Below are 72089 nucleotides of genomic sequence, written 5' to 3'. Positions count from 1 at the left end.
TTGTGATTGTTCTGTTCATATTTTCTATTTCTTTGTGATTCAGTCTTGGCAGGTTGTGCATTTCTAAGAAGTTGTCCATTTCTTCCAGGTTGTCCATTTTATTGGCATAGAGTTGCTTGTAGTAATCTCTCATGATCCTTTATATTTCTGCGGTGTCAGTTGTTACTTCTCGTTTTTCATTTCTAATTCTATTGATTTAGTCTTCTCCCTTTTTTTCTTGATTAGTCTGGCTAATGGTTTATCAATTTTTGCAAAAGAATATATAGCAATGGCCAAAAAGCATATGAAAAGATACTCAACGTCTTTAGTCACTAGGGAAATGTAAGTTAAAGCCACCATGGTATACAAATATAAACCCTTTAAAATGAGTAAAATTTTTTTGGTCTTTTTTTTTTAATTAGAGTATAGTTGCTTTACAATGTTGTGTTAGCTTCTACTGCACAGCAAAATGAATCAGCCACACATATACATATATCCCCTCCTTTTTGGATTACCCTCCCATTGAGGGCGCCACAGTGCATTAAGTAGAGTTCCCTGTGCTATACAGTATGTTCTCATTTGTTATCTATTTTGTACATAGTATCAATAGCATATATGTGTGTCAATCCCAATCTCCCAACTCCTCCCTCCCCACCCGTTTCCCCCTTGGTATCCATACATTTGTTCTCTACGTCTGTGTCTCTATTTCTGCTTAGCAAATAAGATCACCTATACCATTTTTCTAGATTCCACATATATGCGTTAATATATGATATTTGTTTTTCTCGTTCTGACTTACTTCACTCTGTATGACTAAAATGAGTAAAATTTAAAAAGCCTGAAAACTCCAGGTATTGACAAGAATGTGGAGCAACTGGAACTCTCCTGCATTGTGGTGGGATTGTAAAATGGCAAACCACTTTGCCAAATTCTGATAAAATAATACACATTTACTCTTTGACCCAGCAATTCAATTCTTAGGTATTTACCCAAGAGAAAATAAAACATATGTCTTCACAATGAATTATATGTGAATGTTCATAACAGCTTTGTTGAAAATGGTCAAAACTGGAAACAACCTAAATTTCCATCAACAGCTGAACTGAAAAAATTGTGATATATCCATAAAATGGAATCCTACTTAGCAATTCAAAGTAATAAGCTACCTCTGTATGCAATAACATGGATGAATCTCAAAAATATTATGTGAAAGAAGATAGACACAAAAGAGTACATAGTATATACTTCTGTTATATGAAACTCCAGAAATGATAAATCTATTCTGATGAAAGCATATTCATGGTTGCCTGCGGCTTGGATTGGGGTGCTAGTTGACTGAGATCGGCACAAGGGAACTTATGGGGGTAATGAAAATCTTTTATATTTTGGCTATGGTAGTTGTTACTTCCAGGGGGTATATAAACTTGTCAGAACTCTTTATAAAGTATACTCAAAATGGGTGAATTTTATTGTATGTACACTATATCTCAAAAAAATGATTTTTAAAAGAAGCTATGCTTTGCCAAGATGATCTGACAGGTCCTGAATCAATAGGTGTGGTCAGAAGCTTATTGCCATGAGGCTGAGGTAATGCCTGGAAGAGGCAGAACTCTCCATTTTGTATAAGACTAGTACAGGGGTCTGACGTACTTCTCCTATAAGTTATCTGTATGTTATTGGAAGGACTTGGCCTTGGGCTTAGAGAAACTATTCAAGTGCTTGACATAATAGTGGGCCCCAGATCCCAGATTAATCATATTCACGTGTAGTTTTGCCTTCAATTCTGAAAGTGCCTTCTGGTAAGTGGCAGACTTGTCTGGAATCTCAGGCAAGGAAGTGACAGATGGTGTAGGGCCATAGTGGGCAGAGCTAGAGAACTTAGGCAGAAGTGCAAAGTAAGATGAAAAACAAAGGTTTTCTTAAGATCCGGGGCACTTGGATCTCTATCTGTAAAGGCAATAGACCAGGGAATGGGTTATGAGCAATAACACGCTGACAATACTGGGTTTTTTTGCATGTTATCTTATGAGCATGTTAATTCAATTATCTCTATCCCTCCCAACATGGGATATTTAAAAGAGTTTCCATTTAAACTAGGATAACCTTGGATCTTGTCACCAGTGTAAAGGCCAGAGCATACCACCCAGAGTTCTGTGTTATGAAATGCCCTTCCCACTGCCCTTGGCAGGTAAGAGTAAAAGGTGAACCTTCTACTCTTACCCTGGGACCCTGGTTAGTAGGAGTTTCCAATGGTGGAGATGGTACATATGGGCAAAGTGGTTAGCTCTGCTTTGGTACGTATTCAGAGATTAGTGTGTCCAGGAGTCCTCTGGCATGGGTTCCTCTATTTCTCTAGTTTTGTGTACACATTTGTATTCATGCCCTGAGGCTTATTATTTTTTTAATTTTTAATTGAGGTACAGTTGATTTACAATACTCTATTATATTGTATACCTTATACAATATAGTGATTCAGAATTTTTATAAATTGTACTCCATTTAAAGTTATTTTAAAATATTGCTATATTCCCTGTGTTGTACAGTATATCCTTGTAGTTTATTTATTTTATACATAGTAGTTTGTACCTCTTAATCCCCATCCCTATCTTGCCCCTCCCCTCCTATCCTCAGGCTTATTATTTCTTTTTTTTTTTTTTTTTTTTTTTTTTTAAAACATCTTTATTGGGGTATAATTGCTTTACAATGGTGTGTTAGTTTCTGCTTTACAACAAAGTGAATCAGCTATACATATACATATGTTCCCATATGTCCTCCCTCTTGCGTCTCCCTCCCTCCCACTCTCCCCATCCCACCCTTCCAGGCTGTCACAAAGCACCGAGCTAATATCCCTGTGCCTTGCGGCTGCTTCCCCCCAGCTATCTACCTTACTACGTTTGTTAGTGTGTATATGTCCATGACTCTCTCTCGCCCTGTCAAAACTCACCCTTCCCCCTCCCCATATCCTTAAGTCCGTTCTCCAGTAGGTCTGTGTCTTTATTCCTATCTTACCCCTAGGTTCTTCATGACATTTTTTTCCCTTAAATTCCATATATATGTGTTAGCATACGGTATTTGTCTTTTTCTTTCTGACTTACTTCACTCTGTATGACAGACTCTAGGTCTATCCATCTCATTACAAATAGCTCAATTTCATTTCTTTTTAAGGCTGAGTAATATTCCATTGTGTATATGTGCCACATCTTCTTTATCCATTCATCCGATGATGGGCGCTTAGGTTGTTTCCATGTCCTGGCTATTGTAAATAGAGCTGCAATGAACATTTTGGTACATGACTCTCTTTGAATTTTGGTTTTCTCAGGGTATATGCCAAGTAGTGGGATTGCTGGGTCATATGGTAATTCTATTTGTAGTTTTTTAAGGAACCTCCATACTGTTCTCCACAGTGGCTGAACCAATTCACATTCCCACCAGCAGTGCAAGAGTGTCCCCTTTTCTCCACACCCTCTCCAGCATTTATTGTTTCTAGATTTTTTGATGATGGCCATTCTGACTGGTGTGAGATGATATCTCATTGTAGTTTTGATTTGCATTTCTCTAATGATTAATGATGTTGAGCATTCTTTCATGTGTTTGTTGGCATTCTGTATATCTTCTTTGGAGAAATGTCTATTTAGGTCTTCTGCCCATTTTTGGATTGGGTTGTTTGTTTTTTTGTTATTGAGCTGCATGAGCTGCTTGTAAATTTTGGAGATTAATCCTTTGTCAGTTGCTTCATTTGCAAATGTTTTCTCCCATTCTGAGGGTTGTCTTTTGGTCTTGGTTATGGTTTCCTTTGCTGTGCAAAAGCTTTGAAGTTTCATTAGGTCCCATTTGTTTATTTTTGTTTTTATTTCCATTACTCTAGGAGGTGGGTCAGAAAGGATCTTGCTGTGATTTATGTCATAGAGTGTTCTTCCTATGTTTTCTTCTAAGAGTTTGATAGTTTCTGGCCTTACATTTAGGTCTTTAATCCATTTTGAGCTTATTTTTGTGTATGGTGTTAGGGAGTGATCTAATCTCATACTTTTACATGTACCTGTCCAGTTTTCCCAGCACCACTTATTGAAGAGGCTGTCCTTTCTCCACTGTACATTCCTGCCTCCTTTATCAAAGATAAGGTGTCCATATGTGCGTGGGTTTATCTCTGGGCTTTCTATCCTGTTCCACTGATCTATCTTTCTGTTTTTGTGCCAGTACCATACTGTCTTGATGACTGTTGCTTTGTAATATAGTCTGAAGTCAGGGAGCCTTATTCCTCCAGCTCCTTTTTTCGTTCTCAAGATTGCTTTGGCTATTCGGGGTCTTTTGTGTTTCCATACAAATTGCGAAAATTTTTTTTCTAGTTCTGTGAAAAATGCCAGTGGTAGTTTGATAGGGATTGCATTGAATCTGTAGATTGCTTTGGGTAGTAGAGTCATTTTCACAATGTTGATTCTTCCCATCCAAGAACATGGTATAATACTATTCTGACTGATCCATCTAGTAGTTTCCCCTGAGACTCTCTGAGAACTCAGAATAAAAGGCCTATTCTTTTTAGTCAACCAATGGCACTATAAGCTGTCTCCTAACTGGTGGGGCTACTGAAAAAAAATTATTGCCTAAGAGAATCGAGCTTGCCAGACCCTTTTCATGTTCTGTCAGAATCGGGTCTCTAGAGTCCTTCCTAACCTGGGGTTGCACGTTGCTGGTGAAATTTCCCCTGAATTAAGAGCAACAGGGCAATGATGCTGGTTGAAAGCAAAGGTTCCCAGCTCTCTTCTCTTTGCCCCTGAATGCATCGTGTGGAACACTGGAGGGCACTCTTGTGCTATTAGAAGTTGAGAGCTGTGGGAATCATTAGATGACGCAATAACTGTGTGGGATGCAGAGAATTTTGCTCAGCTTCCTGAAGGATTTATCAGAGGGTGCCACCAGGGCCTGGACTGGGTTTGGGGACATAAGGAAAAAGATTAAATACTGATTAGGAATTCAGGCAATGGTGGCTTAACTTTTTTTTTTTTTTTTTGGCTTAACTTTTTAGGCAGACCTCACTGAGCCACGGGCATGAGAGGAGACATTAAAGAAGTCAATCAAAAGGAATATATACTTTCAACTATCATCTGCATGCAGATTCGCAAATGTATATTTCCAGATTTTTCTTCTAAGCTTCATATATATATATATATATATATATATATATATATATATATATATATATACACATACATACACACATAACATACATATACACAACTGGCTACTTGATATATAGCCAATTGAATATCCATCAGACACCTTAAACTCAAAGTTTCCAAAAGGGAACTAATATTTTCCTTACTCTCCTTGCCATCGACTCTCCTCACATTTTCATCCCATGTCAAAACCCCTTCTTTGCCTCCCAGACTTAATCATTTCCCAGTATTCCCCATCTCATTAAACAGCACCACCTTGTTCAAGTCATCAAACTGGTAGTATCATCTCTGAAACATTCTTCCTTCTATCTTCTTTTTCATTCAGTTACCTATTCCTGTTCATTCTATTTCCTAAATATCTCTTGAACTTACACAATTTTCCACATTCCTCATTCCTGGCTACCATCTCCTCTCACTTGGATTACTGCAGCGACCTTATAGACACTGCCCGCATCCTGTGTTGATTCCTCCCATTTATTCTCCACCCAGCAACCAGACTCTATCTAAAATCTAAATCTAACCATGTTACTTCTCTGCTTGAAAACATTTAATGGCTGTTCTTAGCCTTCAGGATGATGTGTAAATGCTTTAGCATAGGACTCTTTCATGTTTCTTTTGGACAGTCTATTCTGTGCTATGTACTTTGTACTATGTTGGAGACATTGGGGATGAATTCATAAATGAAACATATACGGTCTCTTCTTTCATGAAGCTTAATTATTAAAGCCATAACGTATTTGGAGCTTACAGTATAGTGCCACAGAAGGCCATGCATGATCTGGTTCCTGCTCCAGCCTCTCATCTTGCCATTCCATCCTCTGTCCAATCTTGCCATCTCTTCCCTACCCCTTCAAACCCTATAGTGCAGCCAGGCAGGGTTACTTCCGGTTTGCCCATGCTTCTGTTTAATGCTTTCACTCCTCTGAACAGGCTGTTTTCGTTCTATGTGGAATACGTGCCACAACTTCTTCATCCAATAAAATCCTGTTCATCCCTCAAAGCTCATTTCAGATGTCATATCTTACAGGCAGCCCTCCCTGGTACCTTTATCCTCTAAGCCTGTGTTAGGTGTCACTATAATCCCATAGAATCTTGTGTTTATCTCCTTTACAGCATTTTACATACGGTATTATAATTGTTTGCTTCTTTGTCTCTCCCTTTTTGGTGAGAATCCATTTCACAGAAACCTTACCCCGGAGTAAAGTAGAGGGCCACATTAAGTTGCTTATGTTTGCAATCTCTCAATTTCTCTGTTGCCAGCTAGTGCTGACTCAAGGGCTTTAGCCCAACTGTAACCTGTGGCTCTTTGTTCAGTGTCTTTTATTTCAGCTATTTCTTCCAGCACTCTTCTTTAGAAGTGCCAGGGATAGACCAATGAAAAGCTGGGGAAGAGGTTCATCTGCCTGCCTTTCAACATTCCATGCTGGGGATACTTTACCCATACACTAGAAATTGAACAATGATGTTGCAGGACTGAAAATGGCACTCCCTCATCTGACTTTCTAGACAAGCCCTGGGGCACCCAGTTATTCTCCAATCTGGATTTTCAGGTAGACATACAGTGACTTACTGTACTGAAAAGACTAAAGATGAAAGCAGACTTCACCATTTCAATTACAGTGTCACACCCTTTGGTTTATGTAGGGTTCCAGTTATATTTTAATATTTCTTGAACGATGGTCTACATGACCTCCTAGAATTGGGACAAAAGTTATGTTTGAATTATATACTCAAACTCCCGTGGATACCCTCATACCACCTTCTGTTTCAGTTGATTCCATCTAGTTCACCATGAGAGCAACCAATTTTATGTCTGCCATTAGAAGTAAATCGGTGTTTAGATAGTTGTATTTCTGGGGTCCAGCTACTCAAGCCAATGCATTCAGAAAATGCTGGTAAATTTTTGACAATTCTAGAGTGGAAGTGCTATGTAATATCATAGATATTAGTGGTTATTTAACCTCGGTACACAGGAGGGACACATGATTCAGCCTGGAATGAGGATAGAGAGTCACACTCAGCACTCATTGCTCTAGTTCCTATAGCACACTGCTGTGTTTTTGCTTGTTACTTACTGTTTACATACATGCATGTAAACATGCACACACACAAACACACATGTGGATACCAGAAAAGCCAGAAGGGCCCATTTTACAGTGAAACACAACCACGAGGTTGTGTTTACTACTGTGCATAAATGCTTAAAATTCATTATCATGCACAGGTGCTTTGCACTGTACACTAGCAGGAGATGACGTTAAATAACTCTCCTGGAAAAGTGTTAGGCAGTGATAGTCTGGGCCAGATGTGCCTCAAGGGCAATGAAACACTGGGAGCCGGGGGCAAGTGGCATAAACCTTTGTAGGACTAGAGTGGAGATATTCCTTGCTGTAGCTTACCTGTCCCTGCCCGTGAAATTAGCCTTGTGGATTGTTTTTTTTTTTGTTTTTTTTTTTTTTTTTTTTTTTGCGGTACGTGGGCCTGTCACTGTTGTGGCCTCTCCCGTTGTGGAGCACAGGCTCCGGACACGCAGGCTCAGTGGCCATGGCTCACGGGCCCAGCCGCTCTGCAGCATGTGGGATCTTCCCAGACCGGGGCACGAACCCGTGTCCCCTGCATCAGCAGGCGGACTCTCAACCACTGTGCCACCAGAGAAGCCCGTGGATTGTTTTTTGAGCTGTTGTTTACAAAAATATGTTTAAATTATTTAATTAATTAATTATTTAAATACAGTTTACATTAATCTTAAACTCCATAAACATTCAGTCAGCTGCTCTTCAAATAGTGAGGTGACTGGGTGCTCTTGTCCTAAATGTCCTTGAAATCCGTAGGCTAACAGAAGGTCTACCTGCTCTTACCTGAAATGTATTCCTAATTTGTCGCTACAAACTCCTTGCTCCTTCTATCATAGCTAAGCAGACTCTTCACACTTGTTAAAGGTCTCCACCATGTGGAGAGCAGCCTTGTGAATATTTGAGGGTGAGATGAAGTTAGGACAAGTATTTGATAGACCACTTTTCTCTCTTCCTCTCACAACCCCATTTTGCTACATTCTGGGTAAAGTGGTTCCACATTACAATCAGGAAAACATAAACATGGAGAATGCCATTGAGCCTAGTTCTAGCTTCGGCAGCAGAATATTCTAGAATACCTGATTGAAAACACTGTCAAAAGCACCTAATAAGGTCTTATCAGAGGTATTAATAATTTAGGGCCTTAGGGCTGATGCTGAAGGGAAATTTTGGAAAATCCCTGATAGTTTGGATCTCTTTTCATGCACAAGCTATTTTGTACGCCTAACTCAGGTTATCACCTAAAGTTGAACCCTAGTTCTGGAAAAGTGATCCCTTGGAGCAACAACCTAGTAGATTTCTGAGGAAAGAACCCTAAACATGTTACTTTGTTAAAGGAACCACATTGGATTTATTTAGAATAAAACAGTAAGCTATTTTGATTCTGTCTATACACCTATAACCCAAGGAAAGCCACTATGTGGCAGGATTTCTGCCATTCACAGGATGTAACTAGAGGTACAACCCCATACCAAAGGTTATTTGTAGGGCAGTCTCTGTGGACAGCCATCCAGTTTGGCAGATATCATTTCAGGGACAGCTGCCCATGATGCAGTTAGAGGGGTCTTGGCTGCTATGATTTTGCTTTTGGAGGAGCTCCTTAAGTGATGAGACTCGAGGGGCTTCTTCCAATTCATACTTTTTCAGGTAGTTGATGTGAGGCATGACTGGGACAATATGAATATAACATATTCACATATGACATATAGAATGATATGATATTTATTTGTATATACAATATGGCAGCAACAATTAAACACATGATTTGAGAAGCCATCTTTATATGGTATGGTTTTATCTGCCAGCCAAATACAATCTGATTTCAGGGACAGCCTCTGCTATTGGTGTGAACCAGGTACCAGCTGACTCATTGGTGGACAAGAAGAGGGGAGGGTCCTCCAAACCATGTGACCTGAAGCACGTAGGGTACTTAAAGCATAATGGCTTATTTAGATATATTTGAGGAGTCACCTATCTATAATGTATGAATGTATGTATGACTTCAGTGTAAAGAAGGCAGGAGTAGCTTGTGACATATGAAACTAGCCCTGGAGGGGACAGCAGAACCTGGCAAAAGGGCTACATGAATATTGAAGCAATAACAAATATACTAATAATATCAGAAACAATGAAAACAGAACTAGCCACCATTTATTGAACACTTACTATGTACCAGGAAGTATTCAAACCACCTACCTTCTATACATTTTTTCAGTATTTCATTTTAAATATTACAACTTTGGAAAATAGGTATGATCCTCATTTTATACAGTAAGAAACTAAGGCTCAGTGAAGCTAACTATGCAAAATCATGCAGATATTAAGTGGCAGAGCTAGGTTTAGAGCCCAGGACTGTGTGACTCCAAAGTCCATGCTTTTTTCATTAGACTGCTCAAGTTTCAAGAATACACTATAAGCTTCAGATGCATTTAGTCCTAAGCTTTTTTTTTTCTCTTGGCTTCAGTCAGAGGAAGGATCGCTTATAGCTATCAGCTACAGAGTGGAGTAATGAAGAAGGATCTTTAGGAAGAAATACAACGATTCAAATAAACTAAAATCCCATTTAGTCACCAAGTTTTCTCAAATCTATCCTCAACCAAATGTCTCTGTAGTTCTCTCTAATCCATTTCCTCCACTCTGTGCCCACCTTGGGTAGGTCCTCTCATCTATATTATTGAAAAAACTCCTTAAATGGCGCCTTTGCCTCCAATATCTCTTCCCAATCCATCCTCCGCAGATATTCCCTAGAGAGGTTTTCAAAACACAAATGTGATCAAATCATTCTCATGCTCAAAACCCTTCAGTGGATCTCCATTGCCAAAGGAATGTGAGAACATCAACTCTCAGGTCCCTGATTAACTTTTTCAGCCTCAGTTACTATGCTTTCAGCCATAACAAACTCCTATAGTTTTTCAAGCACAGCATACTCTCTTGGGACATTGGAATTCATCCCTATCTCAATTTCACGTGAATTAATTAAACTCTTTTCCTACACATAGGCCTTATTCAGGCCATCTTTTACTACATGTAGACTGCTAAATATTGCCAAGACAAGATCTCACACCTTTGTGAATTTATGCTTCTACATATTTATGGCTTTTAAGCTCTCATTGACCCTCCATGTCATGATAATGTGATGTTTTCCTAGACTGCTCTCTTCTCCATTTCTCACAATAGCTTACTGGAACCTCCATGAGCCTCTCCTTATCTTCTCCATCATTTCTGTCTTCACTCTCAGTACCTGACTTCTCTAATACTCCAAAAAATAGAAGTCATCAGGTTAGAATTCTTACACTTCCTGTCCCCTCCTCCTACAAACAGGTATATGTTTGATTCATCACTGACTCCTTCTCTCTTGCCTTGGTGGAAAAGAATCCTCATTATGCCTAAGAAAAATTCTTCTACCTGTGCTCTGGATTCCATTTCCTTTTATTTGCTGTAGAATAAAATAATTTACTTTGTTTTGTATTAACACCTCGCTTCCCTTTTCTACTGACTCTTTTCCCTTATCCTGTAAGCATGTTCAAGTTTTTTTTCCCCACTATGCTATCCCTTCTCTGGCTATCACTTTTTATCACAGTTCAACCTCTTGAAATATGTAGTAATCACTAGCTGTAGTCTTCACAAGTCAGGAAAGGTCTGTATGAAAAAGAGAGATTCAGGGATTAATGTGTGTGGATGATAGGTTTATGTTGAAGGGAGGAATAAAAATGGATGTTAGGAGGGGTAGAGAAAGGAGTAAAGGAAAAGAGTAAAATGAAAGTGCAGCAAAAAAATCTGGGGTAAACTGAAGGAAAAAGACAATGCGGAGTTGCTACATAAAACATCTACAGAGTGGGGAAAGAAGGACCATAGAGACATACACAAGAAAATAAATGCTACAGATTTCCTGAAGATGGACTTCAAGACACAGAAGTACAAGGAATAAAGAAATGGGTAATAGAAATTTAGATTGATCAAAGAGGAATAATATCTGTTTGCTCCTTTCTCTCCTTTCAATTTTAACTCTTTCCTATATCTGAAACTATACTTTTTTCTGCCTCTAAGAAAGAAGCTCCCACCTGCCTTCTTGTCAGAGCTAACATATACATGGTTAACTGATTTCACTTCCTCTTGATTTTTCAGGGTCTTGCTTTAGTAGTTATCCTCATGTTCCATGCTACCAATTTTACTATATAAATATATAAATATGTATATATATATCCCAATTTGTACCAAACTCCATTCCTTATGCTTACAATCATACAGAGGATTCTCCAATTTTAAGATCACTCATCCCTTAATCCTGATAAATTCATGAGCTATCTCATTTCTTACCTTCCCTTTATCACCAAACTTCACTAAAGAGTAGTCTACAATTGCTGCCTCTACTTTCTCACTTCTCCCCCACCGTCTAGCTTCTGCACCATCCTGTCTACTGAAATACCTTATTTGAAGGTTTCCGATCACTTCCTAATTGCCAAATCTAATGCTTCTTAGAACACATTTTCATCTGTATCTCTGAAACATTCAGCATTGTTAATCACCCCCTTCCTTTAAATTCTATATTCCTTTGGCTTCAATAATATTTCAGTCTCTGGATTCTTCTTCTAACTCCCATACAATGCTTTTTCTCCTTAACCTCCCATCTTTCTCTTCTTACCCCTGTGGGTATTCTCCATGGAAACTCCTTCTGACCTTTTCTCTGACTTTAGGCATGGTGATTTCACTCACCCCTATAATTTTAACTATTCTTTCTATGTGGTAGAATTTCAATCTTTATGTTCAACAAACCTTCATATCCATGTTTTTGATGAATAACTTGATTTGGATGGCTTTCAAGCACCTTATGTTCACTTATATCCAAAGCTGAGCCCATTTCCCTTTGACCAAAGCCAGCAGCTCCCCTTCCTTCTTTCCTTTGTTAACAGCGTTGCTCTCTTCCTACTCATCCAAATAAAACATTTTGGATTTATCTTTGATTCACTCATTCACTCTTTTGGTAAAGATTTGAGAGTCTACTTTGTTACTCCTTTTTAAACTTCCAATGGCTTACTCTTTCCTATAGAATAAAAGATAAACTTTGTAGGTCAACAATATGCTCTACAGCGTACGCCCACCTTACCTTTCCTGATTTATGACTCTTGCAGCCCATCCTTCGGCCAACAGGAACTAGCCATTCTGAAAATACACCCTATGACATGATACGCCCTATTTACACTTGTGTGCATTTTTTCCCTGCCATTTGGAATATGATCATATCCCATACCATTAAATGCTATCCATGCTTCTAAACCCAGCTCAAATTCTTCAATGTTAAAGAAATATACTACATTTCTTCTTACCCATAGATAATTTATCTGTTTACTTTATATCCATAGCATACTGTTGTTTGCTTATAGTACACATCTATTATTCACATGACATGGCTTTGTTTGATGTTCTTGTTATTGAAAAGGAGAAAGAGACTACAACAGAGAGGAAGATTTTTGGTAAAATATCACCATGCAAATGTTTGAAAGCTAGGAGATCTGAATTGGAGGGCATGATCAAGGATGTCAATTAAGGAGAAGAAGAGCTTGGATTTGTAAATTAAGGATGTGGTGCCCTTTCTTCATTCTTCATAAAGTAGAGTGGTTTTGGAATGGAGGGACATTTCAATTACATCTCAGAAAAGGGAAAAGGGCCAGAGATAATTGGAAATTGACCAGTGAAGCTGAATACTTAGAAAATTGTGTGCAAAAATGTAACTTGAGAGATTATTTGGAAGCGTATGCTAACACTTTGCAATATGCTTACATAAAAGGGAAGTGATCCAGTAGGGTTGATCGGATTTATATGCAAGAGACAGTAGAGATCCGACATATAAAATGAAAGATAGCACTTTTTCTGATCGTGCAAAGGTAATAGCCTAAATTAATTTCTTAAAAGCTTGGAAATTTGGCAGAGGTAAATGGAGGATGAGCAAATTCATATAAGTAAGAGAAGGCATTGAAAACGATGAGGAATGGTCAAGGGGAGAGAAGCCCAGCTTTCATTTCAAGCTGTCAGAAAGGATTGAAACAGATGAAAAAATAATTTGAAGAAAGCTCTCAAGGAAAGAAATGAAGCCAAATGCTTTGAAGAGAAAAATAGGTATTTTGAATTTTAGAACAAATTAATGTAGAGCACAGAAAAAAAATAAAGAAATTAGAACAGAAATAGGGAAAATCAAAGAGCAAGTGATAAATGTGTGCAATAGACAGAAAGTCTGGGTAATACAAGGAAGAAGCAAAGGCAAGCAAGTCTACTGGATTTTCTCAGGTGCATGAAGAGAAGAAGGTTGCCACGTGCTTGAGAGGTTATAGACAGCTAGGTTAAGGTGACTTTAAGTCAGTTATGAAAGTCCTTTATGGATTTATAATGCAGGAAAGGATATAGCCTGATATGGGGGTATGAAAAAACAAGCAACAAATGAAAGAGCGACTCAGCAACAGACTTCACAGCTCAAGTGTGAGTGAGCATCATGAACAAGTTGATGAGAAAACATGAATCTGCTGCCTTATGGATGCAGCACAATGGAAAATCTACAAGCTTTGGGGTCAGAGATGGGTTTTAGTCCTACTTTACCTTAGGCAAATCTTCCCAGCTTCCAGATCCTTGAATTTATCATCTGTAAAGTGACTTCACACTGTTGTGAAGCTCAAATGAAACAATATTTGTGAACATATCTTGAACAAAATTTAGATATTATTATTCTAGGACTTTTATTTGCATGGGCTGAGCAAGTATTTATTTGTGGGTTTCTTTCTTTCCTCCCCCATCTTTATTGAGATACAACTGACATGTAACCTTGTGTAAGTTTAAGGTGTACAGCATAGTGATTTTATATATGTATATATTACAAAATGATTATATCTGTGGTTTCTGTGGTATATGGGATACGAAAGAAACGACCAATATGATAAAACAAGGAGGGTTAATGGCATTTGAGCAAAGAAAAAGAAACTGGGAGTCACTGACATTACTAAACACTATTTTTAGAAATCTTTTTATTAAGGCTCATGGTGGCACTATTCATAATGCATGAGATGCAACACTACGTCTAAACGAGTGACAGGTGATCAGTGAACTTCAGAGATCATATGAGAAGCCAGAGGATATTTATTATCTTTAAATAAACACATTTTGTTTGAACAAAATGCAATTTTATATGCCTTACAAAGCTATTCTGGGTCAGAGAAAGGGCTGTAATATATGAGTAAAACACACAACTAAGTGACTTTGAACCCTGCTCTCTTCATATTTCTCTGTGCTCACGGAATGTTAGGAAAGAAATGAATGATGTTGTGGATGAGATCACCCAACCCCAAGGCCCCTTATTACATTTGTGCTAAAGATCTTGCTTCTGAGAAAATGAATGTTGAATGTGAATGAAATTGCATGTAAAAACGAAAAAGGAAGGTTTACTCTAATGACCCAAGTTTCTTCCAAATCCGTATTGCTACAGCCTTAGTTTGGGTCTGCATCAGGTCTCAGATTATTGTTAACAGCCTCCTAATTGGCCCTATGTCCAATCTGCTATCTCTTCAATCAATTTTACACATTTGCTGTAAAATTGAGCTTTTAAAAACAATTCTGGGGCTTCCCTGGTGGCGCAGTGGTTGAGAGCCCGCCTGCCGGTGCAGGGGACACGGGTTCGTGCCCCGGTCCGGGAAGATCCCACATGCCGCGGCGCGGCTGGGCCCGTGAGCCATGGCCGCTGAGCCTGCGCGTCCGGAGCCTGTGCTCCGCAACGGGAGAGGTCACAGCAGTGAGAGGCCTGCATACCACAAAACAAACAAACAAAAAACACACAATTCTGAACATGCTACTGATCTGCCCAAAATTTTCAGTAGTTACCCACCACTTATAGCAGGGCTCAGAAAAATTTTTTCTGTAAAAGGTCAGACACTAAATGTTTTAGGCTTCACAGGCCACGCACAGTCTTTGTCAATAGCCTTCCCATTAAAAATTTGAAAACCATTCTTAGCTCATGGGCTATACAAGCCAACAGCTGGCTTTGGCCTTTTAGGCTGTAGTTTGTTAACCTATAGAATAAATAAAGTGCAAGCTCCTTAATACAGCATAGCAATCTTCCCATAATTTGGCCTTCTGCTTTCTTTTCAAGTTTTATATTTTGCTAAAACACTTCCCACACCCTCTGCTGTGGGAATTGAATTGGCAGTATCTGGAAGTACAGCAAACTGGGTTTTATACCTCTGTACTTGTTCACATTGCATCCACTAAAATGGTCCTTCTTTATCCAACTGGAAAACTATTCTTCTCTCAAGACTCTACTAAAAGTGTCATCTCTTCTATTAAATATTTCCTGACTGCCAAGTTAGAACTGGTCTCTGTAACTTGTGCAAATACGGATTGCAGTATCTGTAGCACTTCACTATGCTTATTTACTCCCCAACTCAAATGTGAGCCTCTCAAAGGCAAGAAAATGACTTACCTGGATTGTATTCCTAACATACGGTAGCCACTTTTTAAATCTTTATGGAATGAATGACCCCAGGCCTTCTGTTAGCAAGTCATTCAACACGAGCACTAACATAAAAAGCAGTCCTCTGAATTGTGCATGACCCATACATAGAAGCAAGTTACTACATTTTTAGTCTCTAGAAAAGCTCCCTGAGTCTCACTCTTACATCTTGTGGAGATTTCCTCATACACCCAGCAGGTCATGAGAGTGGTTACACAGATCCTCATGGCAGATTTTTTTTTTTTTGATCATTAATGCCATCTTACAGTGCCTGTGCTTTTAGAATCCAAATGGGGACTCAAAACCTATCTTCCAATAAACATACTTTAGAAAATTCTCCTAAGGCCTTTAGTATTATTAGTGATAGAATGATGACCTAAATAGGTGTTGGTGAACTGCCCTTGGAATGTTGTTATCCTGTCTCAGTGGGGAAAACGTGCTCAGAGTTCCAAGCTGATGACTTATGAGTTAACTTTTGGACATAACTCATTCCTAAGTTTGAGGCTGTCTCTACTTAAAATATATCAAGCATAGGTCAGAGGAACTGGAATAGGAGTCAACCAGATTAAGAGTAAAGCCATAAAAGTGAGAGCCAAAGGGAAATATGATATTACTGTGTTTCTAAAATTAGAGAATGGGCTGGTGAGGCTCCTCATTGCATACCCTGGAGAAAATGATGCATAAATGAAATTGATTTTAGAAAACAAAGACTAGGAGTATTTGGAAGCTTTTAGAAAATAGCAATAATATCTACATTTATTGAACGCTTACTATGTGCTAGGAACTGCTCTAAGAACTTTAAATAGACTATCAATTTCATTTTCCAATGGCACAATAAGAAGGGTACTATTATTATCTTTATTTTATGGGTGGGGAACTTTATTTTGTCTTTATTTTATGGGTGGGGAACACAGAGCAGTTATTTGCCAAAGATGCCATAGCTAATAAATAGTGGAGCTTAAATTTGAATCAAAGCTTTCCGAATCCATTGCCCACAATCCAAATAGCTTCAATTATATGCATGGAACCACCAACAAAGTGCAGTGTGGAATATAATTACATTATATTATACCTTTATAATATATTTTATATAATTTATATATTTACTTTAAATTTATTTTATTTAATTTTTATTAAATATTTAATTTACTATTAATTAATTTATATAAATAATATATATTACACATAATGTATATAAATATATGTATATATATAATTTGTCAGATAATATACCTTCAGAATAATCAACCTTTAGAAAGTAAAGAAAAAGGCTAAGGATAGAAAATATTGTGACCAGATAGTCATCTACCCAAGAGAAGGCTCTGGGAATAAAGGAAATTTTAGAAGCAAGACATAACTACCTTCTGAATGTGCTATGGCAGAAGGTTTCTGGAGTCAACCAACTTAAGATGAGAAAAAGAATCAAGTTACCATAATACAAAGTGTAAAATAAATGTTGCTTGACAACGATAGAAACTGCATATGGCATCTTATTAAATTGGGAAAAAGGAGAAAAATAATCACAATCTTGGCCATGAACACTTTTGAGTAGAGCAGAAATGCTGAAGCTCATGAATGTGTATGAGAAGTGGGAGTAGAAATGGCCAGAGGGTCACTAAAGCACACCATGGAAAAGAAGGCAGAGAAATAGAAGAAGGCAAAAGAATAACAATTTCAGTTTAGACATTTTTATAGGAAATTGGGGCTTCCCTGGTGGCGCAGTGGTTGAGAGTCCGCCTGCCGATGCAGGGGACACGGGTTTGTGCCCCGGTCCAGGAAGATCCCACATGCCGCGGAGCGGCTGGGCCCGTGAGCCATGGCCGCTGAGCCTGCGCGTCCGGAGCCTGTGCTCTGCAATGCGAGAGGCCGCAACAGTGAGAGGCCCGTGTACCGCAAAAAAAAAAAAAAAAAAAAGAAAGAAATTGATATGATGGAAATGTAATGTTTTCAGAAACAAATGTTGGTTGAGAAAATATTTATTAATATGTATAATATGCAAACTATTTTAAAATAAGAAATTATAAGTATAAACTAGAATAATTTATTTAAAAACACGTTTTAAATGATAAAGTGTTTTACAAACAAAAGATATTTCTTGGCATGAGATATTATCACCTAAATGTGGGAAGTGAGAGGTCATTTGTCTATTAGGTTCAAAATTGGGTCAGACATCTATAAAATGTGATGTGAGGAGCAAATGCTATATTATGGTTGCATAACCACTGTCCTATATATGAATTCTATCTATCTTGTGTGGCAAATACAAAGATGTTTGGTTGCAAAAATCCTGTGGTTTATATCCCAGAAGAGAAACTTCTTCCTGATGGGCTACTATGGCTGTAGCAGTCACCTTTGCCTACCTACTACTATTATTCTCTTTGTGAACTATTTTGCACACATTCATGGCTTTAGCTCTTAATATGGCTTGACAAAATGTTAACATTCACGGTAGACTTGATGAGTGCCTAGTGATGACCACGGAAAGAATGCTCGCTAAGATTTTCGTTGTTGTTGTTTGTTTTTAAAAACATAAATTGAAATTTTATGGGCTGAGTTTTCATTTTTATTCTTGCACATTGGAGAGGCTTATAAAGAGAGCCATTAGGATTTTTCATTTCCTTTGGCTAACTTCCTAAGTGCACCTTTTACATCCTTATTTCTCAGAGTATAAATGAGGGGATTTAACATGGGGGTAACTGCTTCATAAAATATTGAAATGACTTTGTCTTCTTCCTGATATTCCTTTGACTGAGGTTTCAGGTACATTTAGATGACTGTCCCATAAAATACAGTGACCACAGTTACATGGGATCCACAAGTGGAGAAGGTGTTAAGTCTGGCCTCCGCAGAACGGATCTTCAGCATGGCAACAACAGTGCAAAAGTAGGAAATGAGGATGAAGGTGAATGGCAGAGGCAGTGTGAACACACTGATAACCAGACCCAGAATTAGACTGACAGGGGTGTCTGAGCAGACAAGCTTCAGCAGGGCCTGAATCTCACAGGTAAAATGGTTGATGATATTATGCCCACAATAATGAGCAGGGATTGCAATGATTGGCGTGACTGCTACTAAGAAGGCACTGGCCCAGGTTTCCAAGGCCAACTGTATGCAAACCCGGTTGTTCATAATGATGGTGTAACGCGGGGGGATTGGAGATTGCAACAAACCTGCCGTAAGCCATGATAGCAAGGAGACACTGTCATCCCCAGAAAGAGGGATGTGGTCATCTGGGCATAACAGCTGGTATAGGAAATGTTGCAGATGTCCCTGAAGCATTGGGCCAACATATATGGCTCCGAGCTAGTGGAGTAACATATCAAGGAAGGATAAATTCCTGAGAAGAAAATACATAGGGGTATGAAGTCGAGAATCCCATCTCACTACAACAACAATAGGTCGTTCCCAAACATTGTGACCAGCTGGAAAAACAGCAGTCCTAAGAAGAAGGCAGCCTGGATTTGAGGCTGTTGGGAAAATCCAACAAGGATGAATTCAGTCCCCTCAGAGGCACTGCCTCTCTTTAGACTGCCCATTTAATTGTCTCAAGTACTAGGAAAGAAGACAAAACATAATGTCACCTACATGAGGAAAATAAGAAGAGTAGCATCTCAATAGCCTGTTAAGAGTTCCTGTTCTGCAGCTCTGATTATTGTGTGTCATTTGTTTTACTGGGTTAGACTCAGCTGTTCAAGTATCCAATGGTGGAAATATAGGTTTTCTCTTTACTTTCCTGTCTTGTAGAACCGTATATCAGGAAAGTTGTTTGGACTGTTAGATACTTATATCTGATTATTTGATTAAGTAAGACAATCATTAACAGTGGGTTAAACAGAATTATTACTCTCATAAAGGGGCGTAGCTAGATGATTGACTTTATTCTTGACCAAAAAAAAAAAGAGGCAAATATGCTACATCTCCCCACCTAAGATGCTCGTTTATAGTCGACTTTATTTAAGCTGGTTCATTAATTAGCAAGTAATAATTTTTTTTTACAACTGGATCATTGAGCTTAAACTTGAAAATTATTACTTGGAATATTACTCAGCAAGTAATAAGTTTTAAGTTTAAGCTCAATGATCCAGTTGTGAATGCTTGAAATACTTCTTTACTTTTCAACCTTTTTTTTTTTTTGGTTGTTGTTCTTATATGTCGTATTAAAACCACCTATGCATGTTAAATTAGACAGTGTATATGTAGCTAAAGCTATCAGTCAATTCAATGGAAAAACATCACTAGCCAAAATGACATGAAGTAAACCAAGCAACTGGTGGATTTATTGAACTCTCACTCTGTTTAATTGTTCTGACATCCGTTTTCAAATGACAGAAACTTACTATGTGCAGATCCTCCCATCTCCATATAGTTCCAAACAAGAGCTTAAAGGGTGATGGGAAAATCTTATTAGATAAAAGGATTTCATGAAGACAACAGTTACCAGAAATTGTGAAGAGGGACAAGGCAAATTTTGGAATGCATGTTTCCAGAAGTGTTTAAAAATAAAAGAAAGGAAAAGACAGAGCCCTGTCAGTTTTATATGCTTTCAGTAGGGAGTAAAACAGATGACCCATTGAAGACTCCTTTGGCTTTAAGTGGCATGGACATATATACACTACCAAATATAAAATAGCTAGTGGGAAGCAGCCGCATAGCACAGGGAGATCAGCTCGGTGCTTTGTGACCACCTAGAGAGGTGGGATAGGGAGGGTGGGAGGGAGGGAGACGCAAGAGGGAAGAGATATGGGGATATATGTATATGTATAGCTGATTCACTTTGTTATAAAGCAGAAACTAACACATTGTAAAGCAATTATTCTCCAATAAAGATGTTAAAAAAAAGATTTCTTATTTAGACACAGAATCAAATCTCTCCTTATTGTATAGTTATATTAGTGCTGCATATAATTAGGTAATTCTTCATGCTCAATAGGCAGAATGTTGAAATACAGAGCAAAAGCAAGGGAGTCAGCTGGATCAAAGTCTAAATTCTGGTTCAGCCACTAACAAGCTGCATAATCTTGAGAAATTCAGTTTTCTCATACGTGAAATGGGAATATCACCTAGCCTCTGGCAGGACTGTTCCAAGAATTAGATGAGATTATTTCTATAAAGAACCTAACACAGTGCCTGGCACAATTATACCACCCAAGAAACTTTAGCTCCCTTCCCACTTTCACACCCCACATAGACCTTTCCTTCAGCTTAGATTTCATCCTTGTAAACATGTGCCGAAATGTTATTTCATCCTACCTTTCCTTGTAAGGTTATCATGTTACCAGAAACAATACCATCTGAAGTTTTCAGTTTGAGTAACAACTAAAGAAAGGTTGACTGTGTAAGTCATTAAAATTTGTTCCTGATGGTAGGTGGGAAAAGACATATAAAGAGACGAAAATTATTCACTGACTTAGGGCTGGAGGACAGTAACAGAGAAGTGCACCTCATTCATAACAGAAGCATTTTGCAGTTGGCGACACCCCCACAAATGACTAATCTCCAAGAAGAAATTTGATTCCTTCAACTGCAAGGAAAAGAGGTTTAACACAGGCAGCTGTGGTGATAAATCTTCCTATCGGTTGTGGTTATAAGGTTGGAAAATCTTGAGTTAACTGTGCTGGTGAATCATGCACATTTATTTCTACTTGTTAAATATCTTTTTCTTTTATTTACACAGAGTTGGCTTGCAATAAGGCTACCATGAAAGGTTGGTGTCTAAAAAACAATAAAAAAATTCATTTTCTAGCCTTATAATAATAATATAGTTGCCAGTTCACGACATGCAGTTTTTCTTTGCCTGTGCAAATATTAGAATGATATTTCTTCTAGAGGTGTCCAAAATTCTGTTACTTTGTTCCCAGCCACAGAAAAATAAATTGAGGAGATATCCTTCTGAATACATTGAGATCTTTTTAAAGTATTGGTGTTTGCCAAAAGTGTATAGTCTACTTACAGACCAAAAATATTTAGGTAGTATTAAAAGAAGCCACACTTCAAATGCAAGAAGGAACTTTGGAAATTTGGATAATCTTGTGGTGGGTTTAAGAACTTATAACCTCAGACTTGAAGAACAGTTTCCACTTTGGGGATTTAGGAGATATCCCTGCTTTGTAATTAAGTTGCCTAATGCAAATAGGGAGAGAGAAAACAAATAAGGAGGAGGAGACATCTGCTATATTTAGCTCATTAAAATAATGTTCACTTTCCTCCTAACTTGGTTAATGAGCATTTCAGTGGCTGTTCCCTATAGCAATGATTCTGGTCAGTAAATATGGTGGTGGTCGGGAACCAGGGCTGGTTTTCCTCAAGGAGAAGCTTTCTTCTGTTTGGGCAGTTCTTCATTTACTTTCTCTTCTGATAGCAAGTTAAATGTTCAGGTAGTGCTATTAAGACTTTATATTGAGGAATTTTGGGGATTAAAATGTACATCATAGTATGATTGTATAACTTAATTTTGTGTTTACTGGGTCTTCCAAAGATATGCTATGTTTGTCAATCCAATTCTCTCCCAAGTATGATTGTGAGTTCAATTTTTATTTAGTTTTGTTTTTAACTTGAGGGACTTTTGACCCTGTATAATGGAAGTAAGTCTGAGTGTACAGTTTGGAAGCTGTGAGCTCCTTGATTTAGTGACCATATCTGAGTCATCTCCGTTTTCTTTGGAACTCTACCTTGCACAGAGGAAACTCTTGAAAGATGTTTGCTGAAATAAAAGCTCTTGATGTCACTTTCACTAAGTGGATTTTTCCATTCAGGTATTTTTATATTGCATTTAATCATACTATCTGTTTTTGGCTATCTGACCCTGAACAATTTTTTTCCTGAAGTTTTTACTTGTCAATTTCTTGGTGCAAAAAAATGTATCGATTGACAGAGCAGTGATCTGTAGAAAGACAACAGAAAAGGAGAACTTTCACCCAGATAGTCACTTCGTATCAGGCTTTTGTGGGTCACTCCTTCCACAGAGGGTTGATGGTAAGGTTCTGCTTATGTGAGATACCCATTCCTCAAGAATTTTCTGTGTGATTCTATCCTAGGGACCTTCTCACACCCATATATAAAAAAATATTAAACCTATGTGGAAATTCACAAAATGTGAAGGAGAATAAGATGATGAACATTTGTAGTAGCATACAAATTGAAAGAAATTGCAGTGCCATCAAGGAAATATTTCATGGAGGACATGGTTGATGCTTCCCTAATGAAGATTACAGAACTGGCATAGAGGCAAGCTACAGTAGGAATGGAAAGCTTCAGCTGTCCAGGCATTTGATGGAAGTCTCAGTCTGGTAAAAGCAAGGCATCTTATAAATTTGGTATTTGCCTTGCTGACAATTTCATTTCTCAGAAGGTTAAAGAAGCATTGAGGGGAAATGATGCTGTGGACTTAATTATGATGGAATGGACCAGAATCTTGGGAGAAAATAACCATATCATCTGGGAGTTCATAATAGAAAGAAAGTCTATAGCCAATATTTCCAAAAGGGAAGTTGGCTATGAGACCATAGATATCTTTTCTCTCAGTCTTTTAATTTCAAATTTCTTAAAGGCTCTGACGATAGTTTGACCAGAGGCAGAGAATCATGAGATTTAAGGTGAAAATAGACCTTTTCCACTTCAAGAGCACAGCACACAACATGCAAACAGCCCAGACTCAGATCTCCTGGGTGTAGACAGTACTTACGTAGCAATCTCATAAGGCCTAATTGACAGCAGCTTTCTTGCCTCGTAGTCAGATTCTACTAGACCCAACCCTATAGCGTCCTGATCTGTGTGGCCTAATCTGAAAGTTTACTAAGTACCTGGATTTTATTTATCTTGTGGATATTTTTCTCAGAGCTTTTTGGTGTGTCTATGAGAGAATTCAATATAAGCTTTATAGTCGGGCAGAATCATTCATTTGTCCATTCAACAAATATTTATTGAGTTCATACCATGTGTCCGGTTCTGTTAAAGTTGCTGAGGATACAACAATGAACAAAAAGAGACAAGGCTTACCTTCTTATTTGACTTATACTCTTTTGGGATGATAGTGAGAACAAGAAGTAGCAAATAAAGCAATTGATATAGTAATAACGGTTATGAAAGAAACAGAGTGATATGAAAGAGAGTGCTGGAACAAGATTGTTATTATACAATAAATGTTAGCTTTCAAGGAAGGTAATGTTTGAGTTGAGATCAAAAGGACACAAAGGCTCTTGCCTTCCAAGATGGCCCACACTCTGTCTATGGAGCGTGTATCTCCCTGAATAAACCCTCTTTCACTTTACTATGTCTTGCTCTTGAATTCTTGCCTGCACAAAGCCAAGAACCCACACTTGGCGGCCATCCCAGGGACTCAGACATGGCTTGGGTTGTGACCATCCTCTGGCACCCCACTCTCTTTCCTGCAACATCTTTTCTGGCACCCAGTGCGGGGCCTCAAAGGCCATAATCTCGATCCGCCTATTGGGCTATGGCTCCCCTCTGAAGGGTGTCTGGGACTTATCCTGAGCCATGGAGATTCAAGTAGCCCGTTAAGTGGCAGCTGACGTCACCTGCAGGATCTGGCAGAGACCAGTTCTCTGGCCGTGAAGAAGCGCACTGAGGCCAAGGCTTTTCCCACTCAGTCTTTCTCATTCTCCTATTGCTCTCTTTGGGCTTGAAAACATCCACCCAGACGACCACCAAACATCCAAATTAAGACTGCGTGGCAAGTAATTGACAACCTGGTTGGGTCTAAAGAACTCCTGCCAGGGGTCTTATCTGGTGGCGCAGTGGTTGAGAGTCCGCTTGCCGATGCAGGGGACACTGGTTTGTGCCCCGGTCCGGGAAGATCCCACATGCCGCGGAGCGGCTGGACCCGTGAGCCATGGCCGCTGAGCCTGCGCATCCGGAGCCTGTGCTCCACAACGGGAGAGGCCACGACAGTGAGAGGCCCGCGCACCGCGATGAGGAGTGGTCCCCGCTCGCCGCAACTAGAGAAAGCCCTCGCACAGAAACGAAGACCCAGCACGGCAAAAATAAAAAAGTAAAATAAACAAAAGGACACAAGGGAACTATGTGAAAATTTAGTGAAGAGAGTTCCAGGGAGAGGGAACAGCAAGTGCTAAGACTCTAGGGCAAGAACAGGTTTAACTGTTTGCTGAATAGATAGCAGATAAGTGTGGCTGAAGCGTAGTGTAGGGTAACCAATCATCCTGGCTTGCCCCAAACTTTCTTGGTTTTACCACTTGAAAGTCTCCCGTCCTAGGAAACCCTTCAAACCCTGTGTGGGACTTAGTATTACCGTAGAAACTCACTAATGACACTAACCTCACAGAGTATTTCTTTCCAAGTTAAGCATTCTGTAGTCCTTCCATCTCAACTTAGATGATATAGTTAGTTCTAAGATCTCTCAATCACAAACCCAGTACTACTCCTGGGAATATACTTGATTTTTTCCCCCGTGTACTCTTGAAGAGTGGCCCTTTGAACCAGACACCCTTCTAAAAACATGGCATGACCAATGTCCATTATGGAGAAACTACAGATTGTGGCAGCATTCTTCTAATAAGTCATCCTAGGATAGCCAGCTGTTTTTAGTGGTATTATGCTTAGCAAGGAAGTAAGTCCACTAGCCCTGATTTTTCCACACAAACTACTCTCAAACCAGTTAGTCCACTTCCTGTAACTGTAAAGCTGATTTTCTTTCAACCTCAAGGCTCAACTTTACCATTTGCTAAGCAATGCTCATTCTTGTTCAGTTTAGCTCAGAATTCCCTTCCTTTTGAGGTCTTTTTGAATGCTAATTCTGGTATCTGAAACTTTACCTAAGCACTTCTTACTTTCTTTGTGTCATCAAAAATTTGACAAATATGTCTTCTGGGTTTTTATTGAGATCATTTGATTAAAATGTTGGACAAAACATGACCCTGGGCATGTCACTGGAGACCTTCCAACATAGCATTAATTCATTAATCAATACGTTAGGAAAATTTTGTTTAAGCAGATACTAAATTTTAAAACTTCAGGTATACTCTGTTACTCATGATTTGGGATATGGCATGTAATCATGAAGCCAAAATTTTGCCTGAAGATAAAGCCCCTTTTATTTGTCCTTGCAGATTACTGGGAATAATGGATGATAAGATTGGAAATGAGGCTGGAACAGCTGGAGAACAGTAGGCAAATCTAGCATGGAGAAAAAGAGCCCTTAAAGCTGATTCAGAGGTCTTACAATTTGGGAAAGACCAGAAGAGGAGGGGGCTTGAGTATAAATGAAGAGTTAAATGTCTTAGACAGTTACTGAATTCTTTTTTTGTAATGATGCTACAGTCATAGAAAATATATAAATGACCGGGTGTGATTGTGTTCCAATGAAACTTCAATTACAAAAACACATGGTGAGCCAGGTTTGACTGGCAGGGTGTAGTTTGCCAACATCAGCTTAGATGATCCAGAATCACCCTTATAGAAATATCCTCATACACAGTCCAGGAATATACAGTTTTCCCCTGACCTTCCTTCTCTATGTTAAGCTCTTTTATTACTAAGCTTCAACACTGTAGGTTGGGATTTCTTTAACTCCCTTTTATCCTGGCTTACTTTCAAGGTTATTTCTTCTGACTTTTCCCCTTTATGATCTAGAACAGGGGTTGGCTAAGTTTTTCTGTCATCAGGAATATTTTAGATTTTGGAGGCCATAGGTCTCTGTTGCAACTGCTCACCTCGACCATTGTAGCACAAAAGTAGCTACAGGGATTATGAAAAAGAATGGGCATGGTTGTACTGTAATAAAACTTTACCTACAAAAACAGGCCGTGGGCCGGTTTGGGCTCTCATGCTGCAGTTTTGCCAACTGCTGGTCTAGAAGGGATGGTGATTATTCTTGAAATCCTATCCGATAGCCTAGCTACTACCTTGCATTTGCTTTTTGCATTATACTGATTGGAGATTACCTGTGCACTACAGGTCACTGCAAATAGTAGTCCCTCAGGCATCTGGAGGTCTTGTGTCCTGTGGCTAACAGCACTAATTTGTGGTTGTCTGTGCCCTCTGAATCCTTCATAGAACTAAGGCCTGGAAACATGCTGTTGATCTCACAGCCCCCAGTCTCAGAATCCTCTGAGAAGGCTGCTTTTAAACCTACCAGTTTTCATCTCCCCTGTCCCTGGAGTGAAATGTCTGCCAATCTAATTATGAGGTGATAGCAATTAGCAGGAATTAGCACCCATCATGTAAAAGTTCAGATTCCTTTCACTGAAACTAATTCATATCCAGAGCATTGGCAGCCCTTTACCAAAACAGTCTAATCTCCTTTTGCACCAGAGGTTATGAGCATCCTTGGATGACTGAAGCCACTGTTGGCAACGGGCAGTTGGGTAGAGCAAATGACTGAGAAGAGAAACTGGAGCAGGGCAAGGGAGTCCCTGTAAGATGACGAGTCCAAATGACTGTTCCATCTAAAAGAGAGTGGAAGTCTAGTAAGCATATCCATTGCTTATGTAAAACCACATTTCCTATTTGACTCTAGAATGAGTGCCAGGTTTTCAAATGCATAGAATTCTTATTTTACTGAAATTTTAGAGTAATTGAAAAATGGAATTCTATGTCTTTGCCAAATCTCAAGTCAAGGAACAACTTACTCTAGATGTCCTGTGGCCAGATTTCTTGTCCTGGTTGTGCCAGAACACCCGGGACTTTCATTTCTCCTGTGTAAAGCAAGTGACTCTCACTGGACAATTACTCTTTTTAATCAACATTTTTTTTCCAATCAAAAGAGAAAACATGAAAGCCACAGAAAACTGTAGGTAATTGAACTAAACCCACAGAGAATTGTACTGTTCAGTCATGGTCATTAACAGCATTTGTGGTCTTTCCCTATTCCTATGCCTATTTTCACAGTCATTATGTCAAACTGTAGAAAATGCTGGGACCTGTTTCCCACTCAAGCATTTTCCCATGGCAGTAGACAATTGTTAAGGACTCTTCTTGCTCTTTGATTTCAGGTATGTTTGGTTTCTTATGGTCCATGTAAAATAGACCATCAAAAATCATGGTAAATAATATTTGATTTTTTAACCAATAAAGAAGTCAATATAAAGTTTTTCATAGAAAATAAATGTAAGAATTGTAAAAATAAATTCTTTATAAAGTTAGAAAGAATTATTACAATCCTTTATTTACCCTTGTTGGCCCTTGATTGGATTGTACCCTAAAGAATGGTCCAGTGTGGTAAATTAAAGAACCAATTATACCATTCCTTTCTCCCCCAGGAGAAGCATATGGTCCCTAAGGCCAGAAGTCAGATTTTATGAAAATTACTGGAGATGAACAGATATAATGTTTTTTAAAAAACAGAAAACTCCTCTGAATTAAGGAGTTTAGAGTATAACTTTTAGCACCCTGTAAAAAAATGAAGCAATATTGATACCATATGAAAAAGAATGAAGATGGCTGACTTTGAGAATAAATTATGGCAGGCCATTATAAAGAAATAATACTCCAATAAAGATGTAAAAAAATTATACTAGGTTTTGCAGACATGGATAAAAAACCAGTATCTAGAGACCAATAAAGCAACATTGGAAATTTGGATGTTGGCCCAATATTAGATGAGCACCTCCTCATACAAGACATTGGCCCTTGGCACATAGCACCCCAGGAAAACCAAAACACTGTTGTTGCCTGCAGGGACTCACAGCTGACTTGCTCAGGGCTGCGGTGACCCTTGGACACAAGTAACTATAAGGTGAGGGGCAAAGTGGTAGGTATCCTTGCAGAGAGGCATCTGAGGTGTTACAGGAATTTCTTTCTTCTGTTGACCTGGAGCAGTGTCCCAGTGGATGATTCCACACCAGGAAAGGATCCTTGGGCTGAGCAGTGTCATGTATGAACACAGAACATGCAGTAGCAGTAGGTTTTGCCTTTCCATTTCGTAGAGACCTGAAGTGAATTCCAAATGTAACTCAAAGGCAGCAGCACCTTTAGTAAATGGGGAGAGGAACTCTCCAAAGTCCATTTATTAAAACGGCCAGGGAAGGAGTGGAATCGCACCTGCCAGGGGACACAGTATCAAAGGTTTTAAAGTTGCAAAGGGAAATCAGTTCAAACCCTCCAGGATTAGGTCCCAGAGATGCAATTAGAAGGCTGTTCACATGAAAGAGTTCAGGAGTATTTACAAGAACAGGCCCAAGAGAAAGAGTTTGTTTCTAGATTATTAACGCTAAAGTTGCTTTCCTCCTTAATTAATTCTCTATCTTTGGAAACATAAAAGATTTCATTGCCTCTTGGCAACTTTTGGTTCTAAATGGCCTGGAAATCCAACATGTGGGTCTAAGTGGTACCAAATGCCAGGATGAAAGGCCAGCAAATCTGTGGTAGTCACCTGGATGATTCTAAATATCTGGATGGATGATAAAACATGTATTAATTTGGTGCCAACATCACTACCTTGGGGCAGCATACCTTGACTCCTCAGGAAGAAATCTGGTTCCTTTTCTTATGTTCACACTTACGCCTCTATATTTTTATTATCTGTTCACTCGTGTGTCTCCAACTCTGGGTCTAATTTTGGGAGGAGAGACACTGTGTCCTTCCTGCCCACCATTGTTTCCTTTCCACCATATGTAGCACAGGGCCTGGAATGTTACTACACACCCACAGATGTTGGATAAATGAAAGAACACTTGGGCAACCTGTGGTGTGCTGTCACTAATGGGATGTTCTATGGTGAAAGCAGTAGGGAAATGGCTTTGTCAAGGGTCAGCCAATACCTGGAGATTTGTCTAAGTGGGCGGTGGCACAAAGGCTAGAGCTGTACCAATGTGCAAGGTTTCTTCCTCATGTCAGTTGATGAAGGTCAGGAATGGGGCTGGGAAAGCTGGTGTGATATTCTGATATATTTTCGTACCCAAATGAGGACTTTGGAGCCCATCTGATACAGTGCCCACATTTTATTTTATTATTAAAAAAAGTTTTTTTGGGCTGTGTTGGGTCTTCGTTGCTGCGCGTAGGCTTTCTCTAGCTGCGGGGAGCAGGGGTTACTCTTTGTTGTGGTGCACGGGCTTCTCCTTGCGGTGGCTTCTCTTGTTGTGGAGCACATGCTCTAGGCACGCAGGCTTCAGTAGTTGTGGTACACGGGGCCAGTAGTTGTGGCTTGTGGGCTCTAGAGTGCAGGCTCAGTAGTTGTGGTGCACGGGCTTAGCTGCTGCGCGGCATGTGGGATCTTCCAGGACCAGGGATTGAACCCGCGTCCCCTGCATCAGCAGGTGGATTCTTAACCACTGAAACACCAGGGAAGTCCCTGCCCACATTTTAAAGATGGAGAAATTGCAGCCCAGAAAGGAATAGAGTCTGCCCCTAAGGCACTAGCTAGCAGAGGAGACTTTCATACCTGTATCTCCAGATGTCCTGGTCAGTGCTCTTCTCTCTGTAATCAGCTGCCTCTACTAAGAGCTCTGAAACTCAACAGTTTCAATGGCAACTCCACAAAGGAAGTAGCTACGTGGTCTTAGGAGATGGTTTCCCCCTTTTCTGATGTCAATTTCCCGATTGGGAAATTGGCCTTATAACATGTGACTCCTAGGGCCATTGTGAGCTGGCCTTAGAGGAACGAGTGCATGTGATGGTCCTGGCAGAGTGCCTCTTACGTAATTGGTTCTCAACTCTTAACTCCCTTCTCTTCACCCCTTGCACACGAGGTCTTCCAAGAAAAGCAAAGGTGAAGAGTGTCCTTAGTGGTTCCAAGGGTCAGCTTTGCTGGGGGTTTGACTGCTCTGACCCATCTCATCCCTCAGGAAGCAAATTCAGAACTGAACCTGGCCTGGACGTGGTCTTGCTCTAAAGAGACCCTCCCTGCTCACTCCTACATCCCCCAAGGAAACACAGCCTTCAAAACACAAACTTTCCAATTTTCCCAGTAAAATGAATGAAAGACGCTTTTGGGGGATGAAGTGATTTCTTTTTAGCTCCATTTGTTTACTTTTCCATAAGCTCCCAAGATGGCTTACATGTTAGCTGTTAATCACACCATCTGTTCAAACAGTACTTCACTAAATGATTCGATTCATACTTTTTCTTCTAAAATAATCTTTTAAAAGACAGTGTTTATGTCTGTTATCCTTCACTTGGCAATGTAGCATGAGCTATTTTAATGTTGCTGTCATTGTAAACACATATTGAATTCTCCATTTCTTAACTGCACAGAAAATAGGACAACTTCTCTGCGTTTGTTCCACTTGACTCTAGGCTTAGGGATGAAAGAGTGCTATTAGACAGAGATGTTATATTTCTAAAAAGAGAAAAAAAAGATGAAGACACAAAGTTCCAGCCAATATTTCTTCTGAAAGCTTGAATTTAGTGACAATGAGTAGGTTCCAGCCACTTGAGACTTTTCAGGCCAAGAAGCTGTGAACAGAGTGTCCTTAGTGGTTGGGAAGGGTCAGCTATATTGCAATCCTGGCTGGTCAGACTCATCTCATCTCTTAGGAGGCCAAGTTGCCACTGAGGGACACCTGGAAGAAGGGCCTCAGTCCCACCCAACAAAAGCTTGGGTGATGCAAGGCCTGAGGAGGAGGTAAATGGGCTGTTGATGCTTCTGAATAAGAGAGAGTCCCTTGAATTAGTAGAGTGAGAAGGATACAAGCGTAGAGGTAGACTTCTTATTGTTGCAAGCTGTTCTGTGGATCTCTGGAGGCCCCACATCCATGTGAGCCTCTGGAGAAGTTCATACAGCAAAGGATATGTCCTGGTGCTGGCTCATATGGATGTCATTGTCTCTTGCTTTCTAAGACCTGCAACCACATGGAAAGAGTGCTACACTGTAGTCATGTACAAAGTATAAGACATGTACAAAATAGGCAAATATAGATTTGTGTGTGGGGGCACTGATAAAGAAGGGATTCACTTTCCAGGCCTAGAGGTAAAAGTTAAATGAAGAAGGCCCATATTAAAGGAGACAGTTTTGTTGGGCTTTCAGGGTTGGATAGCTTACTAGTTCAGTATACAAGCATTTTACAGAGACCACATCAATCCTATGCACAAAACTGTAAAAGAATAAAGTGTTTATGGGAATGATAATCAGTTTGTGTGGTTGGATTAGCAAGTCAGGACACCCATGTGAGCTGGGGCCAGATCTCAGAAAGTCTTAAATGTCACACTGATGAATCTAGCTTTTTGCCTCCATGTGACTAAATATCATTGAGGATTTTTAAACAAGAGAGTGACATGCTCTGACATGTCTTGGAAAGATGGGTGATGCTATAGTGTGGAGCCTAGTTGCAGTGGATTGTTGAGGAGACCATGTCTGAAGTCATTGCAATAGTCAAAGCAAGAAATGATGAGTGCTGGAATTAAGAGAGAGAAGTGGATGAAAGACTAGGGATGAACTTGAGATTTATCACAGAAGTAGAATAGGCAAAGCTTCAAAGATGATCGAACTGTGTAGTGAGGGAGGAGGAAGATTATAGGATGTCTCTCAGATGGATGGTGGCACCATTAAATGACATCCAGAAAACAAGAGGAAGGGGAGATTTTAGGGGAAATGTGAAGCTTTCTGATTTGGAATGGTTCCATTTGGGTTGTCTGTGGAGCTTTGAGGTAGATACATGTCCATTTTTTGAGAACACATGTAACTGGAGCTCAGAAGAGATGTCTGAGCTATAGATAGAGCTTTGGCAGTTATTACCTAGATAATGATTTGTGACAGTGTTCATGAGTTTGAACTTGCTCTTACTAATATCTTCTGCTCTAGTTATCTAGTAGAAGTCATGTTTCACCCATGCCATGGTATATATCCTCTCCCTTTATGGTTTGGGGTAGAGAATGAAGTCAATATAAAGCAATAATCTCCAAGTATACAATGAATAATAAGAAATTGGTATGTAGGCAGTAAAAGTAAAGACAGTACAGTTAGGATTGAAATTTTGTAAATATCCATGTACCATACATATATGGAGAGGTATAATTAGTTAGGCATGTTGAGTATTGAAACATTGTGGGGTAAGGCTTAGTTATTTTCAAATGGACATGACAAACTGGAAAGGACCATGTATCAGTCAGAATCAGTTTCAGCTTCAAGAGACAGAAAACTTAATATATAGTGGTTAAAAAAGATGGATGATTTTTTGTACCTCACATAATAGATAACTGAAGATGGGAAGTCCAGAAAAGCTCTGGTAGTTCTACAATATTTATGGACTTGCATTCCTTCCAGCTAAACATTCTTCCCTCATTCTCATAGAGCAAGAAGCTTGGTAGAACTCTAGATATCACATTTACATTCTAAACATCAGGATAGAAGAGGAAAATAAGGACTCATTTTCTCCTTTTTAGGGCTTTCTAAAAATATACCACAACATTTTTACTTATATTTCATTGATAAGAATTTTGTCACCTAGATTCAGGGGAAGTTGGGAGTTGTAGTTTTTTGTTTGTTTGTTTGTTTTTTAGCTAAATATGTTGCTACCTAAATAAAATTCAGTGATCTATTACCAAAGAAGATTGGGAGAACGGATAATGGGGTAGATAACTAGCAATCCTTGCCATAGGACGTAATCTCAATTTGGACCCATTTGGTATAAAGAAGACCTAAAAGAAAATACCACCTAGAAGATCCATGGGAAGACTTCCAGTCTAACAAGTGGAACATAATATTTTGAGGGGTAGCCCAGGCAAACACTTGACATCAGAGAGATCCAACATGAGTTACCAGGTATAACCTCACAGGTACTTAGAGAAGAGTAAAGAAAATGCAGGAACGAGTAATGTTTGGAAAGTAAACCAATCAAGTGTGTACATCAGGGGGGTCCAGCAGTAGGTAGAAGGATCCCAGTCACAATATTCCATTTCAGGTATAGGATGCTAATCAATGGGTGATTGTGATGTTGAAGTACATTGACAAACGCACAGCAAGATCTCAGTCTTAGAAGGAATAGGCTGCTAAGCAGAGGGTCAAGGCAGAGACATAGGTCCAGAACTGAGACACAAAGTAAGAGGGGAATAGCAAAAAGATAGACTGGTTGTTGGGTCTCCAAGAAGGACCTTAGAAAAATGCTTCCCCAAATTTTGGATTTCACATATTAGTGCATAATTTTTTGAGTGAGTTTGCCATAATGTTGCCAACTTTTTATTTCCCAAGTAAAGATGTATTAAAAACAAAGCAACTAACTAGCCACAATTTGTAGACCATGTTATTTCATTTAAAAGACAGGTAAAAAATAGGAGATAAATTCAAAGCAAAGAACAGTCCTTGTTGAAAATTCAAAATGTACAGAAGAATAGATAATAAAAAGGCTCCCACTTACCCCTGTCCCTTCATCACCCACTTTCCCTCTCTGGAGGCAGCCATTGTTATCTGCCCCTTGGACATCCTTCCAGAGATGTTCTATGTATAAACAAGCAAATACCTGTGTGTGTACATCATTCTATACATACATTTTTCAACTAAAAAGGATATCTTTTTTTGTGTGTGTGTGGTACGTGGGCCCCTCACTGCTGTGGCCCCTCCCGCCGCGGAGCACAGGCTCCGGACGCGCAGGCCCAGCGGCCACGGCTCACGGGCCCAGCCGCTCCTTGGCATGCGGGACCCTCCTGGACCGGGGCACGAACCCGTGTCCCCTGCATCGGCAGGTGGACTCTCAACCACTGTGCCACCAGGGAAGCCTTAAAAGGATATCTTTAAAAGCATTCCATGTCAATACATAAAGAGATTCCTAATTCTTTTCATGTCTGCATAGTAGTCCGTTGTATAGGTTTACCAAATTTGCTTAATAGCCATTTATTAATGGACATTTGATTATTTTTAACCTTTTGCTATTATGAGCAGTGCTTCAGTAAACTGGCTTAGAACACTCTTTGAAATGAATCTAGTTATGAACAGCTCATTACTTTGCTTTCATTTCTTTTCATTTCAACATAGACTGGTAAAAATTTTACCACTACCAGCACCATTTTATGTACTGGTCTTTGACAAACACTTTTCCACTACATCCTTGAAGTCATTCAGGCTTGTGAAATGGGCCGTTTGCTTTTGGCTGTCAGGTACCTCCTTTATAAAGTAGAATCCATCCAAAAACTTGGTCTATCTCACTAAGCGGGTACTGAGTTTATGTTTCCAGCTGATTTTTTTCATACTGTTTTCCCCATGGTGAAATGTTCTTCCCATTTGTTTTTGCCTATTGTTATTTGTAACCAAACATAGAAATTTGATATGGCTAGACGTGGGCTAATTAAGGATGCTAGATGTATCAACAAAAGGACAAGAATTTGAATACTACTCAGGCATTTGGGTGGATCTGGCACAGGGAGACAAGAACATCCTCAGGTGTTGGGATATATTAGCATCTCTTTTGTACATCTTGGCTTCACCTGTATATTATTTTACCTGTCATTATGACAATCAGCTGTGTGGATTCCAACATACTTCATGCAGGTGCAACCTGACAATACCTCATGCCCTCTTTGTACGCCTCTCAACTCCTGGGCTGGGATTTATCAGTGAACACTACTATAAGACCGTCACTGATGCCTATGTATCTACAATCTGAAAGCATGAATGACTGATGAATGAACCTTTTATCCATTGGGAGATAGGAGATGGTGGCTAAATCCATCCATCTTGTTTTCACCCATGAATAGGATTGAGTTTATACAACTTCTTGAAAAATCCAATGAGATTAAGCAAACAGTCTCACTTAGCTGAGGTCAGCTCAGTAACACATCCTTGAATTGGCCTTCCCTGTTTCTTTGATTCATTATCCATGTCCCTCATTCTTATTCTCTGGAATTGTACTCCCAATACAACAACTGCACATAAATACTGTGCCTCAAGTCAGGGTAGTGGTATGAGATAAGACCTTGTATATAAGATATGATTTAGGCAAGCGTGGCCAAAACAAACAATAGAGGATACAGATCAGCAGTCAGAATCAGGGATTTAGTGGTAATGAAATCTTATCCAGACATGTGTATGGGACCTGGTGATCAGAAATTCATTGTGTATGGGTACTGGGTACTGTATTCAGTAGACCATGCATGTAATCATCACTCAGGAATTTTGATATCATAAAGTTGTACTCCAGGTCAGGTAGGATTCTAGTTTCTGGAAGGATGGAGGGAACACTACTTGCAAGAGTAAGACTACTCATGAGTCCTAGAGGACCGAGAGTGCTAGGCATTTGACCATGACCCAAAGATTTAATTGGAAAAAAGGTAATGGAGGTCAACTGGTGCACTGGGTCAAGTATGGAATAGAAGCTGTATGTCCTGATATTGAATCACAAAAGTATTTAGAGTTTCCTGCATAGCCCTTGCCTAAGTTCAAGCTTGAAATTGGAGTGGGGCTTTGTATGTAGGCAGGAGGGCAAAGTAAAACTCGCTACGTGGAAAGGAGTGTTTCAAGACCAAAGACTGGGAATGACACAGAAATTGACAGGAAAGTCAACATTTCTACACTTAATGACCCTGGTAGGCGGAGTGAAACAAGTAATATACTCCTAATACAGACCCCATGCTTCTTGGTTTAGCATTTCACTCTATGACACATCAATTTCTTCACCTATTTGATGAGAAAGCTTGAACGTGCCACCAAAATGAGTGACGATCAGGAGTTCACCTTCAACAATTTACTTTAAGACGCACTGTTAAATGTACAATAGAAACTACACTGGATTATTAGTCAGGATACCTGACTGTAAATTGTGCCCTTAGTGAGTCATCTGACTTCTCTGATTCTCTTTTCTATTCTGAAAAAAAGCCTACTATTTTTGCCTTATCTACCTCATAGATTTGCTATGAGTATGAAATATGATAATATATGTGAAAACAATGTGTAAATGTTATGCAAATGCTAGTTATTATTATAAGAAATTATCTTTAGTGCTTAGGAGAATAAAGCTCTTTATATGATTTGCCTTAAATTTTGCATATGATACAAATGCAGTAACGTTGGCTTCAGGGTGGTTGAATTTCTTATTTATGATGTTAGGTTCCTGGGCCACTGCTCTGTCCTTTCCAGTCTAATGCCGAAAATATAGCTTACAAGCCCCTGTCTATGCAGCAAATGTCTCATTATCCTCTGCGGAAGTCTCAGTTTAGATGTCATTTTGTAAACAACATCATTAAAGATTAAGAAAAGCATCACTGAGTCATTGTCATGTAAGCTATAGAGTTCTGAATGATATCTAAGGCAGAAATGTGTTCTCTGTGAAAAACTTTTTCTTTATTCTCAGTGTTATAGGAAAACATAAGAATTGTAAAACAAAATGTCTAAATGTTTAACGATTTCTGTGTGACGTTATGCATGTAAATTTTCTCTCCACTATCCCCATTCAGGTGTTACTTGATATCCACATTACCATATCAGTGTTTTCTAGATGGAATTATCTGCACTCGATACTCAAATGTGTGGTCTATACACTAGCAGTGTTAGAATCACCTGGGAGCTTGCTAGAAATCCAGAATTTCAGATTCTAACCCTGACCTGTTGAATCAGAATCTGCATTTCATCAAAATTCCCCAGGTGATTCATAAAGCTTGAAAACCAGGGGTCTACACTAACCTGTTCTTTTGAGTCAACTCACTTCAATCTTTTTAACTTTTTAGGCTCTGTTCCTGTGCCCCACTCTGCTTTGCTTTGGGATCCTTACATCAATCCCCGACTCTAGCCCTATGGACTTGCCTTTATAGCATATGTGTTCTCTCAAGTGTCTGAAATTCCACTTTTTCTTATGCACATTGGTTTGACTCACCAACTTGTCCCAGTTGCTTTTAGTATATAAATATATACTACATATATTGAAGCTCTACTTCCTTACAACCTAATTCCACACCATTACCCATTCAACTCAGCCAGTACTGAATAGGCCAGGCCAACTCCTTAGGAAGGAAGGGAGTTGGAGAAAGTTAGTTTAGCAGTACCATAGAAGTTGCCTAGATTAGATAGTGTATGCACATCTGAGTCTTGTTAAAAGTTCTTATTCCTCTAGTCTTAGTTTTTCAGTAGTCATCTGGTCCTTTTCGTGGTATAAGCTTCTGGAAGATAAACAGATTTCTACCTTTACTTCCTGGACTCTCATTTCTGTATGTAGGCAGGGACGTACTAGGGTAGGCAAAACAAAGCAATGGCTGATCCAAAAGTTATTCTGATCTGGCTCTGGAAATTACAAACTTGTTGTAGCAAACATATCAAGATAAATGGCACACCAGGGAGAATGTGGAGAGCCTGCCTTCCTGCCACATCTTTTTATTCCATCAGGTGAACACCATGGCTACCTAGCTGCTTCAGAGCTAGTGTGTGAAATTTGTTGCTATTAGTGAGTTAGCAACACAATTGTTTGTGGCAATCTCTTCTTTGGGAAGGGACAGTTTATAAGCAAGAGTATACTGTGTAGTTTGTATATGAGACCAGTTCTCTTCCATATGTGGTACCACAGAGACTGGACTGTCCACTCTACCCCAGGATCTAGCACCTGCTTTTTCTAACGATTATAATCAGTGAGAAATAAATTCATAAACTGGAGAACTATCAAGATCCATTTTCTTAAAGATGAAACTGTCATGGAAAAGAGTCCTTTAAAAACAACTGACTCCCATTTGATTGGGTCTGAGATAGGTTCATCTTTTATTCAATTCTTCTTTGTGGACAATTGTGAAAGAGCAAAAGACTGGTGACTCATTGACAGAGATGCAGGACAAGATATCTAAGGCCATCAGACCATTATCCTTCCTTTGACCACCTTCATTAGGGCATCTTTCACATCCTTATTCCTCAGAATGTAAATGAGTGGGTTCTGCATGGGTTTTACTGCCCCGTACAACAATGTAACAATATTATCCTCATCCTGGGAAGATTGAGAGTGTGGGCACATATACACTGATTGCTCTCCCGTAGTAAATTATGACCACAGTCAAGTGGGAGCCACAGGTAGAAAAGGCCTTGTGTCTGGCCTCTACAGAGTGGATCTTCAGGACAGCCACAGCAATACGGAAATAAGAGAGCACAATGAGCCCAAAAGGCAGGAACAGTACTACTACACCACTAGCAAACATTAGGATCTCCTTTACTAGTATATGAGAGCAAGTGGGTTTGAAGATTACTTGGAGCTCACATGTAAAATGGTTAACTACATTGTGGCCACGAAATTGGATTGGTGTGACTAGGACAGGAATCACAGCCATTAGGAAAGCACTGGCCCAATCTCCTGCCACCATCCAGATACAAACATTGTTGTGCAGGCATTCTGAGATGGCAATAATCCTGTCATGGCCATAACAGTAAGAAGGAAACACTCCATCACTCCCAAGTAAAGAGAGATCGTCATTTGGAAAAAGTAGTCACTATAGGATATAGTGGGAAAGTCCTTCCAGCAGTTCACCAAAACCATGGGTGTGGAGCTTGTAGACTAGCAGATATCTAAGAAGGATAATTGGCTGAGAAAGAAGTACATGGGGGTTGTGAAGATGGGAATCAATCCGGATAATGACAGTGATGAGAATATACCCACCAAGGTGACAGATTAGATGAACAACATCGCCCAGAAGAAGGAGCTGAGATGCAGGCTGTCTGGAGAGCCCCATCAGAATGAATTCCATCACATTTGGATTATTTTCTTCAGTTGGGTAAATCATCATCCTTTCCATGAAGAGAAAAAGGAGGAAAGTATGACAAACATGATGTAATCCTAAGAAGGCACTGGAAAAAGGGCAAGGCTGAATGATGAGGAAGAACTTCACTTCACCAGAGGGAGAAAAAAAATACAGTTTATGCCACTCTATAATCCTTTGGATCTTCTCATAGCTGTGGTTAGGTCAATGAGGCCTTGTTTTTAGCTCCTCATCGTCTCACTCAGCATTCAAACCTGAAGACGCAGAACCACACCCTCCTTATAATTTGTATTACAAGGGGGTATTTTGTATAGAGATTTGTTTGGGGTGGCTATCCTTGATTTCATGTCTGTAATGAGTGTTTTCATGGTGAAGTGCAGCTCTTCAAAGGAACTTCTATACTTACTAAGGCGTTTACTTGGCCCAGAATGATGATAGAAGCCATCAGACACAAGGGCAGGCATCTCAAACCCTAAACAGAACATTTCCCTTGTCTTTGCCTAGGTAACAAAATCAAAATTATTTTGCTTACAGTCAGATTTCAGGTCTTGAACATCTCTTGTCTTTTTTTTTAAAACATTTTTGTTGGAGTATAATTGCTTTACAATGGTGTGTTGGTTTCTGCTGTATAACAAAGTGAATCAGCTATACGTATACCTATATCGCTATATCTCCTCTCTCTTGCGTCTCCCTCCCTCCCACCCTCCCTATCCCATCCCTCTAGGTGGTCACAAAGTACCGAGCTGATCTCCCTGTGCTATGCAGCTGCTTCCCACTAGCTATCTATTTTACATTTGGTAGTGTATATATGTCCATGCCACTCTCTCACTTCATCCCATCTCACCCTTCCCCCTCCCCAAGTCCTCAAGTCCATTCTCTACGTCTGCGTCTTTATTCCTGTCCTACCCCTAGGTTCATCAGAACCATTTTTTAATTTTTAGATTCCATATACATGTGTTAGCATATGGTGTTTGTCTTTTTCTTTCTGACTTACTTCGCTCTGTATGACAGACTCTAGGTCCATCCACCTCACTACAAATAACTCAGTTTCGTTTCTTTTTATTGCTGCATCTCTTGTCTTTAGAGAAAAATTTCTTAGGTACAAGAGGGTAAAAAAGATACAGTAGAAATTAAAGATCTAGGACTTGATCATGAAGAGAAGTCGCGAATGTGCCAAGGGCAGCTCTGTGCCAATTTTGGGTTTGCTTTTTGCGAAATTGCATGCAACTCTTACCCAGGATAATTGTATTCTCCTGTAGCTGAGTTATAACTGAAAGAACCAGAGTAAATCATAGGAAAGAGTACTGAAGTAAGGGCATTTTAGTTTTGATTTGACTATTTACTTGCTGTGTGACCCAACTGAGCTGCAGTTTCATTACCTATAGAATGAGGAAAAATATATGCCTTTCCTATGTCACAGAAATATTAAGTCCCAACTAGATAATGCATTGGGGAATGCTGTGAAAATTATAAATGTATGAAAACATAAGTGATTATTGTTTCTGGAAGAAGGAATACAACCAAGATATCCCCTTATCCAACCTTCTTGTCTCTTTTCAAGGTGTAAGGGAGCCTAGGAATTCAGTAGTTGCATTTATAAACACCTTAGGTATAGGAAGCTTTTTCCTACTGAGGATAACTGACTCAACTCCCACATATCAGTCAGGGGCCATACATAAGTAAAAAGTAACTTCAAAAATTTTAGTGGTTTTGTTTGTGAAGAAAAGAAGATGATTTTAAAATATTCAGTCTAACTTTTTCTTTGTGAACTTAAATACACTTATTTTAAAATTTATTTATTTATTGAAATATAGTTGATTTACAATATTATATTAGTTGCAGGTATACAACATAGTGATTCAATATTTTTATAGCTTATACTCCATTTAAAGTTACTAGAAAACAATGGTTATATTTCCCTGTGCTGTACAACATATCCTTCTTGCTTATCTATTTTATACACAGTAGTTTGTATCTCTTAATCCCGTACCATTATCTTGCTCCTCTCTCCTTCCCTCTCTCCACTGGTAACCACCAGTTTGTTCTCTATATCTGTGAGTCTGCTTCTCTTTTGTTATATACATTCATTTTATTTTTTAGATTCCACATATCAGTGATAACATAGAGTATTTGTCCTTCTCTGTCTGACTTATTTCACTAAGCCTAATATCCTCTAGGTCCATCCAAGTTGTTGCACCTTGCAGAATTTCATTCTTTTTGTTGGATGATTAATATTCCATTGTGTGTATATACCACGTCTTTATCTATTCATCTGTTGATGTACACTTAAGTTGCTTCCATTATTTACAGTCTTGGATACTGTAAATAATGCTGGTATGAACACTGGGGTGCATGTATCTTCTCAGATTAGTGTTTTCATAAAAACACCTATTTTTTTTTAAAAGAGGAAGCTTAATCCTCTTTTATATAACACTTGATGCACAAAAAACGTAATTTATTTTTTAACATCTTTATTGGAGTATAATTGCTTTACAATGGTGTGTTAGTTTCTGCTTTATAACAAAGTGAATCAGTTATACATATACATATGTTCCCATATCTCTTCCCTCTTGCGTCTCCCTCCCTCCCACCCTCCCTATCCCACCCCTCCAGGCAATCACAAAGCACGGAGCTGATCTCCCTGTGCTATGCGGCTGCTTCCCACTAGCTATCTATTTTACGTTTGGTAGTGTATATATGTCCATGCCACTCTCTCACTTTGTCCCAGCTTACCCTTCCCCCTCCCCATATCCTCAAGTCCATTCTCTAGTAGGTCTGTGTCTTTTTTTTTTTTTTTTTTTTTTTTGTGGCACGCGGGCCTCCCACCACTGCGGCCTCTCCCGTTGCGGAGCACAGGCTCCGGACACACAGGCCCAGCGGCCATGGCCCACGGGCCCAGCCGCTCCGCGGCACGTGGGATCCCCCCGGACCGGGGCACGAACCCGCGTCCCCCGCATCGGCAGGTGGACCCCCAACCACTGCGCCACCAGGGAAGCCCAGGTCTGTGTCTTTATTCCCATCTTACCCCTAAGTTCTTCATGACATTTTTTTTCTTAGATTCCATATATATGTGTTAGCATATGGTATTTGTCTTTCTCTTTCTGACTCACTTCACCCTGTGTGACAGACTCTAGGTCCATCCACCTCACTACAAATAACTCAATTTCGTTTCTTTTTATGGTCGAGTAATATTCCATTGTATATATGTGCCACATCTTCTTTATCCATTCATCCGATGATGGACACTTAGGTTTCTTCCATCTCCTGGCTATTGTAAACAGAGCTGCAATGAACATTTTGGTACATGACTCTTTTTGAATTATGGTTTTCTCAGGGTATATGCCCAGTAGTGGGATTGCTGGGTCATATGGTAGTTCTATTTGTAGTAAAAAACGTAATTTAAAATACACAATAATCTAAGTTGTTTGCATAGCTAGAAATGTGGTTTTCTAACTCTCCTAAATACTGATATCTATATTTACATTTATGTATATTATTAAAAGTAAGGCCAATTTATTCAATAACTTGATGAAACTAAGGATATTAAACATAAAACTAATGTTAAGTTTGTAGTTCAGGGTAAAGACTGAGAGATAGGAAGTGAGAGATGAAAATAAGGAATGGAGAAAAGAAGGCAGAGAGAAGAGAGAAGATCAATATCAAGAATGAGGTATAGAAGAGAATAATTTTGTTGTGGTATAAGAGGGTAGAACTAGAACTGGAAGACAGTTAAAAGAGAGGCAGATTTCAGCTGAGTAGGAGGACAGATTTTCTGTCTACATCAGCGATCCCCAACCGTTTTGGCACCAGGGACCGGTTTCGTGGAAGGCAATTTTTCCACGGACTGGTGGGTGGGGGATGGTTTCGAGATGATTCAAGTGCGTTACATTTATTGTGCCCTTTATTTCTATTATTACTATATTGTAATATATAATGAAATAATTATACAACTCACCATAATGCAGAATCAGTGGAAGCCCTGAGCTTGTTTTCCTGCAACTAGATGGTCCCATCGGGGGGTGATGGGAGACAGTGACACCCGAAGTGTGTTGCTTATGTCCAGTCTTCTCCGTGATCTCGTTTTGGTTGCTGTCACTGCAGAAAACCCTGCTTCACAAAGACAGGATGCTGGAAATGGAAGCAGGCTTCTCAGTGCTTTCGTGGCAATCTCAGGATATTCCGCCTTGACTTTAATCCAGAACGTATGGAGATTTGAAGTTGTCGCAAACATACTTTTAAGGCCGCAGTCATTTGTGATATCAAGCAGTTGATCCTCTTCTAGCACCGACAAAGTCGATTCACCTGGCTTATTCACAAATGGGCCACGGATCCGTTCCTTCCCAGTTCGGGGGTCTTTTGTGGTTGTAAAGTAATGCTCAAAAACTCCTGAAAGCTGAGATAGGTGATCGTGCACCAGCTGGGAGAAAGAAGGCCCTGGCACAGTCTCTTCCAAAATCTCTGCTAATGTTTGAAACATGTCAAAAATCCCAATGTTCATATTCATCGCCCCCATAATTCCAGTTTGGCTTTGAATGCAGCCACTTTATCTGCAGACTTGAGCACAGTTGTAGTTCTTCCCTGAAGTGACAGATTGAGTTCATTGAGCAGGTTGAATATGTCACACAAGTAAGCAAGTTTTGCGACCCATTCTGTGTCACTGAAATGTGCTGCCAGTGGTGACTTTTTCTAAAAGAAATCTGTGCAGTGGCTCTTGTAACTCAAAAACTCTGGCCAGTCATCTACCTTTAGAAAGCCATCTTACTTCTGCGAATAAGAGATGACGTGTGTGCTCTGCGTCCATCTCCTCACAGAGCTGCACAAACAGACATGAGTTAAGGGCATGTACTTTAATGTGGTTGATAATTTTAATCACATCCTGCAAAATGCTGTTAAGTTCAGCTGACATTTTTCAGGTAGCCAGCATTTTTCTCTGGATGACACAGTGCATAGACCCACATTCAGAAGCGACCTCTTTGACCTGAGTAGTGAAACCAGAAAGCTGTCCAGTCATGGCAGCCATTCTGTCCGTGCATATACCGACAGAAATGACTAATTCAGTTTTCTTGACATGTAATTATTCAAAGACTTGAATAGTTCTGTAGCTGTGGTGTTGGTTGGCAACAAAAGTGCACATAACATATCCTCATGCACATCCTCCTGAAAAATATATCACACAAAAACAAGCATTGTTGCCTTGTTGTCAACATCAGTAGGCTTGTCAACCTGGATTGCATACCACAGTGACTCATTAATCTTCTCTAACAAGCGTGCCTCAATATCCTCTGCTATTTCATCAATTTGTCTAGTTATAGTGCTAGCCAAAAGAGAAACACATGCCACCTTTTGAACTGCATCCTCTCCTAAAAGTTCACGACAAATGTCCTTAGCAGCAGGCAGGATCAACTCTTCACCAATAGTAAAGGGCTTTTTAGCTTTAGCAATGCGGTTAGCCACTAAGAATGGTGCTCTCAGTGCAGACACATTTGATAAAGTGGTGGCCTTCAATAATTCTTCTGTTCTTTGTGTTCATGTTTTTTCTTTTGAAAAACTCCAGAGGCTTGTCTTTTAATGCAGGGTGCTTGGTCTCCATGTGGTGAAGCAGTTTTGAACGTTTCATGGCTTCGTTGGATAGCCAATCACTGCATATTGTACAAGGTGGGCTTGGAGAATGTGAATCACCTGTTGCAATGAACCCATGATTTAAGTAGGACTCTTGGTATTTTCTTTTCAATGCAGCTTTCTTTTTGTTGGCAGTCTTAGAGTCTTCCGCTGTCTCATCATTGTCTCATCATTCTCTTTTCAAAGAAGCTCTCCAGCGACGTTTGCTTTTTATTCATTTTGGCGAGGGTTAGCTTGTGGGCTTAGCAAAACTGTAACAAGTGCACAGTGTGGGAAAGAGGTGAGGACGGAAGTGGTAAATCAAATAATGGGTGGGCCACCACGTGGACTGAAATAAGTGTCAGATTCTAACTTAAAGCCTGCCACCAGATGCAGCTGTACAATTGAAGTACATCAACTCACTTGCCACTATAAAGCCTGCCACCGGATGCAGCTTAATTGTCACTTGCCACTCACTGATAGGGTTTTGATATGAGTCTGCAAGCAATTGATTTATTATGGCCCCTGTGCAGTCAGACCTCTCTGCTAATGATAATCTGTATTTGCAGCTGCTCCCCAGCGCTAGCATCACCGCCTCAGCTCCATGTCAGATCATCAGGCATTAGATTCTCATAAGGAGCGAGCAACCTAGATCCCTCGCATGTGAAGTTCACAGTAGGGTTCGCGCTCCTATGAGAATCTAATGCCGCCGCTGATCTGACAAGAGGTGGAGTTCAGGTGCTAATGAGAGTGATGAGGAGTGGCTGTAAATACAGATGAAGCTTCGCTTGCTCACCCACCGCTCACCTCCTGCTGTGCAGCCTGGTTCATAACAGGCCACAGACCAGTACAATTCATGGCCTGGGGGTTGGGGACCCCTGGTCTAGATAACTAGAGTTATCTAATATGATGGAATAAGCAGTTTCATGAATTAGTGAGCTCACTCCCTCACTGAGGCAACACTCAATTTCAGCCTGGTTATCAGTACAGTAGGGGGATCTCCCATATTAGACCATAGCCTGAACTAGGCCAAGTCTATACAACTGTGAGAATCTATAATGCCATAATTATGAGAGAGAAGAAATGGAAGAAAGAAACAAGGGCATAGAGAAGGCAGCAAAGAGAAGAGACAGATCTAGGAGAGGGACAGATCCAGGGAGTTAAACTAGGGGAATATGGAGGAAGAGAGTAAGCAAAGAGAGACGGGAAGAGAGAGAAAGAACCATGCCCTCAAAGGGCTGCAGGGCACTGGTTAAGTAACTTCCTCTCCTCACCAAGCTTCTAACTAGGGTTATCTTTATTACTTAGCTCCATTTCCACCCTTCCTGTTAATGCTGCTTTTATTTTTAAAAGACTTTATTGAGGTATAATCGCTATACAAAAAACTGTACATATTTAATATATACAACTTGATGAGTTTGGAATAAGTATATACCTGTGAAGCCATCACCACAATCTAAGCCGTAAATATATCTGTCACCTCCAAGAGTTTTTTCCTTCCCTCTTTATTATTATTATTATCAGTTAGTATTTGTGATAAGAACACAAGTTCTACCCTCTCAGTACAGTTTTAAGTATAAAATACACTATAGGTTCTATGCTGTACAGTAGATCTCTAGGAATGATGATCCAGCAATCTCAGTTCTGGGTATATATCCAAAGGAATTTAAATCGGTATCTTGAAGAGATAGCTGCACTCCCATTTTCATTGCATCATTATTCACAATAGTCAAAACATGAAAGGAACCTAAATGTCCACTGGTGGATAAATGGATAAAAAAAATGTCATATGTACACATGATGGAATATTATTCAGCCTTGATAAAGAAGGAAATCCTGCCACTTGCGACAGCATGGATGAACTTGGAGGGCATTATGCTAAGCGAAATAAGCCAGACTAGGAAGACGAATACTAGGTGATACTGCTTATATGAGGAATCTAAAATAGTCAAACTCATTGAAGCAGAGAGCAGAATGGTGGTTGCCAGGGATGGGGGCAGGGAAGGAGAAATGAGGAGGTATTAGTCAAAGGGTACGAAGTTCCAGCTATACAAGATTAGTAAGTCAACTCAGAGCTTCGATTTCCATCACACAACTGTACCTACTAGAAAGTGACCCAATGGACTACTAAGGACCAAATCCAGTGTTCTTTCTCTGTCTTTAATTTCATCTAACACTTCTTACCATTCCCACCTCTTGACATTTTTTCTTCCTTTGTCTTCTAAGATCCATTTCTCTCAATTCACCTCTCACCTCTCTGATTATCCTTTTACCATGTTAGCTTCTTCTTCTTTCTAACTTCTAAATGTATGTATTTCTAAAGTTTCTGTAACATTCGAGGTAAGCTAGCTTGCTCTATAACAACAAACAGCCCTCAGATTTTGAGTGGCTTGAAACAATGAAAGTTTACTTCTTGCTCACGCTACTTTTTCATCTGTGGTGGGTCTCTGCTCATTGAAGTCACCCAGGGGCCCAGACTTACTGAGGAGTCTTCTTTATGTATGCTTGAATGATTGCTGAGGCAGGAAAAAAGAGGCATATTGAATTGTGCATTGCCTCTTTAACCTTCTGCCTGGAAGTCACTTTTACTCATGTTTAGTTGGCTAAACAATCATATGGCAATGATGTCATGTATCTGGAAGGAAATAAGAACTGGATTCCTTGTGAAAGACTCTAATGACTACCATATATTCCTTCCTAATTTCTGTAACTTTATTCTGTCCATGGATAGTCATGTCTAGTTTTATGACTTCATCTAACTCTTGGTACTCATGACTCCAAAAACTTATAGCTAGAGGCCAGATAGCTTTGTTTTTAGCCCAAGAGTCACATGTCCATTTGGCTTCTGATGCCCCAGACTATTGGAAAGTAAAATTTAAAAAATTAAAATGTACTTGTCACCATCCTATTTAAAACTGTCATTGTTTCTTCCCTACTTGTACTAATGGCATCTGAATTTTCCCAATAAAGCAGGTTGAGAAACTTAGTCATCATCCCTCTTTCCTTAAGTTTCCCATATCAGCCACTAACGTATCACCAAACTGCACTGTCTTTAATGTGGCTTTTCTGCTCCATCCCTGATAGAGATTCCCTTGTCAAAGTCTTTTCTGTACCTTTTGCATGGACTCTGTCAATAGGTTCCAAAATAGATTTTTATCCTTTTCATCTGTCCTGGACATTTTTGCCAGAGTAATCTTATATTTTGATTATATCACTCCCTTATCCAAAACGCTTGTTTCATTCTCCACTGCCTATGAAATCAAGTCATAACTTCTTAGTCTGACACTCAGTACCTTTCATTATCCTTCATTATTTGTCCTCAGCCTAACTTTCTGTCAGTTATGTTCACTGATCCTTGGTTTTCCCTTTGTTTATTTGCTCCCTATGATGTATGTACTCAATGTCCTACACCAAAACTCTCTGCCCAGGACTAAGAGGGTTCCTGGAATGGAGGACTTCAAGTGCCCAAACCTGGGGAATCCAGGCAAACTAGGATGAGTTGGCCTCCATAGATTTTCCATACTCACCATTCCCCAGACGTGCCACTTTCTATGACTTTGGTCACGCAGCTCTGACCAGAATGGCTAACCATCCTATTCTCTCCATTAAAATTCTAGACATTTATTGATCAATCTCTTCCAAGAATCCTTTCTCCCAATTCAGAATTAATATTTTACTCTAGTGTTCTCTCACAGTATTTTTGGTTTTTTCTTCCTCTGTTATAGTACATATCACTCTTTTCAATAAATTGTAGCTAACTGAGTATATATAGTACATGTTTATCTCCCTCTCTACGTTGTAAGCTTTCTGAGGGTAGAAACCATGTATCATTTATTTTCTTACCTGGTATAATGCTTTGTCCACAATAGGGGTCAATAAATACTCGTTTGACAGAAATTAGGGAGCAAAAAGAAAGATGAGAGCAAGGAAAGAAAGAAATGTGAGCACAGAGGGGGTACAGAGGGAGGAAGAGGGAGGAAGAAAGGGGAGATAGGAAAATCTCATACACTTCGAGCTCTTTCTTCCTGAGGTGATAGCAGATCCGTTCCTTTCCTACTGGTATGCCACCCAAACATTTTTCCTACTAACCATCCCCAAATAATCTATAATCTAGTTTAGTAATTGGTTTTCATTACTTCAGTAAGATTACCTAGTCCTATTTACTGTTTACCTCTTCTGGAAACATCAATTACTTACTGTTCTCTACCAGCCAACATTATACAACTGTCTATTCCCAATTTCCAGAGGCTCTTACCTCCATATCACTTTTGGCTTGTTGCTATTAATCCACCCATGGTAAGCATCCTTCACCCCACCCTCTCTAACCCTAAAGCTTTAACCAGTACTAACACAAGAAAGTTTGGGTTACATCACTTCTGCCACTACCATCAGTTCCAACCCACTCATAACTTATTTCTGGGCCATGTGATACTAGGATACTCTCCTTTAAGATTACATTTGCAGAGTGAAATATTGGTGGTAAAACACTAAGGACAGAGAATTTGTTCTTACATTTTAATATCCTTAGCCTCTGTGTGCTTAATTCGGGGAAGTAAGTGGGAGGCAAGGAGGAGTGTATACTGAGAAACCATTGGTTATAGACACTTTTTTTGGCCTTGATCCACCTCATGGTTCCTCTCTACTGAGCTAAATTCTTCTATTTAAGTAACTTAAATTTAACAAATGAATTTTGAGCATCTGTAATGTACATTCTGTGCTACCTGTTGTGTTCTTTTTTTTTCGGAACGCGGGCCTCTCACTGTTGTGGCCTCTCCCGTTGCGAAGCACAGGCTCCGGACGCGCAGGCTCAGCGGCCATGGCTCACGGGTCGAGCCGCTCCGCGGCATGTGGGATCCTCCCAGACCTGGGCACGAACCCGTGTCCCCTGCATTGGCAGGCGGAGTCTCAACCACTGCACCATCAGGGAAGCCCTGTTGTGTTCTTGTAGGACTCTGCATATACTTCTATTAGAGCACTCTGTGTATTAAACTGCAGCTGTTTGTTCAGAGTTTGGTTTCCTCACGAGACTGAGAGAGAGAGTATGTCTTTTAAAGTGTATCCAGTGCTTAGTACAGTGTCAAGGACAAAAAGGGTGCTCAATAAATGTTGGAAAGATAAATATGTAGATTCTTTAAAAGAAACAGAGATAAGTGTAAGACATGGTCCCTGCTCTGGAAGTGGTCACCACCTAGCAGGTAGAAGAGGAGAGGATCTCTGAATACAAATAACTTTAAACAAGTCAGACAAACAAGTCTTGCCACTCTATTATAGAACCCAGTGAACAACTGAGAGATGTATTTTGACCAGGGGATCTTGAGTTCACTTGACAGATTTATATTTGGTTCCAAATTTCCTGTATCATCTTCAATAGAGGCTTTTATTTTGTCTTGGAATTTCATGATTTGATGACCAGCTTCATTTTTCTGCTAGCCAATTTTTTTTCTCACCATGAAAAGGGACTAATATTAAAAATCAAAGTAGAGTTGTTTTTGTTGGGAGAAGAGGAAAAATGAGACGATAGAGGAATGGTAACTGAATTTTCTGAATCTGAAACTGATATGGATGTTCTGACAATTACTAGGCAACTTCCAGGAATATCATGATGGAGTATTAGAAGTTGGAGTTATCCTAGATAATTGAGTTATGAGGGACAATGTGGTGTTTAAGGGTGTGGGCTCTGCAGACAGACATGGGTTTGAATCTTGCCCTTGCTACTTCATGTGACCTTGGCCAAACCATCTAACTTCTCTGAGTTTTAGTTTTGTCATTTATAAAATAATTTCTACTCTAGAGTGATGTTATGGATATTAAATGAGATGGTTGATAAAACATTATCCTTGGTATACAGTAAGTACTCGATAAATTTATTTCTATTCTGTTAATATTACAGGGGCCTGAATATGATGCTCAGGTGATGTAGGCATTGACTAGAAGTTGGACAAAATGGCTTTTTAAGTTATTCCAGGCCTGAGACTCTGAGTTTATAATTCTTTGGCCGAGGGGAAAATAAACATTGCCTGTGCTGATCAGATAACCTCAAAGCCCAGACACACTGCATAATTCTCCGACAGCAATAACTCAGCTGGCACTTCCCAGGCAGAGATGTAGGAGAAAGTCCAATATCCGGGAAGCGCTAGGATCTACAACTTCCTGTGGTCTGCCTAGTGAAATTTGACCAGATAAGAACAGTTAATAAGAAGCTCTCGAGATATAAAAGCTCCTTTTATCTCTGAATGTGAATATTATTGATGTTAAATACCTGAATGGATGAGGTTAATTTGAATAGTCTTCTATTGTTGCAAGAAATATGGAAAACTATTCAGGGAAACTTGAAAAACTCTTCTTCATACTTGTGGCATGAACTGAAAGAAATTATTTTCTTATTCTGAAAAAATGATGGCTCCACTGCCTGTGTGAGGTAGAAGCTTTTAAGGACTGGACCCAGAGACACCCCATTGTGGTATCTAAGAAGAGATCAAGTCTCATATTCTGGACCTGCCTTCTGTAACACTTTGCAAGTCATGCCAGATTCCTATCAAGGCTGAACAATTTACCTTGAGGTCCCCAGGTATTTCCAACTGCCATTAATGTCTTGAATAAGAAAGCATTGCATTGCAATGAAAACATTTAATGGCTATAAATTCAATTTCCAAGAAGCTTTTCTCTTTTGGATACTCAAGGGGCAGGGTCCCTGGGCAATGACTTATTATTTCCCTTACCTGCTCTGCAATGATTACAGAGACTATCCAGGAAAATATTTTGATAACTTGATTCTCCTAGTAATCCCTCCCCCTTTTCATTTCTTGAAACAATTTTCTGAGTGTGATCACATACCCTCTTTTCTCCTTCCATCATACAGGGGTGAATTTACTATAAAATATCAGATGTTGCTTTCATGTCTCAAACTCCCTTTGTGAGCAAACCCAGGCTATGGGCCTGATAAATGTTTAGCAAGAAAGCAGCATGGCATAGTATTTGAGTGAGAGCTCTGTTGTCAGGCAAACCTGAGTTGAATTTCCAGATCTGCCACCTACTAATTGTGTGACTTCTCTGCATCTCAGTTTCTTCATCTGAAAAATAAATATGAATATAGTAATACTTATCTAATAGGGTTGTTTTGGGGATAAAATATAACAATACACAGCAGTGCCTGATTAAAGTGTTCAGTAAATGGTAGCTACTATTATCGAGAAGCAGATCTCTTCATCAAGTTCGCAAGATGAGAGGATGTAGCTGAAGTGGTAAATGTGTATGCAAGTACTTTATGAAGTATTAGGTCATTCTGAGGGTATACCATCAATTATTCTGTTGAGTTGGCATATCCTAAGATTAGACGTATTTATGAAGGGCTGCAACGGTAGTCCCTTAATACCCCTTCAACTTCTGGGACTATAGCTATATCAGGGTATGCTTAGACAGTAGCAATCGGGACACTAAAATCCTAGGTCATTAAAGCAAACAGGTAGAAAAATAGCCTTTAGTTATGGTACCACAAGACAGGATAAGCAGTGGGGTATAATATCTTGTGCCTATCTTACTGTTTCACTTCTCTAGCAAAAGGTTGACAGCTCCATATTTGGCTTTTCCAAAAAACATAATAAACCCGATGAGGTGGTTGAAATGCATTTATAATTCTTGCTTTGGGGGATATGGCTTGGACAAGTTGGAAAGCAAAGTTGAAGTATTCTATGAAGAACTCCCATTCTTTTTAGAGTTGGAGACACATCTGAGACCTGCACCTGAAGGGAGGAAAAGGGAGGCTGGAAGACAGTGGGTTAGCTTCTCATACACCTGGGACTGGACTTGAAGTGCTAAGAGTATGGAATTGCTCATTTTTGTTGTTGGAATATCAGTTGCCTACTATAAAGGTGTTTGCTGAGACAGTGAGATCTAGGTCTGAAGACACCTGCATAAACTTGAAATAAAACTTTAGGCAATCCATTAGCCTCTCTGAGACTTTTTCTTTTTCTTTCTTTAAAATTGAAGTGAGATTTACATATAGTGAGATACACTAAATGTAAAACTGAGGAATTATGAAAAATGTATATACCTGTGTAACCATAACCTCAGTAAAGATATAGAATATTTCTACCACCCCCCAAACTTCTTTTGTGTTCCCTTCCAGTCAATCACTACTGCCACTGGCAGCCACTATTTTGTTTTATATTCCCCCAGATTAGTTTTGCCAGTTCTTGAATGTCATATGCATGGAAGCATATAGAATGCACATTTTTGTATGTAGCTTCTTTTACTTAATGTAATGTTTTTGAGATTTATCCATGTTGTTTCATGTATTAATTGCTTATGATTTCTTTTTTTTTGATTTCTTACTATTGAGGAATAGACCATTGTATGAATACATCACAATTGTTTTATCTATTCCCCTATTGATAGAATTTGAGTTGTTTCTGATTTGGAGCTATACTGAATAATGCTGCTATAAACATTCATGTACAAGTCATTTTGTCGACATTTGTTTTCACTTCTCCTGGGTAAATACCTAGGAGTCTAATGGCTGTGTCAGAGTAGATATAGGTTTAATTTTAAAGAAGTTTTCAGATGTTTCTTGAAATTGTTTATAAAATTTTACATGGCCACCAGCAATATATGAGTTCCAGTTGCTTCATATCCTTGCCAATATTGGTGGTGTTGGTATTGTTAATTTTAACCATCTGGTGGTATGTGGTAGTATCTCATTGGGTAGTATCTCATTGGTATGTGGTAGTATCTCATCTCAAGTATTTTGAAATAACTTTATATTTAGAAAAATTATAATGATAGTACAGAGAGTCCCCATACACTTTTCACCCTAACATCACCCTCCTATTGTGGTTTCAATTTACACTTCACTAGTGACAAATAATGCTGAGTACATTTCATATGACTATTGGTGATTTAGAATCTTTCTTTGTGAAGTATGTGCTCAAGTCCTTTGCTTATCTTTATTGAGTTGTCTTTTATTGATTTTTAGGACTTTCTTATATATCTCAAATGTAGTATTTTGTCAAATGTGAACATTGTATTTTCTCACAGTCAGTGGTTTGCCTTTTCCCTTCCTTAATGGTATTTTTGAAGAAGTTTTAAATTTTGATGAAGTTCAATGTATCCATTTATAAATGATTAGTGCTTTTTGTGATCTGTCCAGGAAATCTTTACCACTGCCAATGTCATAGAGATACTCTATATTTTCTTCTAGAAGCTTTACAGTTTTAACATTTACTTTGGTCTATGATCTGTCTTCAATTAATTTTTTAGTATGGTGTGAGGTAAGAGTAGAGGTTCACTTTTCCCCCATATGGCATCTGTATTAGTTTTCTAGGACTGTCATAACAAATTACCACTATCTGGGTGGCTTAAAATAATAAAATTTGTTGTTTCACATTTCCAGAAGCCAGAAATCCAGAATCAAGGTGTCAACAGGTGTCTAGGGAAGAGTCCTTCCGTACCTCTTCCAGCTTTTGGTGGCTCCAGGCCATCCTTGGCTTGTGATAGCATAACTGCAAACTCTGCCTCCATCTTCACATGGCCTTCTTCTCTATGTCTCTTGTTCTCTCCTGTTCTTGTAAGAACATCAGTCATTGGATTTAGGGCCCATTCTAAATCCAGTATGGCATCATCCTGAGATCCTTAACTAATTACATCTGCAAAGAAACTTTCTCCAAATAACATCACATTCTGAGGTTCTGAGTGAAGATAATTTTTTTGTGGGAGAGAGATACTAATCAACCCACTGCAATTTCCAATTGTTCCTCCACCATTTCTTGGAAAGACTATCTTTTTACCACCAAATTACCTTGTAATCTTTGTCAAAATTCAATAGCTCTTGTAGGTGAGGCTCCAGTTCTGTACTCCGTATTTTAATCTGTTGTTCTATTTGCTCATGCTTAAAGCAGTACTTAGCTCTAGAGTAAGTCCTAAAATCAGGTAGTGTGAGTCACCCAACTTTGTTTTCTTTTTCAAAATTGTTTGGCTATTCTAGATTCTTCGTTTTTGATATATATATTAGAAAAAATTGTCAACTTCTACAAAAACTCCTTTTGGGATTTTGACTAGATTGTGTGGAACATATAGAGGAGTGTGGGGAGAATTAACATCTCATAGAAATGAAATTGATTTTTGTATATTGACCCTGTAGTTGGTAAACTTTATAAATTCACTTATTTTTTCTACTAGCTTTCTATATCCACAAATAGTTTAGAATTTTCTACATACAAGATTATGCTATTTGCAAATAAGGACAGTTTTCCAGTTTGATGGCCTTTATTTTATTTTTTTGCCATATTTTGCTAGCAAGAACCTCTAGTACTATATTGAATATAAAGTGGTGAGAGTTAACACCTTTAACTGCTTCCTAAACTCAGCTGCAAATAATTCAGTATTTCACCTGATGGTGGTAACTGTAAAGGTTTTGTTGCTGTTGTTGTTTATTTATTTTTTTTATTGTGTTATTTTATTATTATTATTTGTAACGTCTTTGTTAGAGTATAATTGCTTTACACTGGGGTGTCAGTTTCTGCTTTATAACAAACTGAATCAGTTATACATATACATATGTCCCCAAATCTCTTCCCTCTTGCATCTCCCTCCCTCACAACCTCCCTATCCCAACCCTCTAGGTGGTCACAAAGCACCGAGCTGATCTCCCTGTGCTATGTGGCTGCTTCCCACTAGCTATCTATTTTACGTTTGGTAGTGTATACATGTCCATGCCACTCTCTCACTTTGTCCCAGCTTACCCTTCCCCCTCCCCGTATCCTCAAGTCCATTCTTTAGTAGGTCTGCATCTTTATTCACGTCTTGCCCCTAGGTTCTTCTGACCATTTTTTTTTTAGATTCCATATATATGTTAGCATACAGTATTTGTTTTTCTCTTTCTGACTTACTTCACTCTGTATGACACTCTTAAGTCCATCCACCTCACTACAAATAACTCAGTTTCGTTTCTTTTTATGGCTGAGTAATATTCCATTGTATATACGTGCCACATCTTATTTATCCATTCATCTGTCGATGGACACTTAGGATGCTTCCATGTCCTGGCTATTGTAAATAGAGCAGCAATGAACATTGTGGTACATGATTCTTTTTGAATTATGGTTTTCTCAGGGTATATGCCCAGTAGTGGGATTCCTGGGTCATATGGCAGTTCTATTTTTACTTTTTTAAGGAACCTCCATACTATTCTTCATAGTGGCTGTATGAATTTACATTCCCACCAACAGTGTATGAGAGTTCCCTTTTCTCCACAGCCTCTCCAGCATTTATTGTTTGTAGATTTTTTAATGATGGCCATTCTCACTGGTGTGAGATGATATCGCATCATAGTTTTGATTTGCATTTCTCTAATGATTAATGATATATTATTTTGGATATTAAATCTAACTTGCATCCCTGGGCTAAACATACATAGTCATTATGTAGTACCCTCTTAATATATTAAACTGTATTCAAATTGCTAAATATTTTTGAGGATCTTTGCATCTATGTCCTGGGGGAAGGTTTGTCTGTTGTTTTTCTTTGCAGTGTCATTGTCTGATTTTATTATCAGTGTAATAATCAAAAATATTTTGGAAATATTTTGTACTCTTTATTTTCTGAGAGCTTGTATTGCATTTCCCCCTTAAAAGTTTGGTTGAATTTACCAGCAAAGTAATCTGATCCTGGAAATTTCTTTTTTTCAGCTTTATTGAGATATAATTAAAATTTAGCATTGTTTAAGGTTAAGGTGTACATGTGTTAATTTGATACACTTATATATGTTTATCACCATAGGATTAGCTAATATCTCCATCAAGTCACATAATTAACATTATTTTTGTGGTTCAGGAGTTTTCTTTTTTGGAAAGTTTTAAACTACCAGTTCAATTGTTTTAATTGATATAAAGTTATTCAGGTATCAACTTCTTCTTGGGTTAATTTTGGTAATTTGTGTCTTTGAGAAACATGTACATTTCATCTAAGTTGTCAAATTTATTTGTGTGAATGTTCATAATATTTTGCTTTTTCTCTTTTATCATTTAGGAACACAGTACTGTCTCTTCTCTTATTCTTGGCTGTTATTTCTATATTCTTTCATTTTTCTTGGTCAGTCTAGATAGATATTTATCAATTTTGTTGATACTTTTTAAAATTAGCTTTTGGTTTACAAGTTTATCTCTAAGTACTGCTTTAATGTCTCCCACAATTCTATTTAAAATATATTCTTATTTCATTTGTGTTTTCTTCTATGAACCATTGCTTATTTAGAACTATGTCCTTTAATTTTCAAATATTTGGGGCTTTCCTAGGTATGTTATCATTACTGATATATAGTTTAATTCTGTTGTTGCCAGAGAACACAGTATATCATTTCAGCCTTTTAAATTTTATTGTTTTGTACCACAGCATATGCCCAATTCTAGTGAGAAGAATGTGCATTATGCATTTATATGGATTAGCTTTCCATAAATATCAATTAGGTTAAGGTGCTTTATAGTATACTGTACAGAGCTTCTCTTTCTTTGCTAATTTTTTTTTTGTCCAGTGGTTTTATAAATTCCTGAGAAAGGACTGTTAAAATCTCTAACAAGGACTGTCAAAGTGTCCATTTCTCCCTTTGATTTTGTCAAATTTTACTTCAGATATTTTTAAATTCCATTGTTAGGCACATATATATTTATGATTGCACTTTCTTCCTGATTAGTTGAGCCTTTTATCATTATGAAATGCATCTATTTCTTGTAACCTTTCTTATCTTGAAAGCAATTTTATCTGCTATCATTATAGCCACTCCAGTATTCTGATTTTTATTGTTTGTATATATATTTTACAACTATTTATTTTCAACGTATCTTTGTCTGTATATTTTTTAACATCTTTACTGGAGTATAATTGCTTACAATGGTGTGTTAGTTTCTGCTTTATAACAAAGTGAATCAGCTATACATATACATATATCCCCATGTCTCCTCCCTCTTGCGTCTCCCTCCCACCCTCCTTTTCCCACCCCTCTAGGTGGTCACAAAGCACCGAGCTGATCTCCATGTGCTATGTGGCTGCTTCCCACTAGCTATCTATTTTACATTTGGTAGTGCATATATGTCCGTGCCACTGTCTTGCTTCGTCCCAGCTTAACCTTCCCACTCCCTGTGTCCTCAAGTCCATTCTCTACATCTGAGTCTTTATTTCCTGTCCTGCCCCTAAGTGCTTCAGAACCTTGCATACAGTATTTGTTTTTCTCTTTCTGACTTACTTCACTCTGTAGGACAGACTCTAGGTCCATCCACTTCTCTACAAATAACTCAATTTCGTTTCTTTTTATGGCTAATATTCCATTGTATATATGTGCCACATCTTCTTTATCCATTCATCTGTCGACGGACACTTAGGTTGCTTCCACGTCTTGGCTATTGTAAATAGAGCTGCAATGAACATTATGATACATGTCTCTTTTTGAATTATGGTTTTCTCAGGGTATATGCCCAGTAGTGGGATTGCTGGGTCATATGGTAGTTCTATTTTTAGTTTTTTAAGGAACCTCCATACTGTTGTCCATAGTGGCTGTATCAATTTACATTCTCACCAACAGTGTAAGAGGGTTCCCTTTTCTCCACACCCTCTCCAGCATTTATTGTTTGTAGATTTTTTGATGATGGCCTATGTGACTGCTGTGAGGTGATACCTCATTGTAGTCTTGATTTTTTTTTAAATCACTTGATTCATTTTATATTTATAGGAAGTAATTTGAGGTACATATAATTTTATTTTACAAATATCACAAATCAGGACATTGAGTCTCGGAGAAATAGACCATACTAAGTCATCCAGCTACCAGTACAAGAACAACATTTGAGATTTCAGGAAAGGGAGGGATCAAGATGGCAGAATAGGAAGTCCCTGAGCTCACCACCCTCCACCAACACACCAAAACTAAATATACAGAAACTCTTTTCTTTGGGGGGGATTTATTGTTTTTTTACATCAGTATGGCTTACTTTATTTATACTTGGCAGTTGTCCAAATAATGTCCTTTATAGCAAAAAGGGGGAAAGATTCTGGTCCATGGTCCAATCTAAAATTACGTCTTGTGCTTAGTTTTTATGTCTCTTTACTCTTTTATTTTTTACATCTTTATTTGAGTATAATTGCTTTACAATGGTGTGTTCGTTTCTGCTTTATAACAAAGTGAATCAGCTATGCATATACATATGTCCCCATATTCCCTCCCTCTTGCATCTCCCTCCCACCCTCCCTATCCCACCTCTCCAGGTGGTAACAAAGCACCGAGCTGATCTCCCTGTGCTATGTGGCTGCTTCCCACGAGCTATCTGTTTTACGTTTGGTAGTGTATATATGTCCATGCCACTCTCTCACTTTGTCCCAGCTTACCCTTCCCCCTCCCCATATCCTCAAGTCCATTCTCCAGTAGGTCTGTGTCTTTATTCCTGTCTTACTCCTAAGTTCTTCATGACATTTTTTTTCTTAAATTCCATATATATGTGTTAGCATACGGTAATTGTCTTTCTCTTTCTGACTTACTTCACTCTGTATGACAGACTCTGGGTCCATCCACCTCATTACAAATAGCTCAATTTTGTTTCTTTTTATGGCTGAGTAATATTCCATAGTATATATGTGCCTTATCTTCTTTTTTTTTTTTTTTTTAGTTATCTCTTTAAATTCCAGTTGATGCTTTATTACTTATGGTACAGAACTTATATTATACTTATGCCAATATAAAATGATAATAGAGAAAATGCACTTTATTGAGACACAATATTGCACCCATTTTAGAGTTTAGTGAGTTTTTTTTTTTTTTTTTTAACATCTTTATTGGGGTATAATTGCTTTACAATGGTGTGTTAGTTTCTGCTTTATAACAAAGTGAATCAGCTATACATATACATATGTTCCCATATGTCTTCCCTCTTGCGTCTCCCTCCCTCCCACTCTCCCCATCCCACCCTTCCAGGCTGTCACAAAGCACCGAGCTAATATCCCTGTGCCTTGCGGCTGCTTCCCCCCAGCTATCTACCTTACTACGTTTGTTAGTGTGTATATGTCCATGACTCTCTCTTGCCCTGTCAAAACTCACCCCTCCCCCTCCCCATACCCTCAAGTCCGTTCTCCAGTAGGTCTGCGTCTTTATTCCTATCTTACCCCTAGGTTCTTCATGACATTTTTTTCCCTTAAATTCCATATATATGTGTTAGCATACGGTATTTGTCTTTTTCTTTCTGACTTACTTCACTCTGTATGACAGACTCTAGGTCTATCCATCTCATTACAAATAGCTCAATTTCATTTCTTTTTAAGGCTGAGTAATATTCCATTGTGTATATGTGCCACATCTTCTTTATCCATTCATCTGATGATGGGCGCTTAGGTTGTTTCCATGTCCTGGCTATTGTAAATAGAGCTGCAATGAACATTTTGGTACATGACTCTTTTTGAATTTTGGTTTTCTCAGGGTATATGCCAAGTAGTGGGATTGCTGGGTCATATGGTAATTCTATTTGTAGTTTTTTAAGGAACCTCCATACTGTTCTCCACAGTGGCTGAACCAATTCACATTCCCACCAGCAGTGCAAGAGTGTCCCCTTTTCTCCACACCCTCTCCAGCATTTATTGTTTATAGATTTTTTGGTGATGGCCATTCTGACTGGTGTGAGATGATATCTCATTGTAGTTTTGATTTGCATTTCTCTAACGATTAATGATGTTGAGCATTCTTTCATGTGTTTGTTGGCATTCTGTATATCTTCTTTGGAGAAATGTCTATTTAGGTCTTCTGCCCATTTTTGGATGGGGTTGTTTGTTTTTTTGTTATTGAGCTGCATGAGCTGCTTGTAAATTTTGGAGATTAATCCTTTGTCAGTTGCTTCATTTGCAAATGTTTTCTCCCATTCTGAGGGTTGTCTTTTGGTCTTGGTTATGGTTTCCTTTGCTGTGCAAAAGCTTTGAAGTTTCATTAGGTCCCATTTGTTTATTTTTGTTTTTATTTCCATTACTCTAGGAGGTGGGTCAGAAAGGATCTTGCTGTGATTTATGTCATAGAGTGTTCTTCCTATGTTTTCTTCTAAGAGTTGGATAGTTTCTGGCCTTACATTTAGGTCTTTAATCCATTTTGAGCTTATTTTTGTGTATGGTGTTAGGGAGTGATCTAATCTCATACTTTTACATGTACCTGTCCAGTTTTCCCAGCACCATTTATTGAAGAGGCTGTCCTTTCTCCACTGTACATTCCTGCCTCCTTTATCAAAGATAAGGTGTCCATATGTGCGTGGGTTTATCTCTGGGCTTTCTATCCTGTTCCACTGATCTATCTTTCTGTTTTTGTGCCAGTACCATACTGTCTTGATTACTGTTGCTTTGTAATATAGTCTGAAGTCAGGGAGCCTTATTCCTCCAGCTCCTTTTTTCATTCTCAAGATTGCTTTGGCTATTCGGGGTCTTTTGTGTTTCCATACAAATTGCGAAATTTTTTGTTCTAGTTCTGTGAAAAATGCCAGTGGTAGTTTGATAGGGATTGCATTGAATCTGTAGATTGCTTTGGGTAGTAGAGTCATTTTCACAATGTTGATTCTTCCCATCCAAGAACATGGTATATCTCTCCATCTATTTGTATCATCTTTAATTTCTTTCATCAGTGTCTTATAATTTTCTGCATACAGGTCTTTCATATCCTTAGGTAGGTTTATTCCTAGATATTTTATTCTTTTTGTTGCAGTGGTAAATGGGAGTGTTTTCTTGATTTCACTTTCAGATTTTTCATCATTAGTATATAGGAATGCCAGAGATTTCTGTGCATTAATTTTGTATCCTGCTACTTTACCAAATTCATTGATTAGCTCTAGTAGTTTTCTGGTAGCATCTTTAGGATTCTCTATGTATAGTATCATGTCATCTGCAAACAGTGACAGCTTTACTTCTTCTTTTCCGATTTGGATTCCTTTTATTTGTTTTTCTTCTCTGATTGCTGTGGCTAAAACTTCCAAAACTATGTTGAATAAGAGTGGTGAAAGTGGGCAACCTTGTCTTGTTCCTGATCTTAGTGGAAATGCTTTCAGTTTTTCACCATTGAGGATGATGTTTGCTGTGGGCTTGTCATATATGGCTTTTATTATGTTTAGGAAAGTTCCCTCTATGCCTACTTTCTGGAGGGTTTTTATCATAAATGGGTGTTGAATTTTGTCGAAAGCTTTCTCTGCATCTATTGAGATGATCATATGGTTTTTCTCCTTCAATTTGTTAATATGGTTTATCACATTGATAGATTTGCGTATATTGAAGAATCCTTGCATTCCTGGAATAAACCCCACTTGATCATGGTGTATGATCCTTTTAATGTGCTGTTGGATTCTGTTTGCTAGTATTTTGTTGAGGATTTTTGCATCTATGTTCATCAGTGATATTGGCCTGTAGTTTTCTTTCTTTGTGACATCCTTGTCTGGTTTTGGTATCAAGGTGATGGTGGCTTCGTAGAAGGAATTTGGGAGTGTTCCTCCCTCTGTTATATTTTGGAAGAGTTTGAGAAGGATATGTGTTAGCTCTTCTCTAAACGTTTGATAGAGTTCACCTGTGAAGCCATCTGGTCCTGGGCTTTTGTTTGTTGGAAGGTTTTTAATCACAGTTTCAATTTCAGTGCTTGTGATTGGTCTGTTCATATTTTCTATTTCTTCCTGATTCAGTCTTGGCAGGTTGTGCATTTCTAAGAATTTGTCCATTTCTTCCAGATTGTCCATTTTATTGGCATAGAGTTGCTTGTAGTAATCTCTCATGATTTTTTTTATTTCTGCAGTGTCAGTTGTTACTTCTCCTTTTTCATTTCTAATTCTATTGATTTGAGTCTTCTCCCTTTTTTTCTTGATGAGTCTGGCTAGTGGTTTATCTATTTTGTTTATCTTCTCAAAGAACCAGCTTTTAGTTTTATTGATCTTTGCTATTGTGTCCTTCATTTCTTTTTCATTTATTTCTGATCTGATTTTTATGATTTCTTTCCTTCTGCTAGCTTTGGGGTTTTTTTGTTCTTCTTTCTCTAATTGCTTGAGGTGCAAGGTTAGGTTGTTTATTCGAGATGTTTCCTGCTTCTTAAGGTGGGCTTGTATTGCTATAAACTTCCCCCTTAGAACTGCTTTTGCTGCATCCCATAGGTTTTGGGTCGTTGTGTCTCCATTGTCATTTGTTTCTAGGTATTTTTTTATTTCCTCTTTGATTTCTTCAGTGATCACTTCATTATTAAGTAGTGTATTGTTTAGCCTCCATGTGTTTGTATTTTTTAAAGATCTTTTCCTGTAATTGATATCTAGTCTCATGGCGTTGTGGTCGGAAATGATACTTGATACAATTTCAGTTTTCTTAAATTTACCGAGGCTTGATTTGTGACCCAAGATATGATCTATCCTGGAGAATGTTCCATGAGCACTTGAGAAAACTGTGTATTCTGTTGTTTTTGGATGGAGTGTCCTATAAATATCAATTAAGTCCATCTTGTTTAATGTATCATTTAAAGCTTGTGTTTCCTTATTTATTTTCATTTTGGATGATCTGTCCATGGGTGAAAGTGGGGTGTTAAAGTCCCCTACTATGAATGTGTTACTGTCGATCTCCCCTTTTATGGCTGTTAGTATTTGCCTTATGTATTGAGGTGCTCCTATGTTGGGTGCATAAATATTTACAATTGTTATATCTTCTTCTTGGATCGATCCCTTGATCATTATGTAGTGTCCTTCTTTGTCCCTTTTAATAGTCCTTATTTTAAAGTCTATTTTGTCTGATATGAGAATTGCTACTCCAGCTTTCTTTTGGTTTCCATTTGCATGGAATATCTTTTTCCATCCCCTTACTTTCAGTCTGTATGTGTCTCTAGTTCTGAAGTGGGTCTCTTGTAGACAGCATATATAAGGGTCTTGTTTTTGTATCCATTCAGCCAATCTGTGTCTTTTGGTGGGAGCATTTAGTCCATTTACATTTAAGGTAATTATCGATATGTATGTTCCTATTTCCATTTTATATATTGTTTTGGGTTCGCTACTATAGGTCATTTCCTTCTCTTGTGTTTCGTGTCTAGAGAAGTTCCTTTAGCATTTGTTGTAAAGCTGGTTTGGTGGTGCTGAACTCTCTCAGCTTTTGCTTGTCTGTAAAGGTTTTAATTTCTCCATCAAATGTGAATGAGATCCTTGCTGGGTAGAGTAGTCTTGGTTGCAGGCTATTCTCCTTCATCACTTTCAGTATGTCCTGCCACTCCCTTCTGGCTTGTAGGGTTTCTGCTGAGAGATCAGCTGTTAACCTTATGGGGATTCCCTTGTGTGTTATTTGTTGTTTTTCCCTTGCTGCTTTTAATATGCTTTCTTTGTATTTAATTTTTGACAGTTTGATTAATATGTGTCTTGGCGTGTTTCTCCTTGTATTTATCCTGTATGGGACCCTCTGTGCTTCCTGGACTTGATTAACTATTTCCTTTCCCATATTAGGGAAGTTTTCAACTATAATCTCTTCAAATATTTTCTCAGTCCCTTTCTTTCTTTCTTCTTCTTCTGGAACCCCTATAATTCGAATGTTGGTGCGTTTCATGTTGTCCCAGAGGTCTCTGAGACTGTCCTCAGTTCTTTTCATTCTTTTTTCTTTATTCTGCTCTGCAGTAGTTATTTCCACTACTTTATCTTCCAGGTCACTTATCCGTTCTTCTGCCTCAGTTATTCTGCTATTGATCCTATCTAGAGTGATTTTAATTTCATTTATTGCATTGTTCATCGTTGCTTGTTTCATCTTTAGTTCTTGTAGGTCCTTGTTAACTGTTTCTTGCATTTTGTCCATTCTACTTCCAAGATTTCGGATCATCCTTACTATCATTATTCTGAATTCTTTTTCAGGTAGATTGCCTATTTCCTCTTCATTTGTTAGGTCTGGTGGGTTTTTATCTTGCTCCTTCATCTGCTGTGTGTTTTTCTGTCTTCTCATTTTGCTTATCTTACTGTGTTTGGGGTCTCCTTTTTGCAGGCTGCACTTTCGTAGTTCCCGTTGTTTTTGATGTCTGTCTCCAGTGGCTAAGGTTGTTTCAGTGGGTTGTGTAGGCTTCCTGGTGGAGGGGACTAGTGCCTGTGTTGTGCTGGATGAGGCTGGATCTTGTCTCTCTAGTGGGCAGGTTCACGTCTGGTGGTGTGTTTTGGGGTGTCTGTGGCCTTATTATGATTTTAGGCAGCCTCTCTGCTAATGGGTGGGGTTGTGTTCCTGTTTTGCTAGTTGTTTGGCATAGGTTGTCCAGCACTGTGGCTTGCTGGTCGTTGAGTGAAGCTGGGTGCTGGTGCTAAGATGGAGGTCTCTGGGATATTTCCACCGTTTAATATTATGTGGAGCTGGGAGGTCTCTTGTTGACCAGTGTCCTGAAGTTGGCTCTCCTACCTCAGAGGCAGAGACCTGACTCCTGGCTGGAGCACCAAGAGCCTTTCATCCACACAGCTCAGAATAAAAGGGAGAAAAAGTAGGGAGAATTAGTAGAAGTATGAGTAAATAAAGAAGGAAAGGAGGAAAGGAAGGAAGGAAGAAAGAAGCAAAGAAGGAAAGAAAGGAGGGAGGGAGGGAGGGAGGGAGGAAGGAAGGAAGGAGGGAAAGAAGGAAAAAAGACAGAAAGAAAGATGATACAGTAAAAATAAAATAAAGTATAATATAGTTATTGAATTAAAAAATATTTAGAAAAAAAAAAAAAGGGACGGATAGAACCTTAGGACAAATGTTGGAAGCAAAGCTATACAGAGAAAATCTTACACAGAAGCATACACATACACCTTCACAAAAAGAGGTAAAGGGGGAAAAATCATAAATCCTGCTCCCTGAGACCACCTCCTCAATTTGGGGTGATTCGTTGTCTAAAGGAGGGAAGGAAGGAAGGAAAGAAAGAAAGAACGAAGGTAAAGTATAATAAAGTTATCACAATTAAACTTAATTATTAAGAAAAAGAATTTTTAAAAAAAAGTCATGGACGGATAGAGCCCTAGGACAAATGGTGGAAGCAAGAGTATACAGACAGGATCTCACACAGAAGCATACACGTACACATTCACAAAGAGAGGAAAAGGGAAAAAAATCATAGATCTCGCTCCTAAATTCCACCTCTTCAATTTGGGATCATTCTTTGTCTATTCAGGTATTCCACAGATGCAGGGTATATCAAGTTGATTGTGGAGCTTTAATCCGCTGCTTCTGTGGCTGCTGGGAGAGATTTCCCTTTCTCTTCTTTGTTCTCACAGCTCACAGGAGCTCAGCTTTGGATTTGGCCCTGCCTCTGCGTGTAGGTCGCTGGAGGGCGTCTGTTTTTTCGCTCAGACAGGACGGGGTTAAAGGAGCCGCTGATTCGGGGCCTCCGGCTCACTCAGGCCGGGGGTTGGGGGATGGGGGTAGGAGGGGCACTACGTGCGGGGCGGGCCTGCGGCTGCAGAGGCAGCGTGACGTTGCGGCAGAGGCCGGCGTGATGTTGCACCAGCCTGAGACCCGCCGTGCGTACTCCCGGGGAAGTTGTCCCTGGATCCCGGGAACCTGGCAGTGGCGGGCTGCACAGGCTCCGCGGAAGAGGGGTGTGGAGAGTGACCTGTGCTCGCACACAGGCCCCTTGGTGGCGGCAGCAGCAGCCTTAGCGTCTCCCGCCCGTCTCTGGGGTCCGCGGTTTTAGCCGCGGCTCGTGCCCGTCTCTGGGGTTCGCGCTTTTAGCCGCGGCTCGCGCCCTTCTCTGGAGATCCTTTAAGCAGCGCTCTTAAACCCCTCTTCTCGCGCACCAGGAAACAAAGAGGGAAGAAAAAGTCTCTTGCCTCTTCGGCCCGTGCAGGCTTTTCCCCGAACTCCCTCCCGGCTAGTCGTGGTGCACTAACCCCTTCAGGCTATGTTCAAGCCGCCAACCCCAGTCCTCTCCCTGAGCTCCGTCCAAAACCAAAACACGAGCCTCAGCTCGCAGCCCCGCCCGCCCCGGCGGGTGAGCAGACAAGCCACTCGGGCTGGTGAGTGCCGGTCAGCACCGATCGTCTGTGCAGGAATCTCCCCGCTTTGCCCTCCGCACAGGTCGCTGTGCACTACTCCGCGGTCCCGAAACTCCCCCCTCCGCCTCCCGCAGTCTCCGCCCGCGGAGGGGCTTCCTAGTGTGTGGAAACTTTTCCTCCTTCACAGCTCCCTCCCACTGGTGCAGGTGCCGTCCTTATTCTTTTGTCTCTGTTTTTTCTTTTGCCCTACCCAGTTACGTGGGGAGTTTCTTGCCTTTTGGGAGGTCTGAGGTCTTCTGCCAGCCTTCAGTAGGAGTTCTGTAGGAGTTGTTCCACGTGTGGATGTATTTCTGGTGTATCCGTGGGGAGGAAGGCGATCTCCGCGTCTTACTCTTCCGCCATCTTCAAGGTCCCTCCCTGCCATATCTTCTTTATCCATTCATCTGTTGATGGACACTTAGGTTGCTTCCAAGTCGTGGCTATTGTAAATAGAGCTGCAATGAACATTTTGGTACATGACTCTTTTTGAATTATGGTTTTCTCAGGGTATATGCCCAGTAGTGGGATTGCTGGGTTATATGGTAGTTCTATTTGTAGTTTTTTAAGGAACCGCCATACTGTTGTCCATAGTGGCTGTACCAATTCGCATTCCCAAGAGCAGTGCAAGAGTGTTCCCTTTTCTCCACACCCTCTCCAGCATGTATTGTTTCTAAATTTTTTGATGATGGCCATTCGGACTGGCGTGAGATGACATCTCATTGTAGTTTTGATTGGCATTTCTCTAATGATTAATGATGTTGAACATTCTTTCATGTGTTTGTTGGCACTCTGTATATCTTCTTTGTAGAAATGTCTATTTAGGTCTTCTGCCCATTGTTGGATTAGGTTGTTTGTTTTTTTGTTATTGAGCTGCATGAGCTGCTTGTAAATTTTGGAGATTAATCCTTTGTCAGTTGCTTCATTTGCAAATATTTTCTCCCCTTCTGAGGGTTGTCTTTTGGTTTTGTTGATGGTTTCCTTTGCTGTGCAAAAGCTTTGAAGTTTCATTAGGTCTCATTTGTTTATTTTTGTTTTTATTTCCATTTCTCTAGGAAGTGGGTCAAAAAGGATCTTGCTGTGATTTATGTCATAGAGTGTTCTGCCTATGTTTTCCTCTAAGAGTTTTAGAGTATCTGGCCTTATATTTAGGTCTTTAATCCATTTTGAGTTTATTTTGGTGTTTGGTGTGAGGGAGTGCTCTAATTTCATTCTTTTACATGTAGCTGTCCAGTTTTCCCAGCTCCACTTACTGAAGAGGCTGTCCTTTCTCCACTGTACATTCCTGCCTCATTTATCAAAGATAAGGTGACCATATGTGCGTGGGTTTATCTCTGGGCTTTCTGTCCTGTTCCATTGATCTATATTTCTGCTTTTGTCCCAGTACCATACGGCCTTGATTACTGTAGCTTTGTGTTATAGTCTGAAATCAGGCAGCCTGATTCCTCCAGCTCTGTTTTTCGTTCTCAAGATTGCTTTGGCTATTCGGGGTCTTTGTGTTTCCATACAAATTGTGAAATTTTTTGTTCTAGTTCTATGAAAAATGCCAGTGGTAGTTTGATAGGGATTGCACTGAATCTGTAGATTGCTTTCAGTAGTAGAGTCATTTTCACAATGTTGATTCTTCCAATCCAAGAACATGGTATATCTCTCCATCTATTTGTATCATCTTTAATTTTTTTCATCAGTGTCTTATAATTTTGTGCATTCACGTCTTTTGTCTCCTTAGGTAGGTTTATTCCAAGATATTTTATTCTTTTTGTTGCAGTGGTAAATGGGAGTGTTTTCTTGATTTCACTTTCAGGTTTTTCATCATTAGTGTATAGGAATGCCAGATATTTCTGTGCATTAATTTTGTATCCTGCAACTTTACCAAATTCATCGATTAGCTCTAGGTTTCTTGTAGCATCTTTAGAATTCTCTACGTATAGCATCATGTCATCGGCAAACAGTGACAGCTTTACTTTTTCTTTTCCTATTTGGATTCCTTTTATTTCCTTTTCTTCTTTGATTGCTGTGGCTAAAACTTCCAAAACTATGTTGAATAAGAATGGTGAGAGTGGGCAACCTTGTCTTGTTCCTGATCTTAGTGGAAATGCTTTCAGTTTTTCACCATTGAAGACGATGTTGGCTGTGGGTTTGTCATATATGGCCTTTATTATGTTGAGGAAAGTTCCTTCTCTGCCTATTTTCTGTAGGGTTTTTATCATAAGTGGGTGTTGAATTTTGTCGAAAGCTTTCTCTGTGTCTATTGAGGTGGTATGGTTTTTCTCCTTCAATTTGTGAATATGGTGTATCACATTGATTGATTTGCATATAGTGAAAAATCCTTGCATTCCTGAAATAAACCCCACTTGATCATGGTGTATGATTTTTTTTAATGTGCTGTTGGATTCTGTTTGCCAGTATTTTGTTGAGGATTTCTGCATCTATGTTCATCAGCGATATTGGCCTGTAGTTTTCCTTCTTTGTGACATCCTTGTCTGGTTTTGGTATCAGGGTGATGGTGGGATTGTAGAATGAGTTTGGGAGTGTTCCTCCCTCTGCTATATTTTGGAAGAGTTTGAGAAGGATAGGTATTAGCTCTTCTCTAAATGTTTGATAGAATTCGCCTGTGAAGCCATCTGGTCCTGGGCTTTTATTTGTTGGAAGATTTTTAATCACAGTTTCAATCAGTGCTTGTGATTGTTCTGTTCATATTTTCTATTTCTTTGTGATTCAGTCTTGGCAGGTTGTGCATTTCTAAGAAGTTGTCCATTTCTTCCAGGTTGTCCATTTTATTGGCATAGAGTTGCTTGTAGTAATCTCTCATGATCTTTTGTATTTCTGCAGTGTCAGTTGTTACTTCTCCTTTTTCATTTCTAATTCTATTGATTGGAGTCTTCTCACTTTTTTTCTTCTTGAGTCTGGCTAATAGGTTATCAATTTTGTTTATCTTCTCAAAGAACCAACTTTTAGTTTTATTGATCTTTGCTATCGTTTCCTTCATTTCTTTTTCAATTATTTCTGATCTGATCTTTATGATTTCTTTCCTTCTGCTAATGTTGTGGTTTTGTTGTTCTTCTTTCTCTAATTGCTTTATGTGCACGGTTAGGTTGTTTTCTCGAGATGTTTCCTGTTTCTTAAGGTAGGATTGTATTGCTATAAACTTCCCACTTAGAACCGCTTTTGCTGCATCCCATAGGTTTTGGGTCGTCGTGTCTCCATTGTCATTTGTTTCTAGGTACTTTTTGATTTCCTCTTTGATTTCTTCAGTGATCACTTTGTTATTAAGTAGTGTATTGTTTAGCCTCCATGTGTTTGTATTTTTTACAGATCTTTTCCTGTAATTGATATCTAGTCTCATAGCGTTGTGGTCAGAAAAGATACTTGATACAATTTCAATTTTCTTAAATTTACCAAGGCTTGATTTGTGACCCAAGATATGATCTATCCTGGAGAATGTTCCATGAGCACTTGAGAAAAATGTGTATTCTGCTGTTTTTGGATGGAATGTCCTATAAATATCAATTAAGTCCATCTTGTTTAATGTACAATTTAAAGCTTGTGTTTCCTTATTTATTTTCATTTTGGATGATCTGTCCATTGGTGAAAGTGGGGTGTTAAAGTCCCCTACTGTGAATGTGTTACTGTCGATTTCCCGTTTTGTGGCTGTTAGTATTTTCCTTATTTATTGAGGTGCTCCTATGTTGGGTGCATAAATACTTACAATTGTTTTATCTTCTTCTTGCATCAATCCCTTGGTCGTTATGTAGTGTCCTTCTTTTTCTCTTGTAATAGTCTTTATTTTAAAGTCTATTTTGTCTGATATGAGAATTGCTACTCCAGCTTTCTTTTGGTTTCCATTTGCATGGAATATCTTTTTCCGTCCCCTCACTTTCAGTCTGTATGTGTCTCTAGGTCTGAAGTGGGTCTCTTGTAGACAGCATGTATATGGGTCTTGTTTTTGTATCCATTCAGCCAGTCTGTGTCTTTTGGTGGGAGCATTTAATCCGTTTACATTTAAGGTAATTATCGATATGTATGTTCCTCTTCCCATTTTCTTAATTGTTTTGGTTTTGTTATTATATGTCTTTTCCTTCTCTTTGTTTCTTGCCTAGAGAAGATCCTTTAGCATTTGTTGTAAAGCTGGTTTGGTGGTGCTGAACTCTCAGCTTTTGCTTGTCTGTAAAGGTTTTAATTTTTCCGTCGAATCTGAATGAGATCCTTGCTGCGTAGAGTAATCTTGGTTGTAGGTTTTTCTCCTTCATCACTTTAAATATGTCCTGCCAGTCCCTTCTGGCTTGCAGAGTTTCTGCTGATAAATCAGCTGTTAACCTCATGAGATTCCCTTGTGTGTAATCTGTTGTTTTTCCCTTGCTGATTTTAATATGTTTTCTTTGTATTTAATATTTGACAGTTTGATTAATATGTGTCTTGGCGTGTTTCTCCTTGGATTATCCTGTATGGGAGTCTCTGTGGTTCATTGACTTGATTAACTATTTCCTTTCCCATATTAGGGAAGTTTCAACAATAATCTCTTCAAATATTTTCTCAGTCCCTTTTTCTCTTCTTCTTCTGGATCCCCCATAATTCAAATGTTGGTGTGTTTAATGTTGTTCCAGAGGTCTCTGAGACTGTCCTCAGTTCTTTTCATTCGTTTTTCTTTATTCTGCTCTGCAGTAGTTATTTCCACTATTTCCTCTTCCAGGTCACTTATCCGTTCTTCTGCCTCAGTTATTCTGTTATTGATCCCTTCTAGAGTATTTGTAATTTCATTTATATGTGATGTTCCACTGTTTTTTGTTTCATCTTTAGTTCTTCTAGGTCCTTGTTAAATGTTTCTTGCATTTTCTGGTATTCTATTTCCAAGATTTTGGATCATCTTTACTATCATTATTCTGAATTGTTTTCAGGGAGGGACTGTCTATTTCCTCTCATGTGTTAGGTCTGGTGGTGTTTTATCTTGCTCCTTCATCTGCTGTGTGTTTTCCTGTCTTCTCATTTTGCTTATCTTACTGTGTTTGAGGTCTCCTTTTTGCAGGCTGCAGGTTCGTAGATCCCGTTGTTTTTGGTGTCTGTCCCCAGGGCTAAAGTTGGTTTAGTGGGTTGTGTAGGCTTCCTGTTGGAGGGGACTGGTGCCTGTGTTCTGGTGTATGAGCATGGATCTTGTCTTTCTGGCGGGCAGGCCTATGTCTGGTGGTGTGTTTTGGGGTGTCTGTGGACTTATGATTTTAGGCAGCCTCTCTGCTTATGGGTG

The 72089-nt window shown here is 39.1% G+C and overlaps 1 pseudogene; it reads right to left on the bottom strand.

Annotated features, from left to right (window-relative positions):
• Positions 1 to 18311: 18311 nt before the first annotated feature.
• LOC116747191 lies at positions 18312 to 54449 on the bottom strand (annotated as a pseudogene).
• Positions 54450 to 72089: the final 17640 nt, after the last annotated feature.

The sequence above is a fragment of the Phocoena sinus genome, chromosome X, assembly GCF_008692025.1.
Source record: "Phocoena sinus isolate mPhoSin1 chromosome X, mPhoSin1.pri, whole genome shotgun sequence".
Lineage (NCBI taxonomy): Eukaryota > Metazoa > Chordata > Mammalia > Artiodactyla > Phocoenidae > Phocoena > Phocoena sinus.
The sequence above is the reverse complement of the archived record's forward strand: the minus strand, read 5'-3'. Positions and strand labels throughout refer to the sequence as shown.